This window comes from Sapajus apella, unplaced genomic scaffold, assembly GCF_009761245.1.
Source record: "Sapajus apella isolate SASKATOON/1434 unplaced genomic scaffold, GSC_monkey_1.0 scaffold64, whole genome shotgun sequence".
In the NCBI taxonomy this organism is placed as follows: Eukaryota; Metazoa; Chordata; class Mammalia; order Primates; family Cebidae; genus Sapajus; species Sapajus apella.
The window spans coordinates 1,111,649-1,183,737 of NW_022437004.1; positions in this window are offsets into that span (position 1 = coordinate 1,111,649).

Genomic DNA, 72,089 nt, shown 5'->3' on the forward strand with positions numbered 1-72,089 from the left:
TATAGAGAATGTAAATTTTGTGTTGCCAATTAGATTACATGTCTTCAAAATCAGAAATCAAGTCTTTACCTTTGCCATTCATATGCAAAAATACAAGTTTTTGACTCAGAATTGCCAACTTCTCTGTACTCACAGGAACACACATGCCCCACTTAAAAATACATTCCTACTGTCCTTTTTAAGCACTCATAGAGAATAAATAACTCAGAATACGAAGGTTGTCAATACATCCATTCCTACCTCCATTGCTATCTCTAAGATTTGCCCAGGGTGGGTAACAAGAGATGGCCACTTGAGTATGAAAAACAGAGGTTAAATGAATTGTGTTTGAATTCTGAAAATGGCACACTTTATTGGTTAGGGCAAATTCCAAGTTTCGTTCTTCTTTAAAGAATGTGACATTTGTACTGAACTGATGAAGAGTGGGTGTGTGTGGCAGGGGGGTCCTCTTGGAATGGATAAAAATTCATTAAGCTAGTTCAGTAGGGAACACCAGGATCCACATTTTACCCAGTCCTTCCTCCTCAAATAGTTTTCATTAACTCTCTGAGTTCTAAAACCAATTACTCTTATTTTTTCATTACATGTTTCATATAATTTATTGTACATAATAAATAGTTTGCAAGAGTTGGGTTTATGAATAGCTTGAAACAGGTTTTCCATGTCCAAATCAAGCTGCCATAGTAACCATTTTTCATTTCTGCCAAACGTATGGTCTTTTCCTTTTTTTCTGCCTTGAAATATGTTGTTTAAAAAAATCCCAAATTATTCAGGAAAGTTGATCAGGTTTCATTAAAATAATGACTTCATTGTTAGCAAGTGCTCATTTCAATCTCTTATTAAATGACTTTCTTGCATTATGAGTATCAAACTAGAAATATTGAGGGAGCATTAAATTTTGATTTAGTGATATTTATCACAAAAATAAATTAAAACACATTTTTGTTCTCCTCTCATCTCTCCATAAAAGAACCCTCTATCCTTTCAAACAATAGAGCAGAAGCAAGGCCAAGTTAAGATTCTGCCAGCATAATCCATGTAAAAAAGTCCAGGAGGACAATAGAGTCACCTGAGTATTTATATCCAAACAACCTCATGAGCGTCTATTTCTTTGGCAAGGAGGATTTAAAGCTTGTTTCCACAGGTGTTTTTCTAACTTCCCATTTTTATAATCTTTTGCCTTTTTTAGTAACTAGCATTGCAAGTCAGAATCCTCCATCAAGTATCCAGTACCTCCTAAACAAATCTACACATTCCAAAAGCCAACTCAATTCCATAAGGTTTACAAAACCTGCACTCAACAGCCATTTACCTCAAATCCTCAAGCAAAAACTACCTTCAGAAGTTACTGTGATATATGTCCATTACTACAGCAAATGTCATGGAAGTTGAAGGGAGTGACAGTGTTTTGGCAAGTAAAGAAATATCTGCTTTTATGGAGACACTCTTTATGTTAATGATCTACTTTTAGGGATTCTTTCTTTTTTCCTCATTAGAATTTTAAAATGTTTGGCTACCTGTTTTTGTTCTTTCAATCTTTATAAACTAGTGTTTAGCTTAGAGAAAGATTATTTATTTATTAATCAGTCGTGATAATATTCTTCAACTCAGCAGCATCGAGATGTACAGAATTTTACCATGCCTATTAAAATGCCTTGCTTTAAAGTATTTAAGGAAGCCTTATTGTTTTTCAGTACATGCTTTAGATTCTTACATGTCTAACCTAACTGTAGTTTTACAACTTATTTCATTTATTCAACAAATATTTAATGAGTGATTTCTCTCTGCAGTATCATATAGATTCTATGGAGTCATATACTTGAGAGTAAAATCTGAACTCTATCATCAAGGATGTAAATTAAACATAAAGATGAAATGGAATATAATGTTAAAGCCAGATTGTGTAACACTTTGAGTGAGAAACCAGAGTTTGGATTACACCACCACTATTACTACTACTGCTATCATTCTTACTCTTACAATGACTACTACTAATTATATTTTAAAACATTTTTTGCAAGCTTCAAAAACCAACTGCAGATAGTTTAACTAAGAAAACAGGTGGTAAGCAGATCTGCTGGAAAGTGCTATATATCTCATGGAATCTAAAGAAGAGATTAATAAGCTTTGAGTGTAATAGGAGCCAGGGGCTCTTTGGAACTTGAATTGTAAGTTTCTGAATCTTGTCTCTTGATTGCTGTCACTAAAATGAAATAACTCCCAGCTTCTAGTGTAAGGTTCTTGAGTCACAACCCAAAATTTGGGAGAGCAAATCTACTTAGTTCAGCTTGAATCATCATCTAGTCCCTACTAGCTATGGTTAAGTGGGCAGGTTCAAGTATTATAGACATTGTTGAGGTCCACTCCTGGGTATTGGGTGAGTGGAGTTGAGGGATGGAAAATCACAGTGAGGTAATTAACGGAAGATGGTTTCTGTAATACAACCATCATTCTCTAGATGAGGCCCCTCACTGTCAGGTCAGAGCTCAGCAATGGAAAAATGTGCAAAGCACAGTGCCATTTCTCACATACCACCTCAGATAATCCCCCAAAGCCTAATGCAGTAGATTACAACTCTCAACTTGCCTATAAGAAAATTGAGATTTAAGGAGAATAATAGTCAATAAGTAGTAGAACCCAGATCTAAAGTTTGCTCTTTCTGGCTGCATAGCCTATAATCTATCCCTTATCTGATGTTGTCAGTCCAATAGATTAACATAGGGATTGAGTTTGGTGTCTCTGTCCCCAGGAGATTTCCGTCCTCAATTCTTTATTTTGAATACATGAAGAGTAGATTGATTGAAAGAGTAATTTAAGGAACCAGTAAACATCGGGTTTACTAGTACCCTAAAAGTACTTCACTTTTCTGGTCATGTTCTAATATGAAAGGAAAGAAAATGTGTTCCAGGTGTGTATGAGTGTTTCCCCAGTGAATCTATATAATGCATTGTGCCTAGATGTAGAATAAATGCTGCTATTATATTGTATTCCAGTGCATCATGAATAGAACAGAACTTTTTGTGGGAAACCAACCACCACTTACACTGTTTCTATGGAAAACTCTAAACATTTGACTGAGAAATAAAGCCTGAGTATGTATATGATTAGCCAGACAGATACTGCCTGTAGATGATTTTCTTCTGGACACAGAATAAAGCATTTGTTTCTCTAGTGAGTTGAAAAATGAGACATAATCTATATCTCTTTTCCAAACAGAGGAGTAAAAATTCCCAGGGAGCCCTTGGAGGTGGAGTGAGGACTCAGGCGTTGGGAAGGTAAATCCAGGACAGTAATGAGTTATCTGTACATGTTTGCAGAAGGTAAGGTAACACTTTGGGTCTGGCACTCGAACTTGTTAAACAAAGCCCAGTTTATTACCCAGCAAGGGTGGGGTAGATGGTGAGGGTGACAGAAACGCGAAGAGCAAGCAAACTTGTGTTGGCAATGGCTTATTCGTATTCTCAGGTTATTACTAAGTCTTAAATTCACAAGTGTCAACTGAAGAAGCACAGGTTCATAAATTTGGAAAGGAGAGCTTTATTTCTCATAAAGGGTTGCAGCCTGTAGGCAGCCGTTCTGACAGGCCGGAGAAGTGTGGCCTCCAGTCAGGAGGCAGAAATAGGCACTTAAACAGTAGAAAGAATAAAACGGGGATTTATGCTGAATGGCCAAATATACATACTCAACAACTTATAGGAGGAGCTATGAATATTCACAAAGGGGAGGCACAGGTATGCGTAGTAGGTTAATAATCACGCAACGTGTATCCATTTGGGGTGGACTTAACAACTAAATGTATTACAATTAGGCCCCAATACTTCAAAAAATGAGCAGAGGACATGAAGGGCCTGTGTACACAGCTTCTGTAGACTGGTCAGAACTACCCTGGGGTTGGTGTTCCCTTGTCAGGAAGAAAAGATGGTTGGTTGTTAAGCTCCTCCCCCAAAAAAAAACACAAAAGGGAGGGGCAGCATCAGGTTGTTGGCTGATAGCAGAGGTGAAACGAGTCTTTTTAAAAAGGGCTGCTTTTGGTTTAAGTCTTACGGAAGAAAGCCTAATGACAATTAGCTGTTATATTGAAGTGTGTCCAATCTCTGATCAATCATGGCTGGAAACAGTTTTTAAGGTTTCTCTGTAGTCCCCTTGGCTGAAAGAGGGTCTATTCAGTCAGCTGAAGGGAGGTTTATTTCAGTTTTATTTCTCGCAAGTTAAGGACTTTCTATGAGGAAAGTCATCCTACATTTAAATGCCACATAAAATGGAAATTCCCATCGGGTTTAGCATGTACCACCTATAAAAAGAAATTGTGAGCTTATCCTTTGTGTAGTAGACCTATTCTTGAAGTAAATCCTTTATGAAAGTATTGATGTTGATTGCATCTCTTTTGGGATAATTGTAGGCGATGAATCCTTTAAATAAATGAAAAAGTTTTGTCCTAGATGGGGGCAGAATTCTAGTTTGGCAGTGGAATTCTCAGTAATGGGAAGACGAGCTAGACTCCCTGTGATGAATAAGTCAAACTGACTCTATCAAACCTGATTGTTTGCCTCCGTTAGTCATGATGTCTTTATAAACACTGCAAAAGAGTTGAGGAAGAGCTAAGAATGCAAAAATATCCAAATTTACATTGATGACTGAATTAATTAGGACACGACTAATTCAAAAATTCTGCTAACAAAAATAGGAGCCGGTGGGAAAGTAAATGAGCTCTCCTATCACAGAGGGAAACACTTTCAGACCTTCTCATCTTAAATTCAGTTTAAATACAGCCAAAACATAGTCCCGATTACTTTTCTTTGTGATCAGAGAGTGTGCTTTTGACTAATTCTGGCTTGGTTTCTAAGAAGATTTTGGTGCAATAATAAAGAATTGTTTTCCCAGAGATGCACAGAATGTACCCAAATGGCTTTGGTGCTAAATGGCTCAGGCAGAAGGGCGAGGCACCTCCACTTGTCAGGTCAGAGTGGGAAGGAACAGTGAGCAACTGCTCACATTCTCTCACTGTACGCATGATGCAATCCCCTCTTAAGGAGAAAGAAGGAGAGGGAAGCACAGGGAGAGAGGAAGGGAGAGATTAGAGAAGAAAAAAGAAAGATAAAGGGATAGAAATTAAGAAGAAATTTGCTCTGGACACTAAATGTTAACATGCTGTGCTATGGGAATATTCCCTCCCCAATTTTTAGGATGTTAGAAAACTATCCCTTTTTAAAGGAGAGAGAAGCTTTCTGAAAAGCTAAAAACATCTCCCAAGAAATTGGCTACAACTTCCTTCACACAGACACACACACACACACACACACACACACACACACACACACACAACAAGTTTGAAAGATACGAATAGTCACAGGAGGAATATTTTATGGAACAAAATATTTATTCTTGTTTCACTTATGAGGATATCAAGACAGAAAATTGTCTCTGGAAGAAATCATGCCTCTGAAAGATATTTGAAGATCAAAGTTTGCCTGACATATCAACCAACTCACTAACAATGAAAAATGTGAAATTTTGTTTTGAAAGCCACTGATTTTTCTTTTATCAATTTGGCCCTTTTGTCTCACAAAATATATATGCAACTATAATAAAATGATCTTAAAACTTGAAACTTGTAATATGATCAGAGAATTCAAGCCCCACATGGAATACTAGGAACTTAGTTTCCTTGACATACTTCTGACAATTTTTTGAAACAATGAAATTTATCTCATACTAAATGCCACCAATCTTCCCATTTATATATACAATGCATGCTAAATTTTTGAAAAAAAAAAAACTTCTGAATAGTATAATATCTTTTTGTGGCTCAATTTCTTTTCAGTTGATGATGAGAAAATCAGAAATACATTATTCTTACTAACTTGAGCTGAATGAAAGTCTTCATTTAAAGTAACTTAATTATATACAGAAAGTATGTAATAAAATAATGACCTCTATTATGAATCATAAGTAGCAATCAAAATAACGATCAAATCAGATAATAAGTTTGATTATGTGTAGAATTCCTCTTTCCTTAGGTATGTTATTACTCCCAGAACAGGATGGAAACAAAAGGACTTGGCTGGAAATAGGCTGTCTCTTGATCACATGCTTAGTGCAGTTCTCCGTGCCCAGTACATTCTCAATAAATATTCAGCGATGATTATAATGAGTCTTCTGGAAAACTACAATGTGCAGGTATGCACAGATTTCAGATTGGAAAAAAATTGGCCAGTGCAATTGATTGTATATGAAGAAAAACTCGATATCCAATATCCATCACGTAAACCGTGCACCCAGAAAAACACAACTGATCTATGCTTTTTTCTTTCAAATTTTTTTTTTTTGGCCACCCTACATACTAAATGGAGACCCACTGGACACATGCATCACTTGATCAAATTATTGAGGGGAAGGAAGAACATCAACCGTGTTGCCAATATTTCTGGAAGGTGTACCTTGTTTCCTGAAACAGGTCTTTGACTTCTAACTGTTCTTTTCCAAAGAATTGCCCTATGGAGACAGTACTTTCGAAAGTCTTGAGATTACTATTACTGCGCCAGACTTTGGTCCATTCTGAAGTTAGAAAACAAAGTTGCACATGCTGTAAGTATGTATGTTAAGGAAATAAATGCTGAATTTAAAAAATAATCAAGCATGAAACAGCTCTGATTATTTGCAGACTGTGAGGGTATCTGGGAAAAGTTTAATATTAGGCCAGCGGAAAAGTGGGCCAGTTATTTTGTTCCATTGCCACAGCTTAACAACCGCACCTCCAGCAAATGTGAATCATAGCTCCCCAAAGGGGAAAAAGAAAAGAGTAGATGGTTGGATTGTTCAGTGTAGGAAACAGGAAGTCAATCTCGACTTTTAAATTTCCTTCACCTATACTTTTCTACATCTAATCTGTGACCACGTTTTTTCTACCGTCTAAAAATATTTGAAATCTTCCCACTTCTCACTAGCCTGCTGCCACTTTCATTCCTTATGGAGAATATGCAATAAACATGTAACTGGCCACCTACACATGTCTTTAACCTCTTTAAATTCATTTGACTCTCTGTGGTCTGAGCCATCTTTTTAAGTATATGGACATAGTCAACTTACTTATATAAGGCACTGTTGTAGGGACTTTATACATGTTTCTTTTACTCATTTGAGACTCTCAAAAAATTCAATTTGATAAATGTAATTATACTAACTTCCTATTGTTTCTGTTACAAATATGATAAACTTGCTGGCTTAAAACATAAGAAATTTATTACCAGAGAGTTCTGGAGGCCAGGAGTCTGAAATGAGTCTATAGGGTTAATATGAAAGCATTAATACCCTCCTTCCAGAGGTTCCAGGGGATAATCTATTCATTGATTCTTTCAGCTTTTGGTGGGTATTGGAATTCCTTGTTTTGTGACTGCATCTGTCCAACTTCTGATTTCATTGTCATACTGCCTTCTCTTCTGTAATGAAATCTTCCTCTGTTTCCCTATTATAAGGACACTTGTGATTACAGTTAGGGCCCACCTTGATAATCCACATGATCTCTCCATCTCAGTATACTTAATTTAATTGCATTTTTTTCAACAGGTAAAGTACTACAGGTTCCAGAGATTAGGACCTGGATATCTTTGGGGAACTATTATTCAGCCTGGCACAATAGTTCTTTGTTTTCACATATGACAATAGAGTTTCAGTGAGTTAGGTATCATGCCCAAGTTTATACATTCAGGAAGAAGCAAAACATATTCAAACCCAAGTCTTTTTGATCCTAGAATTAACGTTCATGTATAATGAAGAAACTGGATGTAGTAAGCTTGAAGGAGAAAAATGGAAAAGAGGCAAAGAGAGATATCATTATTACCTCCAAATATTTGAAAGAACCATCACATGTTAAAATAGCTAATCATAATAGCTAATATATATTGAAGGCTTATATATGCCAAGAGGTGTCATAAGCCCCTTTACAAGTATTAACTTATTTAACGTTTACAACTCCAATATAATTTCCATTATTAGTGGTTAAATTGATTTTTCAAAATGTCATAGCTATTAAGTGATGGATTGGTATCCGAACACTTGTTGTCTGGCTTCAGAGCCTGTGCTCTAAGCCTCTCTGAGATGTACTGATCTCATCCTATAAGTTCTGGCAGAAAGAACTTAAACGACTGGAAAAAAGTAGGTAAAGACAAATATTTAGTTCAGTGTTAGAAGAACCATTAACAATTGGAGATGTTCAAAAATGAAATGGGTCTCATTTTGAGATAGAGTGGTCTCTGTCACTGGGAATAATATAAGGATTGATACTGCCTCTCCTACATATTGAAGCCAGTGATAATGAATTAAAGACAAGTTAGACTGATAATTTCAGTTACTTTCAACTTTATAAGCTATGGTTTTAGAATTTCATAACTTCAAAGGCTTATCATCAATATGGAGCCATTGGTAGATGAATGGTAGTGTGCTTTAGGATGATTAATCTAGCACAGGGCCATCATGAAAGTGAATAGAGAAAGAGTAGTTTAGGGAGAAATCATGTAGGAAATTATTTTATATAGTTAATAGAGGACTTGAAACAGTGATGTGAGGATGAAAAGAAAGGGATTGTAAATATAGTCAACTGATATTTGACAAAGGAGCAAAGACAATGCAATAGAGAAAAGATAGTCTTTTCAACAAATTGTGCTGGAAAAACTATCCACATGCAAAAGCATTAATCTAGACAAAGATCTTATACCTTTCACAAAAAAATGACTCAAAATGGATCATAGACCTAAATGTAAAATGTGAGAATATAAAACTCTTAGAAAATAACATAGGACAAAATCTAAATGACAGTGGATATGACTTTTTAGATACCACACCAAAGACATAATCCATGAAAAAAACTAATTGATAAAGTCGACTTTGTTACAATTAAAAACTTCTGCTCTGTAAAAGACCCTGTTAAGTGAATGAGAAGATAAGCCTCAAACTGGGAAAATATTTGCAAAAGACATTCTCTAATAAAGGACTGTTATTCTAAATATGCAAGGAACTCTTAAACTGCAACAATGAGAAAACAAAGAACCCAATAAAAAAATGAGCAACAGACCTGAACAGAAAATTCACCAAAGAAAATATACAAATGGAAAGTTTGCATATGAAAAGATTCTTGACAAAATAGGTCTTTAGGAAATTGCAAATTCAAACAACAATGAGATATTACTTCACACCTCTGCTAATAATCAAAATCCAAAACACTGACAACAGCAAATGCTGGTGAGTATGTGGAGCAACAGGAACTCCCATTTATTGCTAGTGGGAATGTAAAATGGTATAGCCACTTTTGAAGACAGTTTGGCAGTTTCTTACAAAACTAAATGATACTTTTACCACTAGATCCCACAGTCACACTCGTTGCTATTTACCTGTTAGTTGAAAACTTATGTCCACATAAAAGCCTGCTGATGGATGTTTATAGCAGCATTATTGATAATTGCTAAGACTAGGAAGTAACCAAGATGAACTTCAGAAGGTAAATGTATGTATAAACTCTGCTATATTCAGAAAATGAGATATTATTCAATGCCAAAAAAAAATGAGCTATCAAGTCATGAAAAGACATTGAAGAAACTTAAATGCATATTACTAAGTGAAAGAAGCCAATCTGAAAAGATTACATCAATGATATGACATTCTGTAAAAGACAAAATTATGGAGACTATAAAGCTATCAAGGGGGGAAGGGATGAATAGGTGCGGCACGGTGGATTTTGAGGGCAGTGAAACTTCTATATGGCACTATGGTGAATATATGTCATTATATATTTATTAAAATCCACAGAATATATAACACTAAGAATGAACCTTAATGTAATCTAAGAGACTTTGGGTGATAATGATGTGTCAATGTAGGTTTATTAATTATAACAAAAAGAAATGTAAAAAAGAGATTCAAGTGAGACATTGAAGAAGCAAGATTCTGAGTTTTAATCTAGGCAAGAGAATGGAAATGGGACAGTGATCTACATGAAAAGTCAGATGTTTACACCTTCTTCTAGACAGAATGGTGGTGTCATTGGTAAAAATAGAGAAGTCTGAAGTCAATACTTTTTTTAAGGAGGAAACAGTAATCTCGGTTTTCATCATCAAATTTAAGGAATAAGCAAGATATCTAAATGATTGTTGTAGGTAAGGACTAGAACTTGAGAAGATACCTAGGGTTACATGTAAAACTTTGGCGATTATTTAGACAGTAATTCTCTGAAACAATTAGCTTTCATTAAATAGATTTCATTTTACATGCCTTATCCCATTTAATTCTTGCATCAACCCTATAAAGTAGATATCATTGTCTGGTTTCATAGATGAAGAGACTTAGACTAAGAGAGGCTAAATAACTTCCCCGAGTTCATATAAGTGAATTGGAGCAAAAACTATACGCCAATTTGTATACTACTATAAGAGTAGGTACTGGCAGACTTCTGCCAAGATGGTCGAATAGGAACAGCTCTGGAGTGCAGTTCCCAGTGAGAGAGATGCAGAAGGCGAGTGATCTCCCCATTTTCAAGCAAGGTACCAGGTTCATTTCAATAGGACTGGTTGGATAGTGGGTGTAGCCCAAGCAGGGCAAACTGAGGCAGAGCAGGGCACTGCTCCACCTGGGAAGTGCAACTGGACAGAGGATTGAAAACTTTACCCCCTTAGCACTCCAGTTCAGATACTGCACTTATCCCATGACCATTGCAACCCACAGTCCAGGAGAACACCGCCAGGCTAAAAAGTGCTGTGAATTACCAACACAGATTGAAGCAACAGCCCGGCTGGCCTGGCACCACAAGTTGTTGGCACAGATCTGGGTAGCTTTGAGTAGCACCAAGAGCACCTGGAGGACAGATCTACCTGCGCCCAGGAAGAGGGAGAGCTGAAAGCAGGAAGACAGGTGATACAGCTTGGCAGGCCCTACCCTCCACAAAGACCAGCAAATTGAAGCCCTCTCACTTGAGAGTTTCACAGCCAGCACATCAGTCTGAGCTCAACACGGGACAATGGAGCTTGGTGGGGGGAGGGGCATCTGCCATTGTGAAGGCAGGTCTAACCTCATCTGTGTAAGCAAAAGCCAGAGGAAGCCTACACAGCAGTCAGGTTGAGTCCGAGGCAGCCCAGCAGTGCCTCTGCAGGCAGACAGGGACAGAATGCCTCCTCAAGTGGCTCCCCGAATAACCAAAAAAATGCCTCAAACAGGAGAGCTCAGGCAGGTACCTTTCTGTGACAAAGATACCAGAGGAAAGATCAGGCAGCAATCCTCCTCACTGCTCTACACCCTCCGTAGGTGATTCCCAGGCAAGCAAGGACCTCTAGCAGTCCTATAGTAGAGGGGCCTGACTGTTAGAAGGAAAACTAAAAAACAAAAGACACAGTTTCAACATCAACAGAAAGGACATCTACTCAGAGACCCCATCCGAAATCACCAACTTCAAAGATCAAAAGTAGATACTCATGATGATGGGAAAAAACATCAAAGACAAGAATGCCTCTCCTCCTCCAAGTGATCACAACTCCTCACCAACAAGGGAACAAAACAGGATAGAGAATGAGTTTGACAAATTGAGAGAAGCAGGCTCCAGAAGGTGAGTAATAACAAACTCCTCTGAGCTAAAGGAACATGTTCTAACCCAATGCAAAGAAACTAAAAACCTTGAAAAAAGTTAGGTGAAATGCTAACTAAAATAACCAGCTTAGAGAAGAACATAAATGACTTGATGGAGTTGAAAAACACAGCATGAGAACTTTGTGAAGTATACACAAGTGTCAATAGCTGAATTGATCAAGCAGAAGGAAGGATGTCAGAGATTGAAGATCAACTCTATGAAATAAAATGAGAAGGCAAGAAAAGAGAACAAAGAGTGAAGAGAAATGAACAAAGCCTCCAAGAAATATGGGATTATGTGAAAAGAACTGATCTACACTTGATTGGTGTACCTGAATATAACAGGGAGAATTAATCCAAGCTGGAAAACACTCTTCAGGATATTATCCAGGAGAACTTCCCCAACCTAGCAAGACAGGCTAACATTTAAATCCAGGAAATACAAAGAACACCACAAAGATGCTCCTCAAGAAGAGCAACCCCAAGGCACATAATCATCAGATTCACCAGGGTTGAAATGAAGGAAAAAATGCTAAGGGCAGCCAGAGAGAAAGGTCGGGTCACCCACAAAGGGAAACTCCATCAGACTTACAGTGGATCTCTTGGCAGAAACCCTACAAGCCAGAAGAGAGTAGGGGCCAATATTTCAACATCCTTAAAGAAAAGAACTTTCAACCCAGAATTTCATATCCAGCAAAACTAAGCTTTATAAGTGAAGGAGAAATAGAATCCTTTATGGACAAGCAAATGCAGAGAGATTTTGTTGCCACCAGACCTGTCTTACAAGAGCTCCTGAAGGAAGCACTAAACATGGAAAGGAACAACCAGTATCAGCCACTGCAAAAACGTACCAAATGGTAAAGACCAAGGATGCAGTGCAGAAACTGTGTCAACTAATGGGCAAAACAACCAGCCAGTAACAAAATGGCAGGATCAAATTCACACATAACAATATTAATGTTAAATGCAAATGGCCTAAATGTCCCAATCGAAAGACACAGACTGGCAAGCTGGATAAAAAACTAAGACCCATTAGTGAGCTGTATTCAGGAGACTCATCTCACATGCAAAGACTCACATAGACTCAAAATAAAGGGATGGAAGAAGAATTACCAAGCAAAGGGAGAGCAAAAAAAAGCAGGGGTTGCAATCCTAGTCTCTGATAAAATGGACTTTAAGCCAACAAAGATCAAAAGAGACAAAGAAGGACATTATATAATGGTAAAAGGATCAATGCCACAAGAAGAGCTAACTATCCTAAATATATACACACCCAATACAGGAGCACCCAGATACATAAAGCAAGTCCTTAACAACCTACAAAGAGACTTACACTTCCGCACAATAATAGTGGGAAACTTCAACACTCCAATGTCAATATTAGGCAGACCAACATGACAGAAAATAAACAAGGATATCCAGGACTTGAATGTGGATCTGGACCAAGCGGACCTAATAGACATCTACAGAACTCTCCACCCCAAATCCACAGAATATACATTCTTCTCAGAACCACATTGCACTTACTATAAAATTGACCAGATAATTGGAAGTAAATCACTCTTCAGCAAATGCAAAAGAATGGAAATCATAACAAACAGTCTTTCAGCCCACAGTGCAATCAAATTAGAACTCAGGATTAAGAAACTCACTCAAAACTGCACAACTACATGGAAACTGAACAACTTCCTCCTGAATGATGACTGGATAAACAATGAAATGAAGGCAGAAATAAAGATGTTGTTTGAAACCAATGAGAATGAAGACACAACATACCAGAATCTCTGGAACACATTTAAAGCGTGTCTAGAGGGAAATTTATAGCAATAAATGCATACATGAGAAGCGAGGAAAGATCTAAAATTGACATCCTATTGTCAAAATTGAAAGAGCTAAAGAAGCAAGATCAAAAAAACCTCAAAAGCTAGCAGAAGACAAGAAATAACTAAGATTAGAGTAGAACTGAAGGAGATAGAGACACAAAAAATCCTTCAAAAAATCAATAAATCCAGGAGGTGTTTTTTTGAAAAGATCAACAAAATAGCCTGCTTGCTAGACTAATAAAAAAGAAAAGAGAGAAGAATTGAATAGATGCAATAAAAAATGATAAAGGGGATATCACCAATGATTTCACAGAAATACAAACCACCATCAGATTACGTACTACAAACAACTCTATGCACATAAACCAGTAAACCTGGAAAAAATGGGTAAATTCCTGGACACTTGCACCCTTCCAAGACTAAACCAGGAAGAAGTTGAAACCCTGAATAAACCAATAACAAGGTCTAAAGTTGAGGCAGCAATTAATAGCCCACTAACCAAAAAAAGTCCAGATCCAGACAGGTTCCCAGCTGAATTCTACTAGATGTACAAAGAGGAGCTTGCACCACTCCTTCTGAAACTATTCCAAACAATACAAAAAGAGGGAATCCTCCCTAACTCATTTTATGAGACCAACATCATCCTGATACCAAAACTGGCAGAGATACAACTAAAAAAGAAAACTTCAAGCCAATATCCATGATAAACATTGATGCAAAAATCTTCAATAAATACTGGCAAACCAAATGCAATACCACATCAAAAAGCTTATCCATTACGATCAAGTAGGCTCCCAGAGATGCAAGATTGATTCAACAAATGCGAATCTGTAAACGTAACCCATCACATAAACAGAACCAAAGACAAAACCACATGATTATCTCAATAGATGCAGAGAAGGTCTTCCACGAAATTCAACAGCCCTTTATGCTAAAAACCCTCAATAAACTACCTATTGAAGGAATGTATCTCAAAATAATAAAAGCTATTTACGACAAACCTACAGTCAATATCATACTGAACGGGCAAAAACTGGAAGCATTCCCTTTGAAAACTAGCACTAGACAAGGATGCCCTCTCTCAACCCCTATTCAATATAGTATTAGAAATTCTAGTCAGAGCAATGAGGCAAGAAAAAGAAATAAAAGTTATTCATTAAGAAAACAGGAAGTCAAATTGCCTATTTGCAGATTACATGATTGTATATTTAGAAGACCCCATCGTCTCAGCCCCAAATCTCCTTAAGCTGATAAGCAACTTCAGCAAATTCTCAGGATACAAAATCAATATGTAGAAATCACAAGCATTCCTATACACCAATAATAGACAAGCAGAGAGTCAAATCATGAGCGAACTCCCATTAACAATTGCTACAAAGAGAATAAAATACCTAGGAATACAACTAACAAAGGATGCGAAGGACCTCTTCAAGGAGAACTACAAACCACTGCTTAAGGAAGTAAGAGAGGACACAACAGATGGAAAAACATTCCATGCTCATGGTTAGGAAGAATCAATATCAAGAAAATGGCCACGCTACCCAAAGTAATTTATAGATTCAACACTATCCCCATCAAGCTACCATTGACTTTCTTCACAGAACAGGTAAAAAACACTTTAAACTTCATATGGAACCAGAAGAGAGCCCGCATAGCAAAGACAATCCTAAGCAAAAAGAACAAAGCTGGAGGCATCACACTAACTGATTTCAAACTATACTACAAGGCTACAGATCAAAACAACATGGTAGTGTTACCAAAAGAGAGATATAGACCAGTGAAAAAGAACAGAGGCCTCAAAAGCAATGCCACACATCTGCAACCATCTGATCTTTGACAAATCTGACAAAAGCAGGCAATGGGGAAAGGATTCCCTGTTTAACAAATGGTGTTGGGAAAACTGTCTAGCCATGTGCAGAAAGCTGAAACTGGACCCCTTCCTGACACCTTACAATAAAATTAACTCCAGATGGATTAAAGATTTAAACATAAGACCTAAAACCATAAAAACCCTAGAAGAAAACCTAGGCAATATTATTCAGGACATAGGCATAGGCAAGGACTTCATGACTAAAATACCAAAAGCAATGGCAACAAAAGCAAAAATAGACTAATGGGATATAATTAAACTTAAGAGTTTCTGCACAGCAAAAGAAGCAATTTTTAGAGTGAACCAGCAACCAACAGAATGGGAAAAAAAATGTTTGCAATCTACCCACCTGACAAAGGGCTAATATCCAGAATCTACAAAGAACTAAAGCAGGTTTACAAGAAAAAAAAAAAAAAAAAAAAAACCCATTCGAAAGCTGGCGAAGGATACGAACAGACACTTTTCAAAAGAAGAATATTTATAAGGCCAACAAACATATGAAAAAATGCTCATCATCACTGGTCATTAGAGAAATGCCAATCAAAACTACATTGAGATACCATCCCATGCCAGTTAGAATGGCAATCATTAAAAAATCAGGAGACAACAGATGCTGGAGAGGATGTGGAGACATTGGAACACTTTGACACTGTTGGTGGGAGTGTAAATTAGTTAAACTATTGTGGAAAACAGTGTGGTAGTTCCTCAAGGATCTAGAAATAGAAATTCCATTTGACCCAGGAATCCCATTACTGGTATATACCTAAAGGACTATAAATTGTTCTATTATAAAGACACATGCACACATATGTTCATTGTGGCACTGTTTACAATAGCAAAGACTGAGAACCAACCCAAATGCCCATCTATGATAGACTAGACAAAGAAAATGTGGCACATATACACCATGGAATACTATGCAGCTATAAAAAACGACGAGTTCATGTCCTTTGTAGGGACATGGATGAACCTGGAAACCATTATTCTCAGCAAACTGACACAAGAACAGAAAATCAAACACGGCATGTTCTCACTCATAGGCGGTTGTTGAACAATGAGAACACATGGGCACAGGGAGGGGAACATCACACACTGAGGTCTGTTGAGGGGTGGGGGGCTAGGGGTGGGACAGTGGGGAATGGGGAGGTTGGGGAGGGATAACAGTGGGAGAAATGCCTGATGTAGGTGACAGGGGGATGGAGACAGCAAACCACCATGACATGTGTATACCTATGCAACAATCCTGCAAGATCTACACATGTACCCCAGAACTTAAAGTCAAATTAAAAAAACAAAACAAAACAAACAAACAACAGCAACAACAAAAAAGAGTAAGTACTCTTATCCTGAATCGTGCTTCATGATAGTTGCTTCTAGATTGTGCCTCATGGCATAGTAGACTGCCAGCCTATTCTGCCTGTGCCTGAGTGAGGAGGGTAGATGGGAGGAAGTTGATGGCTACCTCTCAAGTATTAATAACACACTGAAAAAAAAGTCCATGTCTTAAAAATTCATCCTAATATTGCATTAATTTAAGCAAAATGTTTTCTCCTCCCCAAGTTTCAAACAAACCCGATAAGTTAAGGAGCTATGTAAACTCTGCCTTCACTTTCAGCAGACTCTCCTACATTCTGGGCTGAAAAACATAGGCCATAGTAGAACATAGAGGGCTAGGGACAGGAGCATGAATATAGGGACTGAAATGTCAATATTTGGGAAATGAAGGGAAGAAGAAAGACTTGTACAAAGAAGGAAAGAATTGTTAGAGAAGTGAGGCCAAATTGTCACAACAAAAAGAAGGCAGGGTGCCAGTTTTCACGCTATCAAATGCTACAAGGAAATGTCTAAAAGGTTAAAAATAAAAAACAAAATTCCCCCAAAACATAAAAGACTTATATTTAGTAATAAGTAACTGTCAAAGTTTAAATGGGGTGAGAGTTTGATTACAAAACAGTAAGAAACAATAGGTACTCAGAAATTTGTGAAGTTTGTAGAAGGAAAAAAGGTGCTAGATCAAACAAAACCAGAAACACTACATCAAGGAAGGTGTTTCTGTCACTAACTACAGGAATTAATTTTGCATAATTTAAGTAAAAAGAGAATTTAGTACAAAGATACAAGATAATTCTCAGAATTTAAAGAAAAACTAAAGAGTAAGACTTTAGAAAATACAAGAACCGGACCATTTCCAGCAGGAACTATTAAATATGAACTAGCAAATGGTCTCTTCAGGGCAATACTATCAGGTGAATCTCCTCCAGCTCTTTCCAGTTTTTGTGTTGTTGTGGCTCAAGTCATAAACACTAAGGAGAATCTCTGACTGTTCTAGTTCCCGTCACATGCTCCCCCTTGAGCAGGAAAGGATAATGTCCTTGAATTACAGTTTATCTGCTAAGGAAAGGCCAGTTCTTCAAAGAAAACTGGATAATGAGTTCTAAAAGGAAAAAAAAAAAATCTCCACCCCATGTTCACTACTAAGCAGGAGAAAAATGAAGGCTGCTCTCACTTTGCCCTGTGCAGTGTTAGCTAAAACAAAGGCAAGCCGGCTCTGATTCTTCACTCTGCATGGTTTTATGGTAACTGACCTTTGACCTCAGACCCCCATGGAATGTGGCAAAATGAGGAACAGGTACCAGTACACACCAGTTTCAGTTAACATGGTAGTGTGCAAAGCAAAGACTGCCTGCATATATGACTAAGAAAAACTATAAAAAATCAGAGACTTCAGAGTTTTATAGAATTGAAATATAGTATATTATACTACATAATATATATAATACACTATGTCGAAAATATAGATGATTTTAGAGAACATCAAATATAGCCCTCTTATCACAGCAAAGGAAAGGGGGGCACATTGACTTATCCAAGACTTCCTTCTTGGACAAACAAATTATACTAGCTAAAGAAGGAAGGAAGGAAGGAAGGAAGGAAGGAAGGAAGGAAGGAAAGAGGGAGAAAAGAAAAAGTGTGAAAGAAAGAAAAGAAAAAGAGTGGCGTAGAGCTGCTACAACTTAACAGGGAAAGCAATCTGTGGGAAGTGAGTTGTGACATAGGTTTTGAATGACTACTGAAATATGTTTCCTCAGGTGTAAATTGAGGAGGGCTGGTCTAAATCTCTAAGAGCCTTTTTAGCTCTGACATGCTATGATTCAGAGCAAGATGTACTAAAATCAGCAAGTCATATACAGAGAACGGTAAGCAGGGTGGTTTGATTGGGGCAAAGAGGCATGTTGGGAAATTATGACAGCTCCAGGAGGGTCAGCTGATGGATACCTAGCTGGGAGTTCAAGGTTAATACTTCTCTGAGGGGGCTGAGAGACTATGCCACCTCTGAAATGTTACAGTATGCTCTCCATTGTGAAGTAACAATTCAACACATTCATTAAAAAATAGCACCCAATACGCTTCCCAAGGAATGTGATTAAAACATTATTGGGAAAAGTTTTCCTGCAGGACTGTAATAGCTGAGATTCCCTATTATCTTATTGGATGAAGCAGCTATAATTTTTAATTCTGATTCTCATGGAGTATATGTGACTTCTAGCAGATGTGTGGAGTCCCTAAGGCCAGTGTTTAGAGATACATGGAATGAACATACAGATTGAAGATGGAATATAACTCATTTTATTAACCATATGAGAAACCTGCTCATAGTTGCTAAATGATGTTTGCTGAATGTTTTATTTTCTAGTGGGAGCATTTACTTTTCATATGTATACAGGTTAGATGATATCTTAAAAAAGAAAATTACCCTAGTTCTTTTGGTTCTATTATCTATTATCTTTCACAAACCCATATGCTTTTTGATCAGATTACCAAAATTAATGGACAAGGAAATGTATTCAGTTATTTCTGAAGTCCAGTTGTATTATGATATCTTAGTACATCAGAACCAACATCTTATGCTTGCTTCTCTGCCTGGCCTCTTCTTTTCTTGCAAGTTTCAGCATCCTTTCCTAATTTCATTCTTTCTTTGTCTCCTTGTGTATCTTTCTCTGTCTCTCACTTTCTACCACTCAGTCTCTGCACTACGTTAGCATTATTTACTTTGAGTTAATCAGAAAGCTTTATCTTTCCCTTATTTCCTAGCCATCTTGGCACACTTAACCAAACCTCTACTGTATTTTTATAAATGAGTTGAGAATATTTTCTCTGTCCATAACTGCATGGGTTCATTCCAAATCAAGGTGATTCTGTGAGTTATAAATGACAGCTAGGACCAGACCTGGAGTGGACAAATGTAGAGACTATTTCTTATCTAAGTTGTTCATCCTTTCTGTGATAATCCTATATTGTCAACTGTGGAACACATTCTTTCTCACCACCTGCTTGCCTATAGTCACGATTTTCTCTAACACTTTATTTATTTTATTACTTTGAAACCAAACTTTATCCTCCTGACACTCATTAGAGTCTGTCATTCTACTCATTGCCCACTAGTGCTTCATGGGTTTGTCTATTTCTTCCCCCCCTCCTTTTTCTTCTTCCCATTAACATCATAAGTCTATGCCAAATTTTTCCCATTAAGTTATTATCTAGATATTCTTTTCTTTCTTTCAGATGACATAAGCATGTCATCACTTCATCATCAACAATTATTATTCTCAAAGATTTAAGCATCTAAACTAATATCCTAACCTCAAATTTCTTCTCCTAAACTCCAGTTATCGCTAAACACAGCCATTTCTTAGATTGCATTCTTACAGAACTGTCCATCTCTATACCTTAAATTCTAAGCTTCCTTTCTTTAATTTTCACTTTCTTCCCTTCCACTTTCTAATATCTCCTTTCAAATGTAAATCAGATTTTATCATTCTCCCCCAACCCTCTTAAAACCCTCCATTCACTTTTCATTGCACTTGAAATGCAAATTTCTTACAAGACTTGCTCTGGGAATGGCTCTGGCTTTATATTCTTCTCTGATATTATCCCACACAGCTTTCTGTCTCCCTTATGGCTTCTGCAACATAGGCCTTCTTTCTCTTCCTAGAACAAGGCAATCCCAGACACTTACATGGCTTAAGCTCAATATCACCTCCTTGTCAATATTAAGTCCTTCTCAGAGAGAACTTCTCTGATGCCCTCTCCAAAGAATCTCCTTACCTGATTTTACTGTATCTTATTTGCTCATAGCACTCTCTGAAATAATCTTTTTATTTATTTCTTGTTGACTTTCTGGGATAGAGGGTACCTTGCCTGTCCAATTTGTTATTTTCTGTCCTGGAGATATTTCAAAGATCTAGACATCGTCTTTGCTTTCTGGGAATTTCCAGCTAAGAAGAGAAGTCAGATAAATAAGTAAATAATTATATTCTAAGTAATCTTCCTGAAATAGTACAAAATATTTATTAAGGATATAAATTCTGCAGTCAGATTATCTGGGATTAAGTCTCAGTTTTCCCACTTATTGGCTGTGTGACCTAGCTTAATCATGCCATGCTCAGTTCCTAATCATTAAATTGGTATAGCAATAGTATCTACTTTATGGGGTAGTCTGAGAGTCATAAATCAGTTAATATTATTCAAAGTCCTTAGAATCTGGAAGGTAATAAACACTTAAAAATGAGGAGGAATTATTATTTATCAAATTGGTCTTTTCCTCCTCATTATAGGCATCACAGTCCTTGTTCAGATCTGTTGGTGTCTTTCTTCAACCAATGAAGTGGCCTTGCCTTTAGTGTTATAACCTCTTCCCTAATCCACTCTACACATCGTCTATACATGGGTTCATTTCCTAAAGCACTTCAATGGCTTTCCATACCTTAGGATAATGCCTAACTCATTAACATGGTTGGTAAGGCCTTGCATTGTTTCATCTCTGCCTTATTTCCAGGCTTTTTGATTCTTACTTTCTATTTCCCACATTATGGTTCATAAATGCCCAACTTCCTGTAGTCTCCTAACCAAAACCTTCTATTTCTTTTTTCCCCTTTTCCCATGCTGTCCCTTCTTCAGAGAACATCTATTTCCTACATTATACTTGACCTAAAGTCACGCTTATTAATAATAACCCAGCTTAGAGTTTCATCCTAAAAGTGTACAATACTTCTTAAAGTCAAGTTCAAAACCTTTATATAAAATCCTGTGCATGGCATTATCACTGCACTGAACACATTGCTTTATCATGTATGTCTGACCCCCTGAGTTGCTTGAGGACAGGTACTACTTATTGATCATTTTGATATCCTTAGTGACAAGCCTAGCACATAGAAATTATATGTATTAGTCAATGATTGAGGTACTAATGCTTTTTAACAAACAGTCCCAAATTTTAGTGGTTGGACATCTGTTGCTTGCCATCATAGAAAAGCATCATTCGACTGGACTTAATTTCCCATTATAGTAATTAGAAGGTTTGACAAAAGATATGAAGTAATTGTTTTTAGACATTGGACAACAGGCAGCATAGAACTATAATCCCTGAGAAAAGGGAAACAAAAGAGATGAGCCTATAATTCCCTTGTATTTCTCCCTGGAATCAGTTTCTAGCCTGTGAGTACAGGGAAGGAAACCTAAGCAGAACCAAGAGCCCTCTGGGATTAGGACATGAAGTTGAAATTTAATGGAAGCAGACACAGCTGTAAGTTGTAGGACAGACTTCCACAAGGAGGGATTCATTAAGAAAAAGTTTTCAAAAATTAGTATAGAATTCCCTTTGAGTCCTGTTGATTATTAGGCCATGCATGTATAAAGCTATATAAAGAACAAGTAGAGTATGGTAAGTTAAACAAAAAACTTCCAGAGTTCACAAAGGACAAAAAGATGTTCTACCTCCCAACTGCTAGAGTTGAGAATCCTTAGTGACCATCTGGGACTCCAGAGGGGTTACATCTTAGAAATGGGGTTGAGTAATTACTAGATTGAAGACTTCCCTAGAGGTTCTAACAAAGCTTAAAACACATTCTGGAAGGATAAAGTTCATAAAGTATATTTACTAGGGTTCCCCACAGAAACAGAAGCAATAGAATAGAATAGAATAGAGAGTAGATAGATAGATATAGAGGTAGAAGAGGGGATTTACTATGGGAATTGGCTCATGCAATTATAGAGGCTGTGAAGTTCCATAATATACCATCTGCAAGCTGGAGAACAAGAAAAGCCAGTAGTTGCACTCTTCAGTTTGAGTTTGAAGGCCCAAGAGGCTATGAGGCTGCTGGTGCAAATCCAAGAGACTGATGGCCAGGGAACCTGGAGTTCTGATGTCTGAGGGGAGGAAAAGATGGATATTCCAGCTCCAAAAGAGAGAGTAAATTTTCCCTTTCTCCATTTTTTTCTTCTATCTGAGCCCTCAATGGATTGCTGATGCCTGCTTACACTGGTGAGGGCAGATCTTCTTTGCTTGGTCTACTCTTTCAAACACTGATCTCTTCCAAAACCATCATCCCAGGCACAATTAAAAATATTGTTTTACCAGTGGTCTTAATATCCTTTAACCTAGTCAAGTTGACTCATAAAATTAATTATCAAAGCAAGTAACTTAAAGACACACACACACACGCACAAGCAAGTACGCACACACAGAATCGGAAATATATATGAAGATAACAAAATCCATACAGTCAGACAATGTTCAGCACCCAATCCAAAATTACTAGATAGTCCAAGAAACTGAAATACGTGAGTAAGAGAAAAATCAGTCAATGGAAACAAAATAAGAGATGACAGAGATGATAGAACTAGCAGACAAAGATGTTAAAGCAACTGTTACACTATGTAAACCACTTAGGAAAAAGAACATCATAAAAAGAGATACAGAGAAAAATTAAAAGTCCAAACATGAAAACTATAACTGTAATGAAAACTTCACTGAATTAGGTTAATATCAATAGATAATAGACACTACAGATAAAATAAAATATTCAGTAGTCTTTGATATAACAATAGAATAAAGCAAAAGAAAAGAAACAAACAAAACCCCCAAAGCTTCTGTAATCTATGGCACATTATAAAGTAGTTTAAAATATGTGACTTATGTCCTGGATGTAAGAGGAGGGAATATTTGATGAAATAATGGCCAAAACATCTTCAAATTTGCTAAAAACTATAAAGTCACATTTCAAGAAGCTCAATATAAACTGAATGCAGAATACACACACACACACACACACACCCTACACACACACACCCCCCACACACAGAGTGAAGTGGAAGGTAGAATAATATTAAGAGAAACAGTGATAATCGTAAAATCTTAAAAACAGAGAAAAAAGACACATTACATAGAGATACAAAGATATGAAACTTAAGACTTCTTATGAGACATGAAAGTCAGGAGAAAATGGAGTGGCATATTAAAAGTACTAAGAATGCTGACAACCTATAATTCTATACTCAATAAAAATATCCTTACAAAGGGGGTAAGAGAGTTTTTGAAGAAAACAAAAGCTGACAGTGTCATCAGCAGACATGAACTATAAGAAATATAAAACAAAGCTCAACAGTAGAAATAAAATGATATCAAATGGAGACACCAATCTCACAAAGTAACAAGATTACAAAAAGTTGTAAATATGTGGGCCAGCATAGCAGATTACTTTGTGTTTTAAAACTCTTTAAAATATACTTGTTTAATTTGAAATGATGGTAACATATTTTGGGGTTTATGGTGTGCTGTGTAGGGACCTTATATTAAACATGAAGAGCAGGATGATCCATTTCATTCCTGTGTGCCCGTGACCTGGTTTCAGTGATCTGGTTTGGTCACTGAAAGTCCTAAAAGCTGGGAACTCCCTACTCCTATCCTCAGACCTTGGCAGACAGGAATGGTTAGTTAGCCAAGGTGGAAAAGCAATTGTAATACATTAAAAGTGAATTTTGTAAGCCCTAGAGAAACCACTGAAAAATGAAACAAAAAAGCATAGCTCATATGTAAAGAGTAGAGAGAAAATGGAATACAAGAAATAGTTAATCCAAAAGTAGGAAAGAAAAGAGTAAAAAGAGATGACACAAATAGAAAAAAAAAAGCAAGCTGATAATTTAAACTGTCAAATATCAATAATTATATTAAATGTAGATGTCCTGAACACTTGGATTAAAAGACAGAAATTGTCAGAATAGATCATCAAAGACCTAATTTCATGTTGTTAACAAGAAACTCATTTTAAATATAAACACAAATAGGTTAAAAACAAAAGATGAAAAAGTTATACCACGTAAACCCTGAGCACTACAAAAAGGTGGAGTGGATGTAATTAATATCAGATAAAATGAATTTCAGAATATGGCATATTACCTGGAATTTCATGATTTTAAGAGATCAATCTACTAAGAAGACAAACAATCCTAAATATGTATGCATTTGATAATAGAGCTTCAGGAACATGAAGCAAAATCTGAATAAACTGAAAGAATAAGTATTAATAGAGCAAACTGACAGATAGTAAGAGTACAGATGCCTGGACAATACTAAACAACTTGGTGAAACTGACATTTATAGAACCCTCCAACCAGTATCAGCAATATACACATTTTTTTCAAGGCAATTTGTTCTCCCTACCCACTACCCAGACAGATCATATTCTAAATCAAAAAGTATTTTTCAATAAGTTTAGAAATATAATTGAAATAATAAAGTACATGTTACCCTGATAAAGAAATTAAATTAGAAACTAACAATAGAAAAACACCTGAAAATATTCAAATATGTGGAAATAAAGCATGCTTTTAAATATCCATGGGAACAAAGAAGAAATTAAAGAAAAATTATAAAATATTTTAAAAGAAAAGAAAACTAAAAACATATCAAAATCAGCAGTTGCAGCTAAAGGCTGGGGAAAATTTTATAGCTTTAAAGGTTATATTGAAAAAGATAAAGATTCTAAAACCAATAATCTAAACTCTCACATTAAGAAACTAAAAAATAGGAACAAATCAAACTCAAAATAAGCAGAAGAGAGGAAATAATAAAGGTGAGAAGAAAGTAATGAAATAGAAAAAGAATAAAGGTAGCCAATGAAACTAAATCTTGAAAACAAAAACTGAGAGTGTCATCAGCAGACATGAACTATAAGATATTAATATTTGTCAGTTTAAATTATTAGCTTATTTTTTTTTCTATTTGTGTCAATAGATTTTCTATTTGTGTCAATGGCTAAGCTGATTAAGACTGAAAGAGACAAACTAGTAACATCCAGAATGAAACAGAGGAGCTCACTATGTATCCTACAGAGATCATAGTAATAATATGAGAATATCACAAAAACATCCATTCCAATAAATACAATTTAAAGTAAATGGACAAATTCTTTGAAAGACACAAATTACTAAAACTGATGCAACTATCCTATTTCAATCAGTATCTACAACAATCACCATGAAACTATTTTGACAAGATCGCTGATGATTGCCCTGCTACTGAATACAATAAATCTTTCAGTACTGATCTTTCTATTTGATAGTATTGAGCACTTCCTGAAATTTTTCTTTCCCTTTTTGGTGACATAATACTTTAATTTGTTTCTATCTCTATGGTTATTCTTTATCATAATCTTCCATGGTTTAATTTTCCTTTGTCCACATGTTGGCTCTCTCTTGGGGTCTGTCCTAGACTCCACTCTCACTTGAAAACCTCTCTGAGTGATCTCATTTATTTTCAAGACTTTATCACTCTCTATAGACTGATGAATGCCATATTTATGACTCATCAGTCAATTAAATATCTGCTCCTGAGTGTACCACAGGCACCATGAACTCAACATTTCCAAATGGATTTGACTTGCTGTCCATATTGAAACTTTCATCTTTGCTTTTTCTTTCTCAATAAATGTGTGAATCATATCTGCAATTTCCTTATTTTCTCAAGCAAGGAAGTATAGAGTCATCTTTCCCTGCCGGTCTCTCTCAGTTTCATATGCAGCTTGTCATCAAGTTGTATAGACTAAACCTACCTACCTACTGTTTGCATTATTACTACTTAACTTTAGGTCACTATTCCTTGTTTAATTTACTAAAATATCCTCCGGATTGTTCCCTCTTACTTCCTTTTTCCCTACTACTCTATTCCTTTGTCTACATGTGCAAGAATGATCTTTCAGAAGCATGAATCTGATTATTCTCTTTCTTAAAATCTTTGATCACTCCCGTTTACAGTATGAAGTCTACTTTATTCTATGCAAAGTATACAGAATAAAGATCAAACTCAATTGCAGTGTGCAATGTCTTTTGCAGTTTGATTCTTGCTTTTCTTTTACCTTATCACCTCTTGCTCAGCCTTTACAATTTGCCTTTTAATTGTAATTACTTGCAGTTTTATTCATTTGTTCTCCCTACCACTACCCTCAAGCTCTATCCATTGATGCTGTCTCAGCCAAGAAAGATTTCTCTCAACACCTTTTCCATATTACTTCTTGTTTTTCAGAACCAAGCCCAAGCATTACTTCCTCCAGAAATCTCACTGGGTCTCACCAACCTGAGCTGTTCTCTTTCCTAAGTATTCCTATACCACCCTACAAATAAAGTTTACATAATACTTATTACACTTTGGAAAAACAAAGTCATAACTCTACAGATACAGGAAATGGAGAGAAAAATGTAAGATAAAATGTTAACACAACATATAGAGCTTAGTTACATGGAGGAAAACACTAGAGATAAAAATAATTGTCTATTTTAATACTAAAAAGGAAAGAAAGAAGGAAGGAAGAAAAAAGAATGAGAGAAATAGAGAAAGAGGAAATGAAAGAAAGAAATGAATGAAGGAAGGAAGAGAGAAAAAGAGGGAAAAGAAGAATAGAAGGAAGGAGGGTAAGAGAAAGGAAGGAAGAAAGGAAGGAAGGGAAGAAGGGAAGAAGGGGAGGAAGAAGGGGAGGGAGGGGAGAGAGAGAGGGAGGGAGGAAGGAAGGAAGAAAGGAAGGAAGGAAGGAAAAAGAGAAAAAAGTGTTTATAGTAGCATCAGTGGGGGCAGTGGAATGAAATTAAGCAAAATGTAATGCAAGCTGCTTCTCTAGAGGAAAAATCTTAATAACCAGATCCATTGGTCTATGGATGGAGCCATTGGAGAAAAGTTGTAAGTCCCAACATTTGAGACATTTTATACTGAAAATACCTAGCATGTGAAACATAAACTGAGTGAGGGGAAAAATGTTCTGTCGGCCAAGGATTTCTTGGACCTTACAGATCTTTCCTCTAACTTTTGGATGCCACTAAATTTTGTGATTCATATCCAGAAAGCCCAGATCTGATGGGCCAGAAATATTAGAATCAAATACAAATAGTTTGCCACGCATCTTTCGTAGGTTTAGAACTTTGATTCTGTTTTGATTCAGAAGCAGTTCGCAGGTCGCAGTCAATGGACACAAAGAAGATGTGTCTTCAAACCAGGATATGATTGGGAGGACTGAAGATTTGCTATTCTCCAGGTATGGCGCAAAGCACTTAATATGACTCAAAAGAAGCTTTGAAGACAAATTGAGCATTTGAGAACCACAGGGTGCAATTACTTTTACAAAAGATTTGTGTGATTAACCACCAGAAACTTTAAGAGTCTGTTATTTAAAAAATTAAACATTGAATTTACTTGCTTTTTGCCTTGCATAGGCAGCTGCTAGGAAGTATTTGATACTAAGTACTGGGAATTATGGCATGTGCCAAAAGGATTTTAGAATTGGGATCCAAGTTGTGATCTAATTAAACAATAAGACCTGACAAAACAGTCACTACTGGTCTGTTAATGACTTCCTGGGGCAGTTCAACTTCTCATGTCAAAGCAGAACAAGGGCAAGGTCATCTGTCTTTGGCTAAGGCTTTTTCCCCCCTCTTAAAAGTAATGCTTCTACTGTTCCCCTATGCCCCCCACTTCCTCTTCCATTCTCTCTTTTTGCCTTCATCCTTCTTTCTCTTTCTTTGTGCCTCTGTTTGTGACCAAAAAGTCTGATTCAGAAGTCTCAAAACAGCAAGACCAAAAAAAAAAAAAAAAAAAAACCAAAAAAAAAAAAAAAAAAGCAGTCCTTAACAATCATCTAAAAATAAGCAAGAAAGAAATAGCACACCACAGCCCACAGCTCTACCAAATACAGGCATAAAGTGAGGCAGAGAAGTCCGACAGCTTGAGAACACGCATGTCCAGAATGAATGACACAAAGAAAAAGGCAAAGGCAGCAAATAGATACTCAAACCCCAACTCCCACATGTGGAAACACCTGTTCCAACTGTGGCCATACCTGTAGGCTTGTGTAGAGCACAGAGACAGATCTCAGTTCAGGAGAGAGGCTTGTCTGCATTGCCTACTTTATGTGTGACTTTCAGACCACTTTCATTGAATAAAAACCTAGTTCTTTAAAAAACAGCCACTGACTGCATTAAATTAAACGTGAATTAAGAAAGGTAATAACAAGTCTATAATAAAAGCTGTTAGATTATTAGGGCTCCTTTGAACTCTTATTTTCTAAACAAAGGAAATACCTTTTAAAATTTAGATTAGATACATTATTTTAGGTGACAAATTTAGGTTTTTCTGCATCAATTCACACGAGAGGTCATTTGCAAATGGTGTACTAGCTACCTTCAGGCTGCGACTTCTGCCGTTTTTGCACAGAGCAGCCAGATAAAATATAGGACACCCAGTTAAATATGAATTTGAGATAAACAACAAACACTTTTTTAGTATAAGTATGCCCTATGCAACGTTTGGGATATTTTTGCTTTCTAAATCCAGAAACCCTATTTTATCACTATTTTTGTTTTTAAATAATTTTCATCATTCTCTCTTTATAAGGAAAGGAGATATAGAAGCATCTTGCCTGTGATGTGTTTGATACAGACCAAATTAACTGAAAATACTAAAATTCTGTTTGAAGAAAATAAAGACTTTTTTTGTAAGGGGTCTGTACCTGCCAGGCATCCTCATATTGTAGACAGAAACTTACAATATCTCAGGGAAACTATTAGGAGCAGAGCCCTGGGTCATTCCCAGGAGACTGGGGTTTCAGTTTCTTTTTTTAGGGCTGGGGGTAGACACAGCATCTCAGGTGATTTTAATGCACAGTTTTGTTGGTCATGGTCTTCAAAAACACTTGTCTGCCTGTCATGTGTAAAGCATTGTTAATTATTACAAATTCCCTCTCAGACTTTTCCCATCATTATGATTGCATCTCAAAATACTGCCAGGGAAGTCCAATTTAGACAGGTAAAACCGATTCACTCATTTAATCTTTCTAGGAAGGATTTACTCACCTTCTTGTCCTCTAAAACACTGAGCTTTCTTTTTAAGTTTTTAATGCAGCAAATATTATCCTACCTGCCCTCTTCCGTTGGGATTTCTGCACGGTTTACTCTAATTACTCCCGATGCCAGACTTGGTGTGCTATGAACAACTTCAAAGAAAAAAACTAGAAAAGGAACAGTGTATTTCTTTTCTTTTTTAAGACACAGTATCAAGGAGACAAGATAGCATTTTGTTCTCATAATGTGATGGACAAATCATATGGATAATCTATTAAGATGATGGATGGTATAAATTTTAATATGAAACTTCAACTGTAGGGAATTTCTCCTAGAATGTCTTTGAAACTAAACAGTCTCTCTTTGGTCCAAATTTAATAGTCAGGTCGCTAAGTTTAAAGCTTCTCTGGATATTAAACATTTTTTGATTAATTTTAATTATGTATATTGCAAGAACTGTGAAATTTTAGTTTAGAGCAATTGTTGCAGGAGGAAGTATCTGAAAATGAAACCCATTTCCTGCCTTAAGGCAAAATTAGTAACTTACTTTCAATGTCCATTTACCCGACTGTCCTGACAAAATTTGGTTTCCTTGTACTCTGTTTTTCTTTTTTTCCACGAAGTCCAATTAACTTAATGGAATTGTTTTTGTCTTCTGTTTTGTTTTGCTATAGACTTTAAATTTTCTTAAAATATATGTCGTTCAAGACATCTCCTAGATGTCTACTGTGTGCTCATGTTTGCATCTCTTAGCTTTTGTAAACCATGAACCTCATCTCCAAAAAGCTCACTCTCTGTTGTGGGTCAGAGACAAGTAAAACAGCAATTAAAGTAATAAGATGTAATGAATGCTTTGCTAGTTATATGCATAAAGGGCTTTGGGAGCAAAAACGATTGAGCAACTAACTCATAAGCATCATTTTATAATTCTAATCAAAATAGGATTTTTGTGGAATTATAGAGCTTAAAAGTATGCTACTGGTTAAAATTAGAACTAGTTTCAAAATCTGTTACTTCCTAGCCATATGACATTTTAAAAATTACTTAACTTCTCTGAACTTCAGTTGGCTCTTCTATAAAATGCGGATATTAATCTATAAGGTTGCAAGCTGTGAGAATTAAATTAACGAGCTAGTTCCTGGGCACCACTACTGCCACTGCTACTACTGGCTGACATGCATTCTTGAGTCACGGCCAGCACCTTATGTATATTATTCAGTGAACTCTCGTAATGGCCCTCAGAGGACCATATTCCTCATGTTCCCACTCTACATGTGAGAAAGTTAAAGCACCCAAGGTCACACAGCTAATTCTTTTAACTCAGGCAGACTTCAGGGTCTCACCTATAATCATAATACTGAATTAGTTCAAGGGAGCTACTTTTCTCTCCCTTTTTATAATTATTATTATAACTATTATTAAGGAAATCTGGCACCATCTAGTTAAAGCCCCCCATCCCTTTTTTTTGAATAAGTGAAGGATCAAAGGACAGAGTAGTTAAGACACTTGGGGAAGCACAGCCAGTAAAAAACCGAGACTAAATATTTCAGTCCGTTCACGCTACTATTACAAAACACCTGACTGAGTAATTTATAAAGATAAGGAATTACTTCTCACAGTTCAGGGGGCTGGGAAGTCCAAGGTCAAGGCACTGGCAGGTTCAGTTGTCTAGTGAGGGTTTCTCTACTTCCAAGATATTGCTTTGTTGCTGTATTCTCCAGAGGGGAGGAATGCTGTGTCCTTACATGGTGGTAGGCAGAAGGGCAAACAAGTAGAACTCCATGTGAAACCTTTTCTGTAAGGAGCCCTTGTGGCCTTATTACACTCAATGCCCCACCATTTAATACTATCTCATAGAGACACCTGAATTTTGGAGGCAGCACATTCAAACCAGAGCACTAAAACTTCTAAGTTCAGTACATTATATTTCCACTCATTTTCATATTGAACATTGGTTGTTAAATTATAAAATGATAGAATAATTTTTTAACCAGAAGATTCAAGGTACCTGGCTTGCCTTACACCAGTCCTCAAACACAAATTAATCTGAGGTAAACTTAAGGTTGTCCTCTTTCCAGAGTCTGACTGAGGCAGTGTCTATGAACACTCCTATTACAGGTGATTTCTGTGATCCTGAACTGACTTAGCTATATGAAAAGAAAGGTCCTTCCTGGGTTCAGAGAGCTCAGAATGATATTTCCCCATCTGTGTGCCACAGAATCATAATGCCTTCAGAAACCAAAGGGACTTTGGACACCACCCTGACTTAACACTGTATTTTGCAGAGTCTTTGAGTGTGGCTTCATATTTGAAATGACAGAGTCAAGTCCAAACAGCTAATTGGTGTTCAGAACGTTCTTTAAATGAGAAAATTAAAATCAAATTACTACTTTCTAAACTGCCCATAAAGCATTTTTTTAGGACTTTCTGTGGGACTTACACAACCATTCAATTTCCTTACTATCCCACTCAACGTTTGTGTCAAAGAAGCTGAAAAATGGATTTAAACTTCATTGTTATTTAGTAAAGAGGGAAAGCACCTGGTAACTAATTTTCTTTTTAAAAAATAGACATTATTGAGGCAAAATGACACAGTTATTGTATATATTTAAGGTGTGCAACATATTTTAATATATGTATACATTGTAAAATGATCACTGCACTAAACTCAGTTAACACATTTATCACCTCAGATAGCTACCATTTTCTTCTTTCCTCCCTTCCTTCCCCTCCCTTCCCTTCCCCTCCCCTTCCTTTTTAAAAAAATTTATTTATTTATTTTGAGATGGATTTTCCCTCTTGTTGCCCGGGCTGGAGTGCAATGATGCAATTTCGGCTCACCACAATGTCCACCTTCTGGGTTCAAGCAATTCTCCTACCTCAGCCTCCCCAGTAGCTGGGATTATAGGTATGTGCTATGATGCTCGGCTAATTTTTTGTATTTTTAGTAGAGACGGGGTTTCTCTATGTTGGTCAGGCTCGTCTTGAACTCCTGATCTCAGGTGATCCGCCTGCCTCAGCCTCCCGAAGTGCTGTGATTACAGGCGTGAGCCACCACGCCGGCCCCTTCCTTTTTTTCTTTTTTTTTTTTTTTTTGTCAACAACACTTGAGATGGATCCTCTTAGCAACTCTCAAGTGTATAATACAGTGTTGTAAATGGTAATCACTGTGTTACGTATTAGATCTCCAGAGCTCATTCATCCTGTGTGGCTGAAACTTTGTACTCTCTGATCAACATCTTCCCATTTCCTGCCATCCCTTTCCACCCCATCCCTGGCAACCACAATTCTACTCTCTGCTTCTTATGAGTTTGCTTATTTTAGATTCCATATATAAGTGAGATCATGTACTATTCTTTTCTAGGTCTGGCTTATTTCACATGGTATAATATCCTCCAGTTCATCCATGTTGTCATGTGTGTTTGTGTGTGTGTATATGTGTGTATACCACAATTTTTTAATTTATTCATCTATTGAGAGACATTTAGGCTATTTCCATATCTTGGCTATTGTGAATAATGTTGCATTAAAACAGAGGTGAAGATATCTTCTTGAGATCTGGATTTTATTTCCTTTGTTTATATAGCCAGAAGTGGTATTGCTGGGTCATATGGTAGTTATATTTGTAATTTTTTGAGGTACCTCCATACTGTTTTCCATAATGGCTGTACTAATTTATATTTCTACTAACAATGTATAACTATTCCCTTTTATCCACATCTTCATCAACACTTGTTATCTTTGCCTTTTTGAAAATGGCTATTCTAACATGTGTGAGATGATATTTCATTCTGGTTTTAATTTAATTCCTGTTTCATTAGAAAAATAATATTTCCCCAGAAGTGACATTGTACGCACTGAAAAAAGAAAAATACTAGATCACAATACATTATGTTTTAATTTATCTGTTTATTTTCCTTTATTACTATCATTGGGTTCCTACAATGTAAGTTACACTATGCTAGACACTATATTTGTGAAGTTTTATTAAATTCTCACAAACAACTCTGCAAGGTAGACAATCTTATTTCCATTTTTCATTTAAGAAATCTGAATCTCCAAAAAGATTAAATAATTTGTCCAAGGTCTCATACTTTATTCTTACCAGAGTCAGAATCACAACTCAGGTATTTCTGAGTCCAAAGCTGATGCTCTTTCTGTTGTGTTAGGTAGACTTTGAGAAATACATGAGTTTAAGTCTTAACTGAAAGAAAAGAAATATAACCAGGAAAATGAGTATGGTTTGGCTGGTCCAGAAATGAAATCCAGATCTCTGAATGCCCTTTGCTAGTAACTGTGAGCATCAGCCCTCATCACTAGGTCTGGGGAGAGTAAGCAGCATTCAAAGCAGGAAGGAGGCCAAAAGGACCTGTTGAGAGCAACCACGGGTCCTTCAGTCCATGCTCCTTTGGAACAGACCTTCGCTGTGACTGTATCACAGTTCCTGCAGCATATCTTCCACCACATAAGTTAGTCATATAATACTCAAAGATACCTGACATCATCAGTTCACCTCTCTGACCTCTGCCCAGAGAGAAAAATGTTGTGTATCTTGCCCTTCGTTGGTAATGCAAATAATGTTGTTCTTTAATCTTTGAGAAACAAAGCCCATTTTCTAACAGGTATATGTCAAACATATTCTCACCAAAAGAAATTATAATATTTCAACGTTTGAGTTTCCTATCGGAAGTGTGTTTTTTTGGTATGTGTTCTTACGTTAGTTTAAACATGTATCAGATCAGGGATGGCATCATGGTTAACCAACAGGCATTTCCATGTTTACATAATGAGGTTTCAAAAATGTTGTCAATGCATCTCATATTGTCTAAAAGTATTTTTAAACTTGAAGGTAGAGGGAGAAAAAAAATCACTCCAAGCCACTGATACTATATTTTGTGGAAGAGAATTAAATGGCCTAAATATTGCATAGGGAAGGTCACCCATATACTTTTTTCACCTGATGACTTTTTAAATCCTCCACCCAATGTCACAATTTTTTTTAAACTCTAGAAATTCAGCTGAGATGCCAAAAGGTCTTTAAGCAAAGAAGAAGTAGAAATCAATGCTAGAATTGTTATTCTGAACAGGGTATTGACAGATATAATAAAGTTATAGCAACTGGACTTGAAAATGTAAAGTCAGTTAATGGACTTTATTTAGACAACATCAGATAAGGACATTAGTAATAACTGTTATCTTGATAGATAACCTTAAATTCAAGAAAGTGTTTCCTCAAACACAAGTTGTTGTGAATTCCTTTTCCTTTCATCTTATAGTAGGCAGAAGATTGCGACCTCCCATTATGAAACAGCATCATAAAATGCAGAGCACAGCTACCCTGACTAAAACCACCTTTCTCCTCTGCTGATACAGACAAACTAGCAGTAAATGCTTTTTGAGCTCCTGGCGTGCAGATAAATTCCTACGGACATCCCCAATTGGACTGAGAGATTGAGAGACACAAGGGAGAGAATAGCTGAGGCCAGGAGAATTTAACATGGCAATTAGCAACCCTTCGACTTTGCTAGACCCCACAGCACAAGACAGGATGGAAGTAACCAAAAATCTCTCCAGCAGAGTAGATGATAAATTGGTTGCGTCCCAGGGGTTGCCGGACAGAGTTATTATCCAATGGCAGGCCCGGATGGTGTGTAAGTCTATGAAGTGAGGTCAGACAATGAAACAGGGCTTTAAATTCCCAAGGAGAGCTCCTTTTCCTGTGTATCCATTGGTGCAACCTTTCCCCTGATTTTGGAAGACTCTAAATCACATCAAATAGTGTATATTATTCTCTCTATCTGAACAAATAAGTTCTAAAACATAAAACATTTAAAACAACTGTTACCATTGTCACCAATGATCCTGTTCTTAAGAAGTTAGAAAAGTAAAATATAAAATTAAAATTGAAAATATTTAAAGACTTCCAGAATTTTTTTTTTTAAGCAGAGGGAGGGTGTGTGGGGGAAGAGGAATTTTAATCCTCTTTCTGTATCAATTCTGATGGCTGCTTTTAAGAATTATTTTAACCATCACATATGGATCATAACAACTATAGCACTGTATTTAAATTAACTCAACATTTCTCAATTTCTTAGGGTCTCAGTTTTTTCATCAGAAAAGTGGGGCCAATAATATTACTTATTTACAACATTGCTATGATGATGGAATTAATTAATAGGTGGAAGATGCTAGAATAGTGGCTGGTACTGAGGAGGTTCTCAGTAAGTCTTAGCTGCGGATCATGATGATGATGATGATGGTTGTGGTGGTTTTTAAATGTTACTCTGGCTAGATTTTATAATCTATAGAGCAATAACTGTGTCTGCCTTGTTTATGGCTAAAATCCCAGCATCTAAGCACACTGCCTGAAATACAATTAGTATTTATTGATTGATAGAATGAATGATTGCATGAGTTTTTAAATGCTGATTTCCATACTTGTGTTGCTATTGATTTAACTTAATTGTGAGGATTATTAGGAGTCACTAAAAAGGAAGTGGGAAATGGAGTTAGCCAAATCAGTATCTTCAGGATACATTTATTGAGGAACTACTATGTGTAGGGCATAGGGCTTCGAATATTAATTTCCAATGTGTATATTAAATATCCAAAATACAGAGGACAGCCTAATATCATTATAATCTTCTACCTGGTATAATAAAGGGATCATGAGAGAATTCTACAGATATTTCACTTCTATTTTTCTTTTTGTAAACTTCTAATATTTTTCAAAATATCAATGTCAACAGTCTGTCCCTCTTCTTCCCTCCTCCCTCCCTCCCTGTTTCTCTCCTCCCTTCCTCTCTTTCCCTTTTTCTCTCTCCTGCTTCTCTTTTCCCCCTTTTTTTCTCTCTTTCCCTCTCTCCCTTCCTTTCTTCCCTCACTTCCTACATCTCTTCCTCGCTCTTTCTTTTTTCTTTCTTTTCTCCCTTCCCTTCGCCAACCTTCCCTCCTTCCTTCCTTCCTTCCTCCCCTCCCTCCCTCCCTCCTTCCTTCCTTCCTTTGCCCTTAAAGGCCACATACTCAAATGTTCTCAGCAAAAAGAAAGACAAAAAACCCAGGAAATGCTAACTTTTCTATTGAATTGGCCCTTGACATTTTCCATTTAGACATAATTTCAATCGAAACTCAGAGCAATTTCTATATGAAATGGAATAGCCCACTTACACTGCAATTCCTTTGAGGGTTTCACAACTTTGGCTGTAGTATACTTGATTGGGTTGAGCCTCCAGATTAAAGGAAGACCCTGCTTTTCAGTCAGTTTCTTTCCATTTCAGAAGCCTAAGGTAATACCTGGTAGGTTATTCTGCAATGCCAGTGTTAAAATTGAAGGGCATTTAGTTGTGTTGAGCTTTTTACCTTTTGTGGTATTTTGGTTTTACTACCTTTTTTAAAAAAAAAATCTTCCACTGGCATTTCTAAATACTTAATCACCAGTTTGGGAAATATTTAAGAAGTTGGAGACCAACCATGGATGAGCAAACACTGTTTGCTCCAAATTTAATAGTCCAGTGTCTATGTTTAAAGTTTTTTTGAACTTGTAAAATCTTAGTTCTGTGCAATAGTTTCAGGAGGAAGAGCCTAAAAATGAATTGCATTTTCTATTCTAACAAAGTGTCTGAAGTGTAATGGCCATTTTTTCTTCGCCCTGATAACCACTTGTTAGCATTCTGTTCACAAAGCCAACAATTTTTCAATTGGTTTTGCTGTTTTCCATTTGTTTGTTTTTTTTTGGTTGCTTTGATCTGTCATGAATATATGATTTTGTCATTGCTCAATTTGCTTGACATCTATTAATTGATACTGTGGGATAAAAACTCAGAGTAAAACTAGACACGATTCGTGTGCTCCATAGACACCCGTGGTAACCCTCCGTGTAACACAGCTACCCCCGCCCCCTGCACTTCACCTCATGTCCCTTAGCCTGTTCTCTTTGTCTTCATGTCACACATCTGCTGACATGTATATGTTTATTTGTTTGTTTGTTTTTCTCACTATATTGTAAGTATGCCTAGGGCAGTGCTTGTCACAGAGTAGGGACACAAAAATTATCTTTTGAAATAATTAATGAAGGAACACTTTAATATGCATTATATTCTTTGAGCCTGGGGTGGGTGATCACAAAGATGTGTGTTTGTTTTGTGATAAATCATTGAACTACAGATTTTTGAATTATGGGTTTCTTTGTGAGTGTATTATACTTCAAAATACTGAAGATTTTAAAAATCCCAAACTTTTTTAAAGCTTTGAATCTCATTATATTACTTACTTGTTGGCTACACCACCTAGTACTTAATTGCCAATGTTAAATGCATTGCTTGAAGAAATGGTTTCATTTCGTGTTGTCAAAGCTTAACATAGGTAGGAAAGTGATTGCCACTTATAGCTGAGAGTCTTTACTGAGTATCTACTCTGTTTATATCTCACTATGTAAAAGTAAGTTTAGGGTCAGAAAATTCTTTAGATGACAACTATTCAGAGGCCAAATGATATGAAGAAATCTAGACTAGCAATCTAACTTTCCAAGCCTTGAGACTTGTATACAGAGCTGTAGATTTTGGAGAGGTTCACTCAGGTGAGGGAGTTGAAATCTTAATAGTGGCTCACAGAGGAAGGTGGGTAGACCAAATACTCAGTGGGACAGATCTTTTTCCAGACTGAAAGTGGGTGCAAAACTATATCCAGATTCAATGTAAAAAGTCACAGATGCAATAAAGAAATCCAGTTTGGCTTCAGTATTCAAAATAAATTCATTTGATGAGTGTGTTCTGCATTTAAGACTATAAATCTGTTTCATAGATAAAATGTGGCTGGCGAGGTTGGTGGATATTCAGCATGGAGAATGAAGTGGTGCATGCTTTGGGCATTTTATCTTTTGATTCTCCTCCCCAATGTCTTTCACTAAATGATGACCTCCACCTGCAGCTGACATCATCCACATATATGCCTATGTGCCAACGAGAGTTTTATGTCTAGGGCTACAGCTATATTTGATAAACAGGTTAGGGTCAGTTGCATTAAATAAATATTTTTATGGCTTATAAAAGCCAATGTTTTAGGAACCAAAGAAAATAATTATGTCCTACTTAAGGAAGGTTTATTTCAAATCCCAGCTAGGGCCCCACTGTGGCCACTGCTTACATTTTCCAAGATTGATTTTCCACTAGATAAACAGTTATTCTGAAGTTACGTGTGGCATTTCCTCCAAGTAACAATGATACAGTGTCTCTGAAACATTTCCTGGTATTTCCCATTTTTCTTTCTTTCTGTGATACTCATTTCTTTAACACATTCTTCCCAGGAGAATTTGTTCCATGGTTCTACCATGCTAACTGTTGCCCTGTATGACCCAGACAGATAGGGAATCAGGAATCTTTACAAGTAGAATTTTACTTACTGTTTGGAAATGAAGACTTTGCTTGCATTAGTCTCCCCTCAATAAGTCTTATTCACTTTCACATACAAAGCATTAAGGCCTGCACTAATCAGCTCTCATTGTATTGCTCCCCAAGGCAAACTTGGGAAGGAGAAGTTGGTCTTTAGAGTTTATCCAAGCTCCCTTCCTTTCTCCTCTCGCCTCTCCTCTGTTAGGAACATTGACTAACAGCTCCTTCCCTGAGACTCCACGCACTGGCTTCCCCAGGCCTAAAACTCTATGCAGCCCTCCCCCACGACTTGATGTCATGGCACAAGTCTGCCTGGCTTCTTTCAAAGTCACCTATCTGTGTCCTCATCTGTAAGAATTCTGCTGCTTGTTTTCCCAAGGTAGCTACAAAAGAACTAAGGAAAGTTGTTAATATCTGTCAAAGGACATATATGTTTTCAGAGGCAGAAATCAATGTATGTAGAGTGAGAAGGTCTCAATTCATACTGCAACTCTCCCACACCAGATCTGGGGGGCATATCTCATAGTTTATAAGCCTTGGTTTTCTCACCTGTAAAAATGGGAATGACAATATATATTTTGCAGTATTTTGAGGCTCAAATTAGTTGAAATGAGTTAATTTTCTTACAAACTGTAAATTTTGCAGCTGTGCCGTATTGTTTTAATTAATGGCATTGGGGGAGAAATGTAATCCTTCCCTACTGTTGGCATAAAGGCTGTGGCCTGCTCCATCTGTATGCAGTGCGCAGCGCTCTTCCTGGAGAGTAAAGGATGATTTGTTTTCATGATTTCAGAAACAGGTACTCAGTTTCTCTGTCTGAATCTCACACCCACTTCTCTGCCCCCAGTATGTCCATTCATAAATGCTTTAGCTCCAGCATACCTCCAGTGCGAAAACTCTCCAAGAAACCCAACCCTCCCTGGGTAGGTGGCTTACCGTAGAGAATCAGTGCACACACAATGATAGTATTTATAACCAGGGAGTAAGAACTCTGCCTCTGTTCCAGGCCTAGAGACTCACTAAATAAATTCAGGGCAAGTGGCACTTGAGAGGGATGGAACATGCCTCAAACTCATTAGGAAACTCTGGTCAGAGAGGCCTAATGTAACTGAACATTGCGTGGCACCATGAAACATCTAGGTGAAGCTAGCCGTCAAAGACAGCCCTCTCTGTGGAAAGGGGTCAGAGGGAGTCCACTCACTCACGTCTGGACCTTTACTTACTAAGTGCTGCCAGAATGTGTTAAGTGTATATTTTGAGATGCCAGAGAAGAGCAGGGAAGAAATATTCCAAAAGCAAAAACACTGTGCAACTCATACATGACTCAGTCTTTATAACCTGTACCTCTAAATAATATAACACATAACATGTTAGGATTCTGAAGAGGTGAGAAACTGAGACAAGTCTTCATACTGTGACACTCAGGTCAATCAAGTTTATGTGGTCAAAATTGTAGAATCCTGCAAGGAATTCCAATGTGAGTGGTCTTTTTGCTCCCCTCCCCCCAACCACCACCATATAGAATTGGCGCTGCATTTCAATTAAAATGGAATCTAAAAGGAAAATCCCCAAAGACCAATTTCAGCAGAAAAAATATTTTCAGTGATTTTTATTGGCTTGAGACTTTGCCGCCAATACTTCTAGCCATGTCTTGATATGACTTTGCTCTAAAAAAAAAAAAAAAAAGTCCGAATGCCTCAAATCTCTAAGCTAAAACTTCTTCCCACTGGTTGAATTTAAAACACATTGGGGTAATAAAAGCACTATTTAAATTTATCATGAAAGGAAAATTTACAGCAATAGAAGGTCCTGCATGTCAATAAAATAATTGCTTATCGATGTATTTATTGAATTGGTTACAATCAGTGTATCCATTTAACATCATATAAATCTATTGCTGTCTTACGGCTATCAGTTTCAGATAATGAAGATATTGTGGGTAAATGTTTTTCCTTAGCTCCAAGGATTGTCAGGAGACTTCCTCACCAACTCTTTGAATTACTGTGGTTCTTAGAAAACTTTATTGGAGAGGCATGTGAGCAGGGCAGCTATCTCTGTTTTTCTAGCGTTACTGTGGCTTCAGAGCAAGAGCTCATGGGCTCATTTGAAAATTCTTTTAGTGTTTTCATCTTCACTCATGGCATCACATTATATTTTGGTGGATAGAAAGTGCAGTATGTGAGGAGGATAATATCATATCAAAAAGAACCCTGGAGATAGCTGTAAAGTATACCAGTTAGCAACTCGGCAGAGAACCTTCCATCAAATAACCTGAAGTGAGGTTGCTTTGTTCATTAAACTGACCTACATGAACCATTATTGCTATTTGGCTCTGAATTATTAAAAATCAGTAGCAAGATTTAGCACACCTCTAACTCCAGGCTCTCCTGTTCTCCAGGATAAAAACAGTCTCTCTTTGTGCTAGTTAGAAAACATATGTGAATGTACTAGCACTCAGCTTCTAGTGATAACCTTGTTAGTGTCTATATAACTGCATGTAACCACTCAGCATGACATCCTTTTCCATTTCTCTTTATGAATAATTTTGTTATACCTCATCCATTTTCTAGTGCTCTTTATTACAGCATGCTACTACATTTATTAGAGTTCCCATCAGAGAATTCTTCTTCTTGTTATCCTTAATAGTGCCATGTACTGCCCTCTCTTGACTGTAAACCTGGCGCTGTTCAAAGAACATTTATTAGTTTATAACCCTTACATTTTAAATTCCTGCCAAGAACTTCCTAGGTGAAGAATAAGTTTGCAATAAATACACACACACACACACACACACTCCACTACCACCACCGCCTTCACCACCACCACTTCTACCAGAATTATAGTGCCAAGGGACTACCTTTTAATCCAGAAATGTCAGAAAACACACAGGCTAATAACTCCTTCATTTAAACCCATTATGACCCGGCACTTCAGCAAGCGCTAAGGAGCAGGTGCTTTCGATTGATTCGAGAACACACACTTGGACTGGAAGCTTTGAGCTAAACTGAGGCATGTTGGTTTTGGTGCAACAACATTGCTATCCTGGATTTTTATTGTGCAGACCACTTCAATCTGACTAGAGGCAGAAAGAATGCTGAAAGTAACTAACGGCTTCAGTTTATGATATTTTCTCAACGATCTAATCCAAAACGCTTTTAAGGCTGGCCAGATTAGATATTAGCTGCTTGACAGTGGCAATTGTCTTCTTTGGGTTTCCTGTAAGATCACCTTTGAAATATAGAGATATGGAAAACACATGAGCATCCTGTCCATTTGTTAATCACCTATATGTGAACAAAAACGTTTCCTTCCCGAGGGACCGAGTGGTCAACCTCTGTTTATCTTATGTTTTCAGAGGGAAGGATGAAGAGTTAGAAAGAGCCAGGCACAGTGGCTCATGCCTATAATCCCAGCACTTTGGGAGTCCGAGGAGGGTGGATCACTTGGGTCAGGAATTCGAGACCAGCCTGGCCAACATGGTGAAACCTCATCTCTACTAAAAATAAAATTAAAAAAAAAAAAAAGAGGTTAGAAAGATAAAAGAAACACTGCCAATAGGAGAAAGAAAAGAAAAGTGGGCAGGAGGAGAAAAACAAGGAATGACCACTACTACCATACTAGAAAAGAATTTCATCCGTGGAATTTGCCACATGTGTATTCACACATAACCATAAACATCACTGAAAGCTTTCTCCACTTTTGCTTCAAGTGGATTTACTCTTTCTTTCTCCAAACAATAAAGTATATCATTACAGGAAGATGTAAGTGCAGAGATGCCAAGTATGATTTTTGGAGCTCACAAAATCCTTATTATGCAGCTGGTTCTCAAAAGTCCTAATGGATGGCAAGAGGCAGCCATAACCAATAATGGGACCAAGTCACTAGGGGAAATCCACTGGGCTTCACTCATAATTAGGTTCTGTTTTGATTCCCAGAGATGTGTATTTTCTACTACCCAGTCCAGGAACTGTTATACATATCATCAACAGCAGTCCATGCACAAGCAGGCGGCATGCTCTCTCTCCCTCCTCTTATTCAGTTATTATTATTCTACATTAAACCTTCTTTAGCTACATTTCAAATTTTGTTTGCTCTTTTTGCTGTTGACATCTCAAATACACATACTGTTTGCTTTATATGAGAATTAACACCCACTAGCCTTTGTCACTGTTGCTACCATATCAAGATCACAGGCTGAAATGACCGATTTAGAGACAAAATATCCAGAGATAGGTAGAGCCTGAAACTAGATATACCCCAGTTGGTTATTTTTATACTCATATGCCATGAATGTCAAAAAATGGTGGCAGTTTTTCTTTTTGTTCCCTTAGTCATCCACAAGAGACAAACAATATTTCATACCCCTCTTCTGCTTCCTGATATTGAGTTCTCCACAACTGCATCTATGTGTTCCATTTTTAGCAAACTAAAGACAGTTTCTTAAGTGTTCAGTTAAGAGATATTGCCTTCTGTATATGTCCATTAAAAAAAATCCCATGCCTGAAGTTCTTAAGACATAAATTCTGGAATGTGCTCAAACACAGGACTTCTATAATGTCTTAGAGCAGGGCGTGATACCAGCATTTGTGGTCTAGGCACGAGAACTGGCTCATAAAATTTTGCTGTCAGAAGGAGACTTCTGGAACTAGAACTATGTCATCTAAAAGAGACACTAAATGCCAGGGGTGAAGAAGTGCAAGAAAGATTGAAAACCTTCCAGAAGATTCCTTATGATACTGAGAGGAGAAGACAGATGAGGAGAAGGTAGAAATGTCAGGAAGATGAAAAGACTAGTCTTAGAAGAGTAGCTAAAGGGAACTAGAGGCTGGTGTTATACCCGGGATCAAAAGCCAGCGAAAGGAGAACTAGTCAGTGACTCCGCATGAAGTAAGGAAGACAAGTGCAGGTAGCTTTATTTTTAATATATTTCCTTCAGTGTAGGGATTGTTGTTAACGGTGACATATACGGTGACAAAGATATAGAAGAAAAGGGTTCACATTTAAACACCAAGTAAATCACAATCAATTGTCATGATAAAATTGTTCAGATGGACTGAAGATGAAATTGATTGCTATTTGACTACATTTGATTTGTACATAATACAAAGTTTGCAGTAGACACACAAAACTGCCCCCTGATGCACACGAGTTCCGGTTTAGAGGCCTTTTGATGCCTCAAAAGTGTTCCATCTGAGGCCTTCCCACGGGTAGTCTTTGGATGAGATATAACAACCCCTTCTATTTCACTTTCCAAGTCCTCAAATTAGAAGACTGTAGGCTTTCTTATTTTGCTCGCTTATCATCCTGTTAATTGACATAAAGTATTATTAATCCAACAAAACATTTTTTCTTTCCCTTGGTAAGAATAAGTGCATATATTGTGGATCCCATATTTGACCCCATGGCTAAGGTTCTTCCTAAATGATAATGTCTCCAGATTTTTATATCTGTCACTGTTGGACCTGCCCAGAGGTGCACTTGGGTTCTAGAAAAAAATTAAGTACAAATTGCAGATTTACTATTTATTATTTATATAGAGAGATTCTTTCCCTCAACTTCTTGAGCCAACTGGGAAGCATGTTAAGACATTTTATGGTTAGATAAACATCTGAATTCCTGTGATGATTGTAAAACTTTTTCTGTAACTACTTGCATGTGTCACTGATGGTAGTTAATCATTGGAATGGGCCAATGAAGGCAGTTTCTCAACATTCTTACATCTATGCTTTTTGTAAGCATTGCGCAGCTTCTTAACCTCATCTACCACAGTAAACATGTCCCATCCGTACTATAGTTCTTCTCCACATTGGGATTTACCTGTCTTTTGCCAAACCCACCTAGAATATTAAATGCCAAAAATATTTCTGGTAATATGTCACCCACCAAGCAAATGCTATTCATTTTTATATCCAGTTTTGTAGAGTTACTTTTTCCCCCAAAATTAAGAATATTTATTTTTCAAAATGAAAGCCAAATTTACCATATTCTAAATCTTCCTCTTTAAATTGTGTGTCATTTCATTTATCAATCCTCATCTAATTCTTAGATATTGTTATATATGCATAAGTAACAGAGTCTTTGAAAGTTTAGTTTTGGGTTATACTGAGTGTATTGTCACTATTTTCCCCTAGCCCTTAACATGCTGGGAATTGCAATCCATGAAAGCAATTCAAGCACTGAAAGTAAATGGAGTTTGCACTGCATTTCTATTTTGGATTTGCCTCCATAAACCTTTAACTCTAAGACTGCTGGTGAAGACTGTGCTTTCCAATCACCCAGAACAAACAGAGAGTGAAAAAGTAGGGAGGGAAGATTCATGAATCGTAAGGATGACCAATATTCTGGCATAAGTGTCACAGCTTGCAATATATTGCTATATTATTCCTAAGAAAGTTTGCACGATTAAATGGAGGCATATTGACAAATATGGGATAAGTCAACTTTTCTTCATGGATTTCTTGTTGTGAAAGTCTTTATGTTACCTGAATCAAATAAAATAGTCCAAACAGAAACAATTGTTTGCTTAATGGTCTGTGAAACTAGGACCAATGATTGCACTTTTAAATTCTGGCACTAAGGCTCTCAAACATTTAATAAAATCATCACATTGCTAAAATTTCTTATTTCACCTCTGTACCTTATTATGGCTCAGAGATTAAATTTCAATAATGTAATCAATAGTGTGATGAGGAGATTGTGGCTTTATTTTCAGGGGTATATTACACAGAGAACTACAAAGGACCACTTTCTCAGCTAGTATGGAAAAGAGATGTAAGCAATGGCAATCCATTCTGACTGCTTAGCCGTGCTCTAACTCCTCCACCCTTTAAGTCAGCACTCTTCAAATCCTGTTGATTACTCATTCATATCTGAGAAAATCCAAAATACCAGACAACCAACCATGTCTCTCTATATGCTTTGTGTAGCAATTATATGACCTCATACCCTCCAAATATATTACATATATTAAAATCTATGTACAAAATAGAAAATTATAAAAATGAGATAATGAAATCAATATTATTTTTAAGATCATTAGCTAATATCTTAAGGCATTGGGGTTTATTGTTATAATTGCACATAAGTCCATATTTTCAAGTAATTTTTCTTGACTTTAAATATTCAGAAGAATTACTGGAAAAGCCAAATAGATCTTCATTGCTTTCAGCTCATGGAAATAGTTTGTTCTGTAAGTGAAAGTGTGAGCTTTAGACTTCCCCATATTCACCTGGGCTTACATTACAATTCGCATTATTTCTTGGCCAGATAATTTATGAGCCACTGGTCCATTTTGGGAAAGTTAATTTAGTTAAAACCTGATAACACAACCTATAAATTTATATCACTGGCCATACATAAACCAGTATATGCTGTAATATGCTGAAAATGAACAAATAAGTTGAAGATAACTCTATTAACCATTTTGCTTTATAGAATTATGATCCTTCTCCCAGGGATAGTTACACAACATGTGGTCCTCTGAAACATAGACTGAGTGAGAATCATTTAAATCTGTTTATTACATCCTAGTGAAGGTTAATTGCAATCTTATTATAAATGTAGATGATAAGAATATATAGAAGCTGTAGTGTTTTCTTCTCATACTCCAATGGATCATTTTGTACAATGGGTCATGTCAGCGTATCCAAGTTTAAAGACAACTGTCCTAACTGATAAACCTGAAGTTTGGTCTCACACTTTTTCTCTTCTAATTTTTAGTACTCTCTGATTTTATACACCCTGAAGATGCCAGATGTACCACCAGCGCAGGCTTCTCTTCTGAGCTACAAATTCATATATATAATAATAATCTGTTGGATATCTCCATATGAAAATCCTACACTTTCAAAACTGAACTTATATTCTGATCAATCGTTCTAATATTCATCCTTTGCCCAGGTAAAAACCCTCGACTTCTCCTTCTTTGCTTGCCACAGTCATGCCAACAGGTTCCTTTTATTCCGCCTGCTAAAATCTCTCCAAGCCACCATCACTAGTTCCTACTTGTGTTGTTTCTATCCTAAATAATGGGAAGTTACCTGCTGACTTCCTCCAGTCTTACCCAACAAATTCTCATACTATCGCTGGATGATCTTTTTAAGAGTCAGAAATATGTTATTCCACATTTTAATAACTCCATGTTAATGGTTCCCCTTTGTCCACAAGACAAAAGAGTTTCCTTCTCAAGGGCACAAAGCTTTGCAAGATCTGACTCCTGTTCTGCTCTCCTTTGTTGCTACGTGTCACTCTCCTTTCACGCTATGAATTCTCATCATCCCAAGCAACATGAATTCTGAAGGCACCATGATTTTTCACAAATCCATCTACTCTAGGCTTTTCTATCTGCCTCCGTGGCCTCTAAATTCAACCCACACCCATCTGAAAACTCCTACTTACTTGAAAGCATTAATTTTTCATCTTGAAATATTTTCCTGCTTCAGGCAGAATTGCCTTTATTCTACCCCACGCATATCTCTGTCACTTCATTTTAATTAATTTGTTTATTTTCTCCTCCACCTGATGGTGAGTACCTACTTAGCAGAACCCATTTCTTATTAGTGTTTATAGAATGTAGCATAAAATCTAGCATGTAGCAGCAAGGCATCTCACTAACAATGTGTATTAGGAACTCTTCTAGATACTGAGGATTCAGGAACAAATAAAATAGACAAAAATCTCTGAATTCTTACAGAATATATTGTAAGTTTTAGTGGATGTTATCCATATTATAATCTGTACAACAATATGCTATGGTTTATATCACATTGATTTGAACTGAATTTTGCGAAGTAGGAAAAAACACTTCAGTGTCACCAAGCTGATCATAGACTGAAAATTCACTCTGCCTTCTATGAGGAAATTTATTTCTTGTAATAAGATCATGTAAAATGCTTATTCACTACAATTTACATGCCCTCAATTTTTTAAAATTAAGAAGTAGAAAGATTTGCATAAAAAGAAGTGCATTATCTTTTAAATGCCTGTTTTGATAATGTTTACTAACTTCTACCTTTTGAGAGTAATTTCTCTGATAAATAGCACCTGGGTAAATAGGAAGTTTGCAGTAGTTATTTGTGAATGTGACTACATGATGGTAACCGGTTAATTTAGGCCAAGAATTGATATGATTTTTATGAGTTCTCTTCATGAAATAAAACTAGATTACAAATTGAATAAGCTGGAGGTAAGATTTAGAGATGAAAAATTAATACACATTTCATGTGATGTTCAGTGCTCTACTTCAAACTCCTCAAATCACAGTTCCCCTGTCACCGTGCTACTAGCTTCTACAGTTTCAAGTTTTTCCAGAAATAATAATAATAGGTGATTATGTGCTAGATCCTGTACAAAGTGTTTATGTGAATTATTGCATTGAATCTTCACAACTTCATGAGCTATGTGTTATTATTCATTCTATTTTACAGATGAGGAAATTGAGACTTAGATGCTGATAATCTTCCTGTGATTATACTGTTAATAAATAGTAGAACAAGAATTTGAACTCAGAGATTTTGGCCTTGAAAAACCATAGGTCTGTCTTGTTTTTCACTCATTCAGGGCACTGATGCTGAAAGTAAAGACTAAAGGTCAGTAAAACAACCAAACCCTGTCTACTAACATACCTATAATCTGCTGGGATTGAGGGCTGTGCTCAAATTCAAATGGAGAGGGACAAAAGTGCTAAATGTGAGCTGAACACAGAAGTCTTCGGTCTTCAGCCTCAAAAAGTTTCAAAAAGGAACTTGTCATTGGCTCAGGAAAAATGAAGAGGAAATAGTACCACACTGATTATTGTTGAATTTGTTTATAGGGAAATACATAAACAATTTTCTGCCTCAGCTTCATGTTCGTTTTAAATTCATGCTGGCAAGCTCACTGTTAAAACGTCCTCATGGTGTTGGGAAGCAGCAAAGTAGACTGGATGTTAGGGCCAAAAATATGTCACTTCTATTTGAGATCAATATATTTAGTTAAATGGATCTATCAGATTAGCTGTAGTGACCAAGCATAGCCATGATGTATAAGACTTAGACAATTAGGTTTTGAAGGAACATTGAATTTTGATTTGGTGAGTTTAGAACAGAGTTAGAAAAATGGTAACCAGGGTAGATGACTGAGAAGGATGATAATAGAGAGATGAACAGGAAATCTACAAACAAATTCTACCTACTTCTATTTTTTTTTTTTTTTTTTTTGAGACAGAGTCTCCCCCTGTCCCCCAGGCTGGTGTGCAGTGGTGCAGTCTCTGCTCACTGCAACCTCTGCCTCCTGGGTTCAAGTGATTCTCCTGCCTCAGCTTCCTCAGTAGCTGGGATTACAGGAGCCATTGTTATGGCTGTTTCTATGACTTAGAAACTCCTAGAGTTATTCACACTTTGGAAATCAGTTCTTGAGGATGAGCAATATCATCAATTTTGGAGTCAAGCCTATGCTCAAATGTAGGTTCCATTTCTGGCTACCTTTGCAAGTTTAATGTATCTGAACCTCAGTTTTCTCTTCTTTTAATTGGAATAATCATATTTACCTCTCAAAATTATTGTGAGGATCAAAGAGACCATGCGTGATGTACTCGGAACAGGCCTAGGAGGCCTAGAACATAATAAGTGCTCAATATTTCAGTTCTCTTTCCCCTCACCTGGTAGTCTCACTATAAAAATAAATGCACCATCGACAAACAGATTCATACACATGCATACAAATGCAAATTACTGGCTTAGAAGAGAAAAACAGGAAACAGGCACCATTCAAATGTGGAAAATATTAGCATTATGCTCTGACCCTCTTGCTTCCTATATGTATTGCTAAAAATTTAATGTGATCTTGAGAAAAGAGGCTGTCAGTCAACAGTCATAGACCTCATAGGTCGGCTTCTTATAAGAAGCAGACTACTACGGAGCTATGAGGAAAGTGCTCTGTCTACCCACTAAACAGATTCTTCTTTGGGAAAAGTTGTTCAGAAGAGGCTTTAGATTTTCTTTAGAGTCAAACGTACCTAATCCTAAATAAGACCTTTTGGAAAATAAGAACTAAGGTTAACATCTGCTTGGACTCAAGATAACCAAGATGAAAGCCATAATTTTTGTTAAAGATGACACCTTGCACTCCAGTGTGCATACTCTGTCTCACATGGGATTGAAGTTATTCTTCACCTCCCTTTCTGTAAGTACTGTTGCATTCCAAAGAATTCTGCTTCCTGTCCCTGTACTTGAAGAGAAAAACACTATTAGTAGGATATCATATTCACAGTCACTGTTTGACTGCATGTGATGCGTAATGACCATAATAATTATATTTGTTTTTTCTAGATACTTCAAAACAGTACTTCATTGTCAGTGATGATGTCTAGACAAGAATTTAGAGAATTTAGCCAGCACTCTAAGAAAATATTAAGTAGCAAACATAGTTTTTTATATACCTGGCACTATTTCAAAAAGGATCGAATACAAGGTAACGACTTATAAGGTGGTTACTATTATTATCCCCATTGTGCAAATAAAAAGCTTTGGACCGGAGTGGTTACATAATTTGCCAAAGGGGTACCTATTTACCATTTAGATGGTAAATACGAAAGCTGTCCTGTGTTCCAATCTATTCTAATATATACCACCATTACTTGTGGTACTTAGAACACTTTGTACAAAGTAAGCCACCTTCTTTCTCCCAGTATCAAAGTTGTTCTAATACAGTAAAATCTTGTCCTGTTCCACCCTTTGCCCAACCCCTTGAAGATGGGCAAATAACTTTCTTACAATATGGAGAGGTATTATTGCAAAATTTACTGCCAGGTTGAGACCTTGCATGCCACACTAAATTTTTATGGCAGTTATAAACGCCTAAAAAATCTAAGTCTATCATGGGACTACTTATAAATCCTAATAATAACTCTCTGACCAAGCTGCATCATAAAAGAGTCTAGAGGCTAAAGTCAAGTAAGCAAGAACAAAGGTTCGAATGATTTCTTTAGCTCGATGCTTGACTCTTCTTCCCTTTTTCTGCAAGAGCGTTAAGAGAAGAGGGAGGTAAGGAGAGGTAGAAGAAAAAAGAGGCTTCCCATAGGAGCCCCAGTAGATCTCATTTTCTGAACTCCTGTTTTCTTTTAAGTAAAATGGTATTCAATACATTGTGAATTTCTTTGAAATTCCATTTTACTAAACCTGCTCAGGATTTAGGAGGCCAATTTAATAAGTGATTGTAGAATTCCTGCCATCTGAGTGCTGCCTCAGGAGTTATTCCCCTGTTGTATGTTTCTTTTTAAGTACTGGAAGGCCTGGGGAAATACTAAACAGAATTACAAAAATGAATTACACAAAATGTGACTTTAAAGTAATGAGACCAATTCTACAAGCCACATCTGAAAATCAATGATATTACCAAAATTATACTTACACTTTTAGTCAAAAGGGCATAACACAAATCCGTGGGATTAGGGAACAAAAAAAGGATTGGAAGAATACTCACAAACTCAAAACAGTGGTTACCACTGAAATTAAAGGGGACTTTAGTCTATTATGCTCTATAATATTTTAAGTGCAATCTGTTCATGTATTTTTTAAATTATTTAACTCATTTTGGATAAAGAAAAGCACCAAAATCAACTCAAAAATTTGGCTGTTCAATTTCTTTTTTTCAAGAATATTCAAAGAATGAGATTTTATGCTTTCAAGAAGTAATCATTCCAAGGCTTCAATTCTTAGCCAATACTGCATTCTCACAGCCCTTTCATTTTAGGGTTAGCTTAATGATCGTGGTTGAAAAGAAACAGAAACAGAATAACTGTTTGCCATGACTGGGATCTCATTGGTTTCTTTGATGTACTAATGGAACCTTGTCACAGTTCACACTAGACTTCTTTCATTAATTTATTTAGTCAGTCTCTCCAATATGTAACAGCCCCATCATTTATTTCATTTTTTTCTGTTGATTTATGACATTATCACCAATTGGATTTCACCCAATGGCTGGGTTTCTCCATATATTTCTCAGATATGCAAGAACAAAATTCACTTTTCCTCCTTTGAGAGAAAAAGCAAGGAGAAAGTATTTGTTCCTAAGCTTGAATTTTTCATCATAAACGAGTGCTAATGGATGATGCTGGGGATTGGCCTGACTCTTGGAAGAAGTTGAATGTATACCCTAGAATGCCAAATGTTAAAATATATATATATCTTGGTTAAGATTCAGGAAAAGTATATTTCGATTTTATCCAAAAGAAAAATATTGGTTAACATAAAATTAAAATGAAAAACAATACTCCTCTTTGTTTCCTCCTCCCCCCAAAACAATTGCAACCTCCTATAAAGTCTTCAAAAACAAAATAACATAAATTGATGTGTTTTGCTCCTAACATTCTATTGACATTTATAATTTAGTATGGAAAGACTTTTAAGAGGGAAAAATGGTGAATTACAATGTATCAAAGTGTTTAGGGCTGAGATTGCAGAGGGTCTGCACTCACACTGTGGTACCATCACTCACCAAGCAGGCAGAAACAGAACAGGAAGAGAAAACAGAAAAAGAGAGCCTTTCATGCTTACTGATCCACATGCTGGCTCTAAAGCAGAATAATAGCTTTTCAGAAAAATCACCTGAAAAAATAAACCTGCAACTCTTCTCATTTGGCACAGGTAGGCATCCATAAATACATTCACATATACAGTAATTGACAGTAATATATAAGTACAGTGGATCGTAATCACTAAGAAGAAATTAGCAAGCCCATAACAATGAGTATGAATTGGGAAAAAAAAAAATCCCTGTGGAAGGACCTGGGATAAATCACTCTTGACTTTTTATCAAATAGTGAAATTAACTGAGAATGCCTGGTATGACTGCGCCCTGAAGCCAAGTGATATTCATATGAGATATTTCTGGGTTAACACTGCAGCCCAGGGAATTAAGGTATAAATACTAGCCTTAATCCCTCCAGCTGCTTGCTCCCATTTGACTGGAAAGCCTTGCAATTCTCTGTGCTAGTAGGGGCAGTAGCAAATGAGGTGTCTTGGGAAAATTAACTCCTGAAAAAATTTCAAATGTATGTGTTTGTAAATATAGTTTAAAGTTGATTATTTTTACCAAAGGATTTTAAGAAAATTAAGAAGTAAGATATTTACTATTCACAGAGGTGAGAGGTACAGGAAAGAATGTCCTGATGGTATTAAAACGTCTCTAATGCATAAAAACTTTCGATGTTGTATCCACTCTTCATGGCCATTTGTCTAAATCATAATCTCCTGACTCATATGTGTGGACAAATAGAAAGAGTAAGGACTTTGGAATCAGAACTAGAATCACTTGCAGCTTCACTGCCTAGTTGTATGTCCCTGGTCAGGTCATCTGTCCTCTCTGGGTCTTAATTTCTTCACCCACAAAAATGGAGATGGTAAGATTTAGTTCACATAAATGTGCAATACAGAAATAATGCATTTATTCAATCGAGACAAAATAGGTAATCCATAATTGACCATTTTTGAATTCCTATTATTGGTAAAATAAATGCCATTAGACAAATGGTGTTCCCTTCTTCTGGGAGTAAATCACACAAGTCACTAACAAGAGTAGAGAGAATTCAGTATCTACTCAACTCCTAGTATATGCCTAGAATTTGATTTTGCACTTTATATACTTTATCACATGAAATTGTCCAAGTAATCTTAAGAAGCATGTATTCTTAGCTCTGTTTAAAGATGAGTAGGCTGAGACTGGATACGATTAGGTAACTTCTTTAAATTCACACCGTTATAAATGTCAAAGTATCATAAAGTTAGGATTTCTGGAATACTGCTACCTTGTCATTGCTTTGCTAATTGAGTCCTTGTATCTTTCCAAATTCATTTTTAACCAAGAGATTGTGTCAGGTGTAATGTCTACGGTCATAAAATTACAGTTCTCCCTAAAGTTGTCTTCTGGCAAGCTTTGCAAAGAGCTGCAAGTATGGCTTAGAGGTTTTGTGATGATGTCCAGAAATCTTAGTAATGCGGAGCTTAGAATTTCAACATCAGTGTTCCATAGATCTTCTCTATAAGGGAAAGGTTTATATTTCTTCATCATGGCAAAAGAGAAGACCTTGCATTTTCAGGGTTCGAAATAGACCCTCCATTTCCTGTATTTTCTTCAAATTGCCCTGGGTGACAGTTGATCAAGTATTCTGTGCTATGTCAAAACTGTTTGTAGAAATGCTCCAGGAAATTGTAAATTTCAAAACATGTAGTCTTGTTGTCTTCAGAGTACAATAGCTAATAAAGTCATGAGGGCATCAAGGGCTTATTTTTATCTTGTGGGCTTCCAACTTACAAAAAACACACAGTTATACACAGATGCTCCCACAGTCACACATTAGCTCTGGGAATTTGCCAGACCACTGGAACATTTGTATGTTCAAAAGTTTGAAGATATTTTATTCAAAAAGACTAATTTTAGAATTGTTAATGTGATTGCAAAACAATACAGTGTACAATTGTTTCATCACTCACTGGATGTTTAAGAAATTCTTGATAGAATGAATCATCATATAATGTGCCTGATGTAGGACCTCGCATTAGATTATCTTAATGAATAGTTGCTCAGTGAAAGACTACGTTAATTCAGAAGCTAAGCATATAACAATATCTTTTCCCCTTTAAAACACAGAGAATAATTTTTTGGTTAAGGTGGCCAGATGAATCACATTAAACACATGCTTTCAGAATTAACAAGTTTATTTTCATATAGTTAATTCTAAAAGAAGTTCTCCTCAACATTCAGACATAGAACACATAAAAGCATATAAAAACCACAAAGAAGAAAGCATACACATTACTACCATGTATTTATAAACATCTTACTTTAAGTAACAATTATTATCTCAAGTTCTATATATGAAAAAGGAAAGTATAGAGACTGTTATTAACTCAATACTCATTCATTCATGAGTAAAATTAAGTCATTTGGAAGGCTACATTTGCTTTAATAGTAATAGAAAGAGTAATAACAGCTAACCATTTTTTTTTTTTGCCTTACTGAAGGCCACTTATTTAACATTATACCTCTATGGAAAATTTCAGATATTTATGAATTTGAATGGCTAGACATTTTGGCAAATCACTTAACATTTCATTGATGCTACTGTCTTTATTACAATTCTTTATTGCCTTCAAAATGAAGTCCAAATTCCATAGCATAGTATTCAAAACCTTATAGTAATCAGAACCTTGCTTTCCTCTGATATTAGCTAGAGAGCTTTGCTTTCAGTCAACTATCACTGAATACGACTTGCTTAACCAACTATTGGATTTGCTGGGAAGATGAGTGAGGTGACGTGTTGGAAAGGAGGACTGCAGAACCAGACCCAGTCTGGGAGGAACCAGGCTGTTTCAGAAGGTCTGAAGGTTTGGTGCTGCTTGACTGTTCCATGTAGGGATACCTCTGGAAACCCAAGGACCTCAGAGATTTTCAGTCTCTTTGACATTCCTCTTGAATCTAGTTGAGCAGAAAGGACGGCACCCAATTATTAGTCCACTGAATGGTACCAATGGGGAGTAGTCACTACCTCCAAATAAAGTCAGGTTCATAGTGCCATAAGGAAGTAAAATGAATAGCAACAAATATCATTGATTGTCCATCTCTCACTTCCAACTTATTTTCTTGCCCCTCTTTTTTTCATTTCTTCAAGCACGTAGAAGAACTTGCAATTACGCTAATCCTCCACCATTCATTTGCATACACCTTTCTTTCAGTCTTCTAAAATGCCCTCTTTTCTTTTTCTGCCCTAATGAAATAATTCCGACCCAGCCTCTGAGGCTCAGCTTCTTTTCCAACAGCCTTTGCTCCCATCTCTTTCTCCTTCTTCACGCCCCAGTAGGGCTGGGTATCCCTTCTGCCTTTCCCTAGCATTCCCTGTTCATTTTCATATTTATCACTCCAGGCAGCATTGTAATTGCTGACCTCTCTATCTCCTCTTCTCAGGACTGTTACCACATTTGCCTGGAGTTCTCCAACTTTCTCTCCCAGCCCTTGGCATGGTGAATGGTGTGCCCTCGGGAGGGCAAAGCTGGGGGAGACGCACTTCATAAGCCTAGGAAGGAGGGCTTCCCCACTGGGTGGGGAATTCTGAGTCTCAGGTAACTAGTGTGTGGTCTAGATGTCGGGGGAGATGGGAAGATATATTGGTCAAATTCTGACTATATATATATCTTTGGCCTCATGGATTCCTTGCCCCTTGGAGAGAATTGCAGTCAGAGAGGGCCAGGTGGGGCCTTCTAATGCTCAGTGCCTAGTGCAGAGACCCTGATTACCTGATTCCAAGGGCAATGCTGTCTCAACTAGGCTGTCAGTTACTCAAAGGGAAACCATGCTTACTTTGTAAAACCAGCAACTCCTGTAGCTTATGCACAGTAGTGCCCTATATGAATTTGATGAGGACCAAGTGGATGGGTTTGTAAGCCTTAGTTTTTTCTGAAAAAATGGAGCTTATGCTACCTACCTGTCCTGTCTACTTTCCATGCTAATATGAGAGGAAGGAAGTAGCTGATGCAAAAGGAATTAAAGCTTTTAAAGATTGTGTCTAACAGCTTCTCAAACAGACTTGTGACTCATTTCAGTTGCCCTCCCAGAACAAGAAACAGCAAAATGTTTTACCAAGTCATTTAGAACACAGTTTAGATTGTGTGTATATATGTATATGTGCATATATATTCATATGCATACTGAGTCCTTGGTACAGAATCTTAAGAATTGAGTTATTATTGTGTATAACAATACAAATAGAATCATTAGCATTTTCGATCCCTATAATTTATACTTCACCCTCTCCCTTTAAAAACTGTTAGAAAATCTCTAATGAGGGTCTGCAAACAAGAAGAACAGAAGCTCACCAAGTGGCATAGGACATGAGTTATTCTTAAGATTCTCAGTCACATACAAGCTAATCATCTTAATATCACAATTTTAGGCTGAACTTCATTCTGAGTGTGATTATAACATAGTTTTTTTTTCCTTAATCTTATTTATATTGGAACGATTGTCGTCGGGGGTGTGAAGTGACCTCAGTAAGGTGAAAAAAAACAAGTAGGATTTACTGCATATTAGTTCTGCTCCTGAGTTGTGTTTATTCAGTCATTCATTCAATATTCATCCATTGTGAAACCATTATTGAGCATCTATCTTGTAGAAGTTGTAGAACATGTGGGGATAAAAGAAGAAATAAGACATGAGATCTGCCCACAGGAACTTGCAGTCTGGTGAGAAAGACAAAAGTAAGTTGTGCATTGCCATAATGGTAAATATAAGCATAAATCCTGATACAGAGATAGACACCTACTCCACTTTTCTCAGACCCCTAGGACTGCAGAACTTCCAGCATTACAAAGTTGATGATAAAAGAGAAATCAGCCCTTTTATTTTGTTCCTAATATGCTTTCTGTTTGCTTGATTTTCAGTTTTATTTTACACTTCTCATTCGATTTTGTCAACAGATTGATTGAGTAGCTACCATGTCACAGATGAAGATGGCTGTGGCTTATCCAGTTTTGATACCAGCAAGGCTGACACAGTTCTGGAGCACAGGGACAGGACGTCTGGTTTGCTCCACTTGCTATTAGGTGCGTGCCACTGAGACTTATTTCATGAGTGTTACTTGATGAATCAGGCATTGATATTTATTTCTTAACTGTGTATCCAAGATTCCTATTAAATAGCCAAGAGCTTTGAACACCAGGTGCCTGCTAGGAGAAAAGCATAGTTAACAGAAGCTTTTATTCCCCACTCACTTTTATCTCTACCCAGAGCTCAAATGAGTGTCAATGAGTTGCAAACCTGGTTGAAGGAAAATGTTAGTTCTCATTGATTTCTCAAGATATGATTACAGTAACCTCACTTGTAGGTGTATAAAATTTAAGAATTAAAGCCAATAAAAAATGAGGAATTATAACATAATAGTTTTATGGTGATGAATGTTTTTCATAATTGTGTGATGCCATGCTAAGAAAACTCTAGCAAAAGAACCAACATAATTCCAAAGAAGAAACAGATATTTAGCCTTAAAAAAATCATTGGCTCTGACACTCCAGCTTTTGACCCTTAATACTTGAAATGATCATGAATCCCACAGGGCCCCTTGTCACATTGTATATGTAATATTTTCTGAGTTCCTGATATTGGCCTATATTTGTTTAATATCAGTCTGCATTTACTTCCCTTCAGCCAGAGGGATTGCATGCACCAGCTGTTTACACATCTTCAGGAGGAGGAAGGGAGTGGTTATCTAGTTCTGCACACTGTCTCATGTCAGAAAAGTTTCCAAGTCACTGAGGGATGTGTGAGACCACAGAGTTGAAGGAAAGTTCGGTCTTTAGTATTTCCTTTTCTGTCTTTTTATGTTAAAAGTACTGAACACAGGCTCACCCAGGCTCTCTGTTCATGCGCCGACTGCACTGTGTGTGCTTCCTAAAGACGGGGACTGTGGGGAAGTCAGTTGTTGAAATTGTAATGACTCCAAAACTTTTCATAACCTCCCAAGCTGTCTAGTATAACTTAATATGCAACCATTCTTGGGGCTTTTGTTTAGCAGCTTTAAAGATTTCCCAGGAGAAGAGAAGGGAGAGACGGAAAGCATACTGATGGGAAAGAAAAGCTGAAGGTAAGATGGAAATTATACAAAAATTACACAAGGGTGTAGAGAGGGTAGCCCTTAACACTGACCATCTGGATGGCCATTCAGAGTCCTCCACCCACAGAGTACTCCTTAGGACTCTAGTCCATGCACCACGTTTTTGTGCCACTGCTGAGAGATAGGTCAATTGTGAAAAGATAGTGCTTTTGTTACTTAAATGGCAGACACAAGCTGCATGAATTAAAGCCCTTTAGCTTGAGTTTAGTTTTTATGGTCATTTGAAAAGAACAAGGTATGTAAAACAGACAAAATAATAGAGGTGTAAGAAATAGGAGTGGAATGCTGTGCACCATGCAAGAAGGGCACGGACAGAAGACCAGTTCACCCAGACTCCACTTAGGAAGCCTTGGCCATATAGAAGGCCCTGTGCAAGCATGTGAAGCAGCATTATAACCCAAATCTATTGCTTAAGGAGTTTTATAAGCAAGTGCTAACCTACACTAGACATTCACTTTACAAAGGGCACTCACAAATATTAGCTCACGTAATTCTCTCTATAGCCCTGTGAAGTAAAGAGGGCATATAGGGAAATAGACCCTGTTGGTTTAAGTAGTGTTTCCCAAGGCAGTGAGAGTAAAATGTAGTGGAGCCACGTTTGTCTTCAGATTCCACTTTCCGGGCCCTTTGTGCTTACAGTTGGTGACTCTGAGACATTTACACCTAGGAAAGGGAACCAATATGTAATTGCTGGGCAGACCCTAACCAGGGCCATGATACCCTAGGGATATTGTCTCATATTTTTTTCAATTTTTCTTTTTTTCCCTATTCATTCACAAATATATTAATAATATTACTTACTTTCCCAAACTGTTGGACAATTAGAAATTCATACTACTTACCTCCATTATGTCATCATTGTAGTATTATTAGGAAAGGAAGTTTTCTTAAAATGTATCCACATGCTTACATTTTGCTCTAAGTATTGAAATAATTGGATCTGCATTGAACTTCCTAAATTTATTTATTTATAATAAAAATATAGGACTATAATTGCGAATCTTCAGAAAAATGTTCTGCTGAAAGCAATGGAAATCCAAGGAAAATGCACACACAGGAACACACAATCCCATAATGTCTTGCTGATATCCTGCAACATTCTTCCATCAGCTATGTACTAAAGATGCAAACTACCAAACAGCAGAGGATAAATCATAGTTCCCTGCCTGTTTTCCATTTGGTACGCCTGTATTCACAACCTTGATAGCAATAAGTAAACCTTCTGTTTCTTTTTCAAAAATTTTATAGGATGCTCTCATGTCCTTTTCTTCCCCTAATCCTCCTCCCACAATTCAGCTCAGAAAATGCTATAAAGTTTCAGAGAAGAGGTTTGCTCAAAGCAACTACAAATAAAGTGCATGCACATAAATAACCTAGCCTGACATTTTGTTTAATGTCCAAGATGATTGGAACAGATTGTATCATGAACTACTTTCCCTTTGGCTAATTAAATAGCAGTACCCACTTACCATAAAGAATATTCTTATTAAAACAAGTATCTATAGTCACTCTGCTGGATAAATTACTCCCAACTAAGTGCCATAAAGCCCATTACATTCCTGCTTTAGGTATGGAGCAGGTCCAAACAGACAATCAAAGGATTTCACTGGGATTATTTTAGATTAGGAAAACTAAGGGAGACGTGGCTCTGACAAGATCGTAAAGGCATAAAGGATAAATTAGGGGCCCCATACCAAACAACGTGCTCTAGTGTATCACAGTATATCCAAAAGTAAAAACAAATTCCTACTGTATTAACCTTCGCCAAAATGGAAATCTGTTTTTGCAGAAATAAAAATGTCATGAACAACTGTTATCTCCTGTGCAAATCAAAATGACTGTTTTGAATAATAATTTTAAAAAATTATTTCAAACCAACAACTATGGAAACATGCCATAGGAAGGAAAATGTCTTCATTTCAAGAAATTGCTTTTTACATTTAATAGAAAAGGTTATGTTATGGTTTATCATATTAATGAACCATTATTTCATAACCATATTTTTATTGCAATATATTACCTGCTAAGTGATGTCTTTTTTTTTTTTTCAGGAGAAAACATGGCAGACAAGAGATTCTATGGAAGTTTTTCTTGCTGCCAGTTGTTAAATCTTTCAAAAGCTGTCAGCAGCCTCAGAAATCAAGTTCAAAATACCATAGCCAACATGAGCATAGACATAGGCCAGTCTATTTTTAAACCGTAATACAAAACTGCCAGAGAAATACCTAAACACAAACGATTATTTAAAATGAGATCATCTTATCTAGCTTGTCAATGTAAAGGACAAAGTCAGTGAAGTGAAATTTAACCCACAACATCTATAAATATCACTAGGCATTTGGAGCTAAGTGATTTTTTTCAGGCTGATTTTTCCTTAAACTCATTCTGCACTATAGCCTTCATGCTCTAATCCCTCACAGACCCTTTCCAGGCTGGCCACAGGGAGTATGGGACACTAACCATCCAACGCAGTCCGCGGGCTCGATTCCCTGCTTTGCCTCAGTCCAGCAAGCCCTTTTCCTTAAGGGTGAATGGATGGCAAAGACATTGGCATCTGCCCTGAAACTTAGTCAGGAAAGGCGCCATACTTGTTTGTACAAATGTCATTCTGGGTTTGCCTTGTGTGTGCAAAAGTTGCTTCACCATATTGCTTCTGAAGGAGAAGACTATCCTCGACATTGCAATGAGAGCAGCATCAGCTGGGCCAAATATTCCATGCTTATGACAGTGAGCTAGTTATCTGATGGAAACAGAGGTGAGACATTTGGGTGTATTTTTCCTGCTTAAGCTGCTGCTGCTGTCACATTCTTGGTGGTGAAGCCCTGAAGAAACAAGGAATGTGCTGTCATTTCTTAAGGTACTGATTGCCTTTGCTGTCAGTTCATGGGGATGCCCACCTTTGGCTGCTGCTGATAAATGTTACAGCCTATCATTCATTTCACACATATTTTTTGAGAGTATAATATGTGACAGCAATGAATTAGGTGCTGTAGACAAAAGGGAACAAGACAGGTGAGGCTCTTACTCTCAAGGAACTTTAAGTCTAGTGAAAGAGACAAACATTGAATAAGTATTCAAAGAAAGTAGATATTTGGGATCTGTAAAAATATAGTTTGGAGTAAATTCCTACTACATTTTTTCCTTTTAAAAATATGATACATATAATATACAAATATACGTATGTTGCAAAATACCTAAACAATACAATACTGTGAAAATTTTCCTTCCTTTTCCCTCTAACTTATACCCTTCTTGTAGGTAACTACTACACTTGCATTTGAAAGTAACATCCAGATAAGTACCTACCTACATATTTGTACACACATATAGGTTGGCTTTTCTTTTTTATATAAACGAGATTATGGTATAAATATGATGCAACTAAAAATTATATCAGAGAATATTTTCCATATAGAGACACACAGTATTTTTTTGTAATTATTAAGTTCCCATATGTGAACATAACGTAATTTACATAACCATTCCCCTTTGATGAGTGTATTTGTTTGGAGAATGTAACAAACTAGCCCAAATTCGATGGCTTGAAACAACAGAAATTTATTCTTTCACAGTTCTGGAGGCCGGAAGTTTGAAATCAGTATTCCTGGGCTGAAATCCAGGTGTCGGCAGAGCCGTGCTGCCTCCAGAGGCTCTGTGGGAGAAATCACGTCTTGCCTCGTCCAGCTTTTGATGTTTGTCAGCATTCCTCAGCTTGTGGCTACATCAGTCCAGTCTTCAAGGCCAACATCTTCAAAGCACTTTCTGTTCCAGCTTCCCACTGTGTGTGTCAAATCTCCCTCTGCCTTTTTCTTACAAGGATACTTGTGATATTACATTTAGGTCACACTTAGATAATTCAAAATAATTTCACCATCTCAAGATTCTGAAATTACTTCTACAAAGTCCTTTTTTTTCCCCCCATATAAAGTAACATGCACAGATTCCAGGAATTAGAACTGGATAATTTTGGGGGCTGTTGTTCGGCCTACTATAGTGTACGTTTAAGTTGTTTCTATTTTCAGTACAAACAATGCAGCTATAATGATCATTGAACATTTATATTCGTGCACTTGTGTCAATATTTTGGTAGGTGAAATTTCTAAAAGTGAAGTTTCAGAACCAAAGAGTCCATGCAACATAATATTATTAAATAATGCCAACATACACTCTAGAAAAAAAAGTGCCACATCACTGTTTACTGTCCAAGAAACTTGATGTTGAAGCTCATTTTCCTCCATTTTTGTCAAGATTACATATTTTATCTCTGTTCTTGTCAATTTGAAAAGTAAAAACTGGCAACACATTGTTGATTGAAATTTCTTCTTATTAGTGGACTTAAAAATTCTTATTTGTAATGGGATAAGCAGCAGGGGAATTAACTGAAGGAAGGATTTAGAATAACTGAGCAAATTGTGCCTCATTCCCACCACCTTCTCTGCTACAGAAAGCACAGAGGGCAGTGGCTTTCTGACTGCAGGTGGAAAGAGAACAGCTCACTATGTAACATATGATATCTTTATGGTTTGCAAGCATAGAGTAGGCGTGCAGGGATGTGAAAGAGGTACAATGAAGCTTGACATTTTAGTTGACCTTTATATCAGACATAGCAAGGTGGGGTGGGTGGGCAGGAGAGCCATATCTGCCTAGCAATTAAACAAGCACATTGAACTCTCTGTCCACATGGTAAGTCCTCCTTATTTAGGGAATTGTGATGGCTTCTTGTTTCTAACACTCCTTGCCTGCCAATCCAAGGCTCATGACCAGCCCTTGCTCTTGGGGATGACAGCTAATGGAAAATGAATCTCTACAAATCTAAAAGGAAACTTACACCAGCTACCTACACTAACTAGCAGTAACTCACTTATAAGACTAATCTTACAACCAAATGAAACCAGAAAGTTGAGGAAAACTAACACATGATAGAGAAGGATCAAAGCTGACACAAAGAAAAAAGAAAAATTGATCTTAGAGAAAACAGCAATAATTCAAAGAAAAGATTAAAAAATTTTAAATAATTTTCTAATTACAATCCTCAGTTTTCACCACAATGTATCTGCAAAGAAATACAAATCAGATAATGCCATAAATTATAGTAGACCCAATAGAATGGGAAAACATGTGGCTGCTGGAAAGTATAAGGTGTACCAATACTTTGTACTGCCATAAAAGAAAGTATGTGATTTTATATTAGGAGAAGAGAGTTGTGGAGTGCGGTAGATGGTGTAATTCCAAGTGTAAAACTTGTAAATACATGGAAGAAGGTGCGGAAGATAGACACCAAACTGTTTAGTTTGGGAGAAGAAAGGAGGGGAAGACTGGATTTGTTTTCCTCCTTCTGTATATTTAAATCATATTGCAGGGGGCATGGATTATATTGGTAGTTAAAAAATAAACTAAAGGGTTAGAGAAGTAATAGCATTTTCCATTGACAGAACTTTAGTAAGTTCTAACATACTGGACAGCACAGAGATGATTAACACTAGTTTTAATAATAGCTTGTAAATCAGAATGAACTTAGTACACAAGAGAGTCTCCATTCCTCCCCATTTATTTAAAGCCTTTTTAATCATACATATGGGTGTCATTGCAGGATATATGTGAGACAAGTGACACTGGTGACACTACACCTCTACTTTTGCTTTTATTCCCCCATACCTTCATACCCACCTGATAAAGATGAATTAATGGGAGTTCACAGATGTGCAAACAATTGATCATCAGTCTGAAGGCACTGACTTATGAGGATGAATTAGAACAACTGAATATGTATCTGGTAAAGTAAGAGACAACTGGCTTGGGTAGGAGAAAAGAAGAACGTGATTAGTATCCAAAGAGTACTTGAAAATAGATTCTAAAAAGGGCAATCTGATTCTTAACTGGGAGCCAGCAAATGATTAACAAACTTAGTGATGGACCTGTTTATTCTTAGATCCTGCCTGAGGATTTTGACCTGAAAGAAGAGAGTCTTGGTGGATTGTCTCTGGAGAGGGGAGAAGCAGAGTTTCCATGCCCAGGGGTCCCAGAGTGACCAAGGGCCCTCAGAGCCCTCCATGGACAGACTGTCCCCAGTGTTAGCTTATAGCATGACTGGTGCATGGGTCAGCCTCAGAATGGGGCCAGCAAGCCCATGTTTCCACTTCTAAAGCCTTTTCACAGCCTCTCCACCACTGCTCCCACAGCGCTTTCTTATGTTGCAAGCATGGCATTCAATTTATCATACTTTGTTTCCATCTCTCCCTCTAGCCTATAGGCTCATTACCAGCAGGAAACTATTTCTTAAACATGGTCTCATCTGGAAAACACAAAGCTTAGAGCCAGTGCACATAGAAAGTACCCCCCACAAATATTTGTAAATTGAAGAAGTCAAGTAAGATTGACTGCTTGTTGCTCTGAATGAGTAAGTAAAAGAAGAAAAATGTCAGGAACATATTCCAGTACAGACAGAACATAACCACAAAGTTCTCAGAAAAAAACTGAAAGACGTGTCAAAGGCAATAAAAGAGATGTTAAGTAACACCACTCTGAGATACATGACACACATGAAATCGTAATAATCTGTTTTTTTTTTTAATCTACTTTTTATTTCTTTAACAGTATACAGTAGATATCTTAGTGCAATGATTAAAAACACAGACCCTGGGCAGGATGCGGTGGCTCACGCCTGTAATCCCAGCACTTTGGGAGGCTGAGGCGGGCGGATCTCCTGAAGTCAGGAATTTGAGACCAGCCCAGTCAACATGGTGAAATCCCGTCTCTATTAAAAAGACAAAAATGAACCAGGTGTGGTGGCAGGCACCTGTACTCCCAGCTTCTCGGGAGGCTGAGGCAGGAGAATCACTTGAACCTGGAAGGCGGAGGTTACAGGGAGCCAAGATCATGCCATTGCACTCTAGCCTGGGTGACAAGAGTGAGACCTTGTCTCAAACACACACACACACACACACACACACACACACACACACACACACCCTGGAGCTAGACAGGTTAGGTTCAAATCCCAACCCTATCACGTACTGTGTGACTTTGGGGGCAAGTTACTTAACTTGTTTATGCCTAGCTTTTCTCATCTAGAGAGATTAATACTACCATCTACCTCACAGGAATATTATGAGAATTAAATGGCAATAGTGAGTGCTTGTTAAATAATAAAGAGAATTGTTCACAACTAATCTCACAGACCTGGTCCTTTTGCCCTTCTACCTATTCACCTTCTTTTACTAATGAAATCCTTGCATGCTTCATACTTTTTTATTATCTTTTATAACCTCTCACTCCTCACCTTATCAATTTAGTCCAACATTATCTCTGCAAGACGGTTCATTCACATTGTAGGTATCAGCATGGCATTCTTTTTGTTTTGTTTTGTTTTTTTATAACTGAGTAATATTCCATTCTGTGAATATGCCACATTTTGTTTATCCATTCATCATTTTTAAAAAGTTATTATATTTTTAGAGGCAAGATTTTCCTACGTTGCCTAGGCTGGCCTCAAACTCCTAGGCTCAAGCAGTCCTCCCGCCTCAGCCCCTATAGTAGCTGGGATTAGGGACATGTGATACTGTATCCAGCTCCATTAATCATTTGAGGGGCATTTGGGTTATTTACACTTTTTTACTATTATGAATAATTTTTCTGTAAACATCCCTCTCCACATGTTTGTGTAGACTCTATATTTTAATTTCTCTTGGTATACACCTAGGAATGGGCTCCTAGGTCATATTGTAACTCTATGTTTAACTCTTTGTGGAACTGCAAAACTGTTTTCCAAAAAGAGTGCACTGTTACACATTCCCACTAGTAATAAATGAGGGTTTTAATTTCTACACATTCTTGGTAAAACTTGTCATTGTCTGTCTTTTTTATTATTGCCATCTTAGTGCATGGGAATTGGTATCTTGTTATGGTTTTGATTTACATTTACCTAAGGATTAGTAATTTTGATGTCTTTTACTGTTTTTTTCCTTGCCTAATTTCTCTGGCTAGAAACTCTAGTATAATGTTGAACATAAGTGAAAAGAGTGAACATCCTTGTGTTGCTCCTGATATTTCAGTCTTTTACCATTAAGTATAATATTAGCTGTCTTTTTTTGTTTTTTTGTAGATCACTTTCACAGGTTGAGGGAGTTCACTTCCATCTTTAACATGTTGATTATTTTTATTATGAAAGGGTGTTGGATTTTGACAAAAGTTTATTCTATTAATATAGTATATTGCATTGATTGACTTTTATTTATTTCAACTACCTTGCATTCCTGAGGTAAAGCCTACTTGGTCCTGTGTACGGTCCTTTTTAAAACAGAAAAATAATTGGATTCTTTTTGCCAGCATTTTATTGAAGATTTTTATGACTATATTCCTGAGGGTTAGTGGTTTACAGTTTTCTTTTTCAGAATCTCTGCCTGGTTTTTGTGTCAGGGTAATATTAGCCTAATAATATGAGTTGGAAATATTTTCCTTCTAGTCTATCTTTTGGAAGCATTTGCGCAGGATTGGAGCAAGTTATTTTTTTTGGTATAATTTACCAGTGAAACCATCTAAGCCTGTTTTCTTTGTTGTGGGATAATTTTTTTTATTACTAATTCAGTCTATTTACTTGCTATAAATCTACTCAGATTTTTAAAAATTGATCCGTTTCAATATTTTTGAAATGTCTTTGTAGGTTATCTTATTTTTTGGAATATAATTTTTCATATTTTTCCTTAAAGTCTTTTGTTTGGTAAGATCATTAGTAATGACTGACCTTTCATTCCTGATTTTAGAAATTTTAATTGTTCTTTTCTTGGTCAATCTAGCTACAGATTTGTCAATTTTGTTAGCTTTTACAAAAAAAAAACAAAAAACAAAAACCTCTTTTCTTCTTGCTACGCAGACTGGATAATCTCTATTGACATCTTTGAATTCACTGATTCTTTCCTCTGAAAGCTCAAATCCAGTGCTGAAAGTTTCTAGTGAATTTTTATTTTAGTTATTGTACTTTTTAACTTCAGAGTTTCTATTTGGTTGCATTTTATGGCATCTGTGTTTTTATCAATATTGCCTTGTTAGATATTATTCTCATACTTCTCTTTAATTTTTTAGATATGATTTCCTTTAGATTTTTAAACATACTTTTAATAGCTCATTTAAATTCTGTCTAGTAAGTTCAATGTATGGGTTTCTAAAGGATAATTTCTTTTAAGTATTAACTGTTTTTTGTTTTGTTTTCTTTTCTTGTCTATAAGGGCCATGGTTTTCCCTTTTCGGTATATGGTGTTTTTTGCTTGTTTGTTTGTTTTTACAACTTGACGTTTTAAAAAGTATATTGTAGTAACTTGGGAAATCAGATTTTTTTCTTCCCCAGATTTGGTTGTTGATAATATTTGTTGTTCTTTTTATTATTCTTATTGTTTGTTTAATGACTTTCCTTTCCTGAATTAATTATTTAAATATAATATGCTTTCTTTATTGTTTGTGGCCACTGGAATCTCTACTCAGCTTAGTTGGACAAAAATTTCCTTAAATGTCTTGAACAAATAAGTCTTTCAGCCATTGCTAAAGGGTTTTGTGTGTATGTTGGGTTACATTTTCAATGCTTGGGCAGAGAGTTAAAAACTCCATCTTAACTTTCATGTCCTCCTTGTGCAGAGCCTCAAGGTCAGCCAGAGATGTGACATTAGAGCCTTTTTAAGTTTTCGGCAGCAGGTGCACAGCCCTACACATGTGCATGCCTTCTTAGATTTCCAGGAAAATGTCAGAGCTTTTTCAACCCTCCGTGGACCTCTAATTTCCCAGCTTTTTGTTTTAAGTTTTTTGGTCAGTTTCTTATTTGCTCCAGCTGTTATGATTTCAGGCAGCTGTGATCTCAAACAATTGCCATTGATTATTTTCGACATAAGTCTTTGGAAAAAGTCTGTTCTTAGTGAGTAAAAGCTGAGTCAGGACAAACAAAAGCAAGCCCTGTGAGTGGGTATTTCCAAGGAACTTCTAGACAGTTCTAATAATCAACATTCTCTGAAGATGGGGCTTGTGGGTCACCTCCTGTGTCTGCTCAGCTACTGGCTTTCATGGTTATCATGGTTACAAGACTGATGGTTTTCAAGGCTAACATGCAGCAAGGGAGAGGGTGATGGGAATAGTTTGATTATAATACCACAGAGCTCCTAACAGTTGTTCTTGAATAAAGACTGCTATAATTTTTGCAAGGCTTGATTAATATCCACAGTTTTTAAAAAGGTTATTTTGACCATTGTTGCAAATATTCTCATTTTTATATGGAGGAAAATAATTTTGGAGGTCCTTACTCTTACATTCTTACAATATCCTCTCTATTGATACATATTAACAGCTTAGGTAAATTTACAAACATCAGACAATTTAAAATACATTATAAATAAATCTCTGGTCATTTCAGTACTACTTCTGGTGGTGAGAGAATATAAATAAATAGCAAATAAATAAACTAACAAATTCAAAAGTTAACCGATAAGAATAGCTAATATTTAAAAATCTCTCTCACCATAGTAATGGCTACTTTGAGAATTTTTGTTTTAGGAAATATAATAGGGAGTTTTTATTTGTCCTCAGTGCTTTGAATAAGAAAAGTCCACATGATCAGCCACAGCTTTAGAAAAATACTGACACCTTATTATTTTAAGCTTACCTTGGTTCCTGCTGGATACATCTTATTTGTCTATTGACTAGTTTTTCTTGAATCATGATTTTTAGTTGTTAAATGAATTTACTAACATATCAGTATCAGTTTCTGGTACAAGTAAGAGCTGTACAAATATGTAGTCACTAGGAGATATTTCAATATTGGATTCAAGTGAGGGACATCTAGGAGGCACAGTGTAAGAGACTCAGAAGAATCAAAGAAAGGTGCATATGTGAAATTAAAAATCATGTCTAACTCAGGGTAGGTATGAAACAAATGATATTGCTAACCAGCAAGGGAAGAAGAAGCTTATTGTAAATTTTGTCTAATTCCTCCCTTAATTCTTAACAATTATTTTTTCGTGAATTCATGGTTTAAAAATTTGTATGTGCCCTGTAAGTTTATCTTAACCAAATCAAAATGCATGAATAGAGTTCTAGAAACAAGTTGTTAGAAGATATTGCTCAATGTTATCTTAAATTGGCTGTTAATAATTCCAGGGTGACTCCTAAGCCCTACTGAAGAAGCTAAAGAGTAATGATGTCAAATACTTATAAAAATGTAATTAACTATAACGTGTGATACAGTCATATCAAAACTGCTAAGGTTTGGAAATGCAGGTGCATTTTGATCCAGCAGTATGTAGGAGAGTCAGCACACTCTGACTCTACTAAAGTTAGTCATTCATTGTTATGGCTGGCTTCCTTTGTTTATGATTCTATTGGAGCACATTTGTCACATGACTATTATGTGATGACAATAACCTTTAAAATAATTCAGCTTCAACTCATTGAATATGTTTTCCAAATGGATTTTTTTATGGGGCAGACAATCCCACGTAGCTTAGAAAGACAATCTTATCAAATATATCTGCTCTTTTAAATTAAGATATAGGCATTCTGAAATATGTCTCTCATTGTGAATATGGCTGATTCAGTCTTATTTTGACTTTTTTCTACCCAACCAAACTCAAATTTACAAGTGAATTGATTCTGTGTTCTTTATCTGTATATGAGACCCTATATACATGTTAGCCTCATCACATAATCACCTGACTTTTCAGTAGAAATGTATTAAGTGACAACAATGTGACATAGAGACCTGAAAGCCTGAACTTGACTCATCTGTGGGCCTTTCTGATCGCTGATTTTTCCATCTCTATCATCCTCCTGTCTCACCCAATTCCTGTTCTCCATGAAAACCCACCTCTCCGTTCATCATTCAAATATAAAATTGTCACTTGGCCACCATAGTTCTTAAAAATTGCACAACCTTCATTACTCTTCCAACCTCACATGACTTGAGCTCTTGTTATAATTGCTTTCAATTCATAAACGTGTGCCCATCTAAAAATTAAAGCTCTATTTTTGCCATTCAACTCAGAAACTTGGTTTATTTCTGCTTGAGCTTATTATTTTGTGTTATATTTGCTCTTAAGATGGATTCTGTAGTGTATCATTTTAGCCTAGAATTTAATAAACAATTATAAAAATTAAACATTAAAATGAAACTTTACTACGCGAGCAATTGCAGGAGTGAAGGAAGCCATCCTGGGATGGGAGCCCACAGCTCCACATAGCTGTGTCTCTGGTATATCTTAGACTTTAATAAAAGAGTTTTTATGCATCATCCTGCTTATCTGTCTGTTCACAGGTGTGTGAAAGACTATCATTTGCAGAATAAAGTACCCTGTGGCATCACAACAGTGAAAAATGGTGACTCTCATCTATCTTTACCTGAGGAGAAGAAAGCTTGAGAACACATAGAAATAGAACATGGAAGAGAAAGAAAAGGCCAAAAGCAAAGTTTAAATTGTTTCCAATTTGGATCAGCAGAAGGGAATGCCCCACATGAACTAGGAGGCATTGACCTTGCAGTTCCAGCAACTGCACCCATAGATGTGGCAAGATGGTGCAGGACAAGGCTACGGTTGGCACAAATGGAGCTGTGAACTAAATTAAGGAAGCAGAAAGACACATTAAGAAAGCAAGATAAGAACCTAATCGCATCTTTCTGGGAAGAAAGAGAAAGATATTGTTAATAGAATAGATTGGGGAGAAAGGACAAAAGTACAAAGAAATATCCTGAAGAGTAGTCAAGTTATCTTTAAATACAAACTTAAGAAATCCAGCTGTATGGGATACATTTGGCCAACTGGGCTAAGAGTTCATTTACTTTGCTACCATATTAGTTTTATCCTCTCTGATCTATAAAACAATCCATTAAATAGGATGAAGCCCTTTATTATTTTAAAGCATAAGAAAAATTTAACTTAAGAAAGTGTATTTGTAATGGTCCAAACTATTCTAAGTCTTTCTTCATATTAAAATGGTAAATGAAATAAATGAATTCTGAACTGAAACTCAAGGTTCTTCTCTCATTGTAGCAAACCAATGCCATTTTCAGAATGAGGCAGAGTAAGGATAGAGAAAAATCTGATCTTCGCTGTGTTTCCATCTAATTGTAAATTCCAAAGCACCATTTCCTGAATTTCATTCTGAGTGGTCAGAGGTAGAGTGTAACTGTAACCAGAGTGCCGGGGAGGCCTGAATGATATTATTTCACTTAGGATGACAGTGGCCACTGGAGCAAACAGACAACCAAAAATTGGGCCTGGTTTGAAACAGCATAACTTCTCTGCAGACACTTAGCCTCCTGGTAAGCCAGCTACTTATTAGACAGAATCTCACAGCTCTGGCATCTATTTTCAAAGATTTCATCAATTCAAAAACAGGAGAAAACACAAATTCTCAGACACACAAACTTTAACACACTAAAGAGCATCGATTTCCTTTTACCTGGAATGTTTATGCTTTTGAGTAAAGCGTTCTGAGTATGAAAGGGAGTACATCATAGAAACAGTGGGGTAGAATGATTTTCACCACAGTAGAGTGAAGTTTATATCATACTGAAGAGCATTCAAAAGAGAACGGGCTATACATATGCAGAACGGACACATTTTACTAGGTTT